The sequence below is a fragment of the Suricata suricatta genome, chromosome 5 (assembly GCF_006229205.1).
Source record: "Suricata suricatta isolate VVHF042 chromosome 5, meerkat_22Aug2017_6uvM2_HiC, whole genome shotgun sequence".
Taxonomy (NCBI): Eukaryota; Metazoa; Chordata; class Mammalia; order Carnivora; family Herpestidae; genus Suricata; species Suricata suricatta.
Window position 1 is genome coordinate 115,108,066 of NC_043704.1, and position 60,948 is coordinate 115,169,013.

Sequence of the window (60,948 nt, forward strand, 5' to 3'; positions counted from 1 at the left end):
GAGCCACCCAGGTGTTCCGCTTAATTCTTTTTAAATTCTTTTTCTACATTATTTCAGAGTACTAGAAAAGAAGAAAATTATAAATATATAATTACATGAATGATATCTATAAATAATAGACAACATGCTAGCTCTTCTGTTAGATTTTAATGTTGTTATTTCTGGAAAAATCCAAAATTCTAACAAATAAGTATATTATCAGTTTTCTTAACCTATAGAAAATTAGTTAGTTCTCGCTTTACCTACTATTAATAACCATTATGAATGAACTATGCAGTGATTATGTGAGTCAAATGTGTAAAAACATTATTATATTGCTTTATGATTAACATACATTTTTACAAAAATGAATACCAGGAATAAAGTACAATGGATAAAAATTGTGCATTGAATAATTATTGACTCTCAAATTCGATACTACAAATATTCTAATAAAATGGGTCCACTAGATGCATTTATGAATGCAGAAAGCATTTGTACACATGCATCACTCACTGGCCTGGGTGTAGCTTCTGAAAGATGTCAAAATGTAAAACCCTTCACAGAATGTAATATTGCAATTTCTCAAACAGCAAATGGGACAGGAGTGAGGGCAGGCAAGGCATCAAGAATAGTCACACTGGGGGTGCCTGGGTGGCTCAGTCGGTTAAGCCTCCAGCTTCGGCTCAGGTCAGATCTCAGGTTTGTGGGTTCGAGCCCCGCGTCGGGCTCTGTGCTGACAGCTAGCTCAGAGCCTGGAGCCTGCTTCCGATTCTGTATCTCCCTCTCTCTCTGACCCTCCCCCTTTCATGCTCTGTCTCTCTCTGTATTAAAAATAAATAAAAAACATTAAAAAGAAACTTTTAAAAAAAAAGAGTCTGTCTGGTGACAGACTTCGATTCCTGCACTTCATAAATTTGTAGATGATTACAAACAAAAACAAACCTACACATTTATTAGCTTCACAAGGGAGGAAGGCAGTGAAATCCTACTATTAAGAAATTAAAATATTATTATGAAAATTTTCAAATTTAATTTTAGAGCAAAAAGAATGAAAATATCTAGATTTTACATAATCTTAATCTCATGTCCTTTATTCAAGTTTAGCTATACTTGAGGCACTTCTATTGCCCTACATTTATTTACATGCTTCCCTCATCATGGCACATTTTTCTGTCTATTCAAACATTCTTCATTTTTTAATGCTAAAACTGCTTCTGCCTAAAAATACTTCTTTAATTTTTGTTCAGTTGGTATTACTTTCTCCATTCTCTTCATGTCAAGATAAGATGGTAATATTATGCAAATTAGCACATTCTACCGTACATATTAGGTATTTGTCTTCTGTTTATGATTCATATTATTTACTAGACTATAAGCCCCTTCATGGCGGGCTCTGCCTTTGAGTTATTTTTTGTATCTATCCTCATTGACACAAAGACTGTGTCATTGCATACAATTAATTTCAATTTATTTTCTTATTGTGTAATGCAGAAAAATTTTAAGCAGATACATGTAATGTGTCAGACTTAACTAAAAGTTATCTTCAAGAATTCAAAGTGGATTTTTAAGAATTCAAAATTCAACATTTCACAAAAAAGAAAAATAAGGATTTTATTTAAATACTGGCTTGAGGAACCACTAAGAAGCCAAAGTTTTATTAAGATGAATTGATAGGGATGCCTGAGTGGCTCAGTTGGTTAAGCATCTGACTTTGGCTCAAGTAATGATCTCATAGTTAGTCGGTTCAAGCCCCTGTCAGGCTCTGAGCTGGCATTGTGGAGCCTGTTTGGGATTCTCTCTCTCCTTTTCTCTCTGTCCCTCCCCCAGTTGTACTCTCTTTCAAAATAAATAAATAAACAAACAAAAAAAGATGAACTGATAGAAACATAATGTCCATAACAAAAGTGGTGGCTACGGCATCATGTGGGTCAACAATCCTCTATCCTGGGTGTGATAAGCACTACACTAATAGATTCCAAACCCTAAGAATACTGGCAAATTGGAAGACATCTGAAGAATGATTTAAAAGATGAAGATTGAGGGGTTATGGCTCAAGATGACCACATAGGAAGCTCCTAAACTCACATCTGCCCACGAACATGCTGCACCTACATGAAACCATTCCCTCTGAAATAAATCAGAAAGCTCACTGACTGACTCCTACACATGAGGTGAATGAGGAAAAAATAACACAATGAAATAGGTAAGAGAGGCTGAGACATAATCTTCCCATAAATCCCATTTCTAGTTCAGGGACAAAAAAACAAGAAGGAACTCCCAACTGCCAACTTCTCCCTGAGGAGTGAGGGTTTGGACCCCACATGTAGCAACAAAATATTTAAAACTTCCACCTTAGAGATGGGCCTCCAGAGCATCTAGCTGTAAAAGCCAGTAGGGCTTTCATCCAGGAGACCCACAAGGCTATTGTGAACTCAGAGATGGTTGTTAAAGGGCTCATGTGACTCATCATGGCTAACCCCCCAGGGTTCAGTGCAAAGAGAACAGACTGAAACTTGCCCAGTCTTTCCTTGAAAGAGGACTGTTAGCTTATCAGAATAGCTGGGCCTGCGGAGCAAGCTTCTATTTTGACACACATTAAGAGGCAAACTATAATACTCTTTAGAGACAGGGGGGCAGTAGGCACAATCTTCAGTATCTTCTTCTGCCTCCTTCCAAGTAAGCAGAATCCCAGAAAGGACCTTGTGCACATGTCTGGCACCCCAGTTTTTGCCTATGTCCACATCAGACAAAATAGACTTTATGACAAAGACTGCAATAAAAGACACAGAAAGTCATTACATAATAACAAAGGAGTCAATCCAACAAAAAAAGAGAACATTTATAAATATTTATGCATTCAACATAGAAGCAACTAAATATATAAAGCAAAAGGGAAAAATAGCAACACAATAATAGTAGAGGACTTCAATATTCCACCTTCATCAATGGATAGATCAAGACAGAAAATTGATAAGGAAATATTAGACTGAAATGTTACATTAAACAAGATGGAGTTAACAGACTTTTACAGAATATTCCATTCAAAAGGAGTAAAATAAACATTCTTCTCAAGTACAAATAGAATATTCTCCAGAATACAGCATATGTTAGACCATAAAACAACTATTAATGAATTTAAGAAGCTGAAATCATACCAAACATCTTTTCAGACCACAATCGTATGAAATAGAAATCAATTATAAGAAGAAAATTGGAAAATTTACAAGTATGTAAACATTAAACCATATGTTACTGAACAGATTGGATCAAAGAAGAAATCAAAAGAGAAATTTAGAAAAGTAACCTTGAGACAAATGAAAATAGATCTACAATATATATTATACATCCTGGGGGAAAAAAATAAATACAACATATGAAAACACTGGATGTAGCAAAAGTAGCTCAACGAGGGAATTTCATAGCAATAAATGTCTACATTGAAAAATAAGAGAGATCTCAAATAAATAACCTAACTTTACACCTCAAGGAACTAGAAAAAGAATAAACTCATTCCAATGTTAGTATAAGTAAAAAAATAACAAAAATCAGTGTGTAAATAAATAAAACAAACCACAAAAACAATAGAAAAGATCAATGAAACAATGTTTCTTTGAAAAGATAAATATAATTGACAAATCTTTAGCTTGACACACTAAGAAAAAAAGAGGGCTTAAAAATTAAATCACAAATGAAAGAAGAGACATTATAACTGACATTACAGAATACAAATGGTCATAAGAGATGACTATGAACAATTATTTGCCAACAAGTTAAACAACCTAGAAGAAATGGACAAATAGCTAAAACATACAACTTACCAAGATTGAATCATGATGAAATAGAGAATCTAAGCAGACTAATTACTATATATTGAATCAGTACTCAAAACCTTCCAAAAAACAAAAGTCCAGGATAAGATGGCCTCACTGATAAATTCCATAAATTGTCAAAGAATGAATATCAGTGTTCTCAACCTCTTCCAAAACATAAAAGAGGAGAAAACTCTTCTAAACTAATTTTAATTTTTTTTTTTTACCATTTATTTTTGAGAGACAGAGTGTGAGCAGCGGAGGGCAGAGAGAGAAGGAGACACAGAATCTGAAGCAGGCTCCAGGCTTCTAGCTGTCAGCCCAGAGCCTGATACAGGGCTCAAACTTACAAAACATGAGATCACAAACTGTGACATCATGACATGAGCCAAAGTTGGCTGCTTAACTAATTGAGCCACCCAGGCACCCCCTAAATTAATTTTATGAGCCAGCATTACCATATTACAAAAACCAAACACGGATGCCACAAAAAAATAAAATTACAGGCCAATATCCCTGATGAACATAGATAGAAACATCCCCCCCAAATATTAGCAAACCAAATTCAACAGTATATTTAAAGGATTATATACCATGATCAAATGGAATTTATTCCAAGGAAGCAAGGATGGTTGAACACACACAAAGCACTCAATGTGATACATCATATTAGCAAAATGAAGGATAAAAATTATGTCATGATCTAAATAGATGCACAAAAAGCTATTGACAAAATTCAATATTAATTTATAACAAAACTCACAACATAGGGGGTATGGCAGGGACATACATCCACATCCGGCATCTATGACAAACCTACAGCTAACATCATGCTTAATGGTGATAAACTCAAAGCTTTCCCTCTAAGGTCAAGAATAAGACAAGGATGCTCACTCTCTCACTCTCACAACTTTTATTTTACATAGTGTTAGAAGTCCTAGCCAGAGCAATCAGGCAAGAAAAAGAAATAAAAGATATTTAAACTGAAATAGAAGAAGAAAAACTGTCACTATTTATAAATGACATGATATTATATATGGACACCCTAAAGAATCCCATTAAGAAACTATTAGAAGTCATAAACAAATTCAGGAAAGTCATGGGATACAAAATCAATATTCAAAAATCTGTTGCATTTTTATATAGTAACAAGAAACCATCAGAAAAAAATCATCAGAAAAAAATTAAGAAAACAAGCCCATTTACATATGCATCAAAAAGAATAAAATACTTAGGAATAAATTCAACCATGTAGGTGAAAAACGCATATGTTGAAAACTACAAGACATAACAAAAGAAATTGAAGACACAAGTAAATAGAAAGATATTCCATGTTCATGGATAAAAAGAATTAATATTGTTAAAAAGTCCATATTACCCAAAGCAATCTACAAATGCAGTGCATTCCCTTTCAAAATTCCAATGACGATGTTCACCAAAAGATAGAAATAATCCCAAAATTTTATGGAATCAGAAAAGCCCTTGAATAACCAAGGCAATTTTGTGAAAACAACAAAACTGGAGGCATCACACTTCCTGCCTTTAAAGTATATTACAAAGCTATAGTTATTAAAACAGTATGGCATTGATTATAAAAATAAACACATAGATGAATAGAAAAGAAAGCCCAGAAATAAAGTCATGCATATAAAGTCAATTAATTTGCAACAAAAGAGTCAAGAATGTACAATAGGGAAAGAGCATTCTCTTCAATAAACGGTGTTGAGAAAACTGGACAGTCATATACACAAGAATAAAATTCAACCATTATCTTATACCATAAACAAAAATTAATTCAAATGGATTAATTAATTGAATATAAAACATAAAAATATAAAACTATTTAGGGGGTAAATTCCTTGGGCTAAGTCTCCAGAATGATTCTTGAATCTGACACCAAAAGCAAAAGCAACAATAGCAAAAATAAATAAGTGGGAGTGCACCAAATTAAAAAGCTCCTACACAAAAAGGAAACCATCAATAAAATGAAAGGCAGCTTACTTAATGGAAAATATTTGCATAGCATATATCTGCTACGGGGTTAGTATCCAAAAATATTAAAAACTCAAAGAACTCAATAACAAAAACTCAAATAATCTGATTAAAAAATAGGCAGAGGATCTGAATAGACATTTTCCCGAAGAAGTCATATAGATGGCCCACAGGTAGATGAAAAGTACTTTACATCACTTATCATTAAGGAAATGCAAATCAAAACCACAATGAAATATCACCTCACCTCTATAAGGTGGCTTTTATAAAAATGACAAGAAATAACAAGTGTTGACAAGGACAAAGAGAAAAGGAACCATCCATACACTATTAATAGGGATGTAAATTGGTGCAGCCATTATAGATAACAGTATGAAGTCTCCTTAAATCGTTCAAAAATTGAACTACCATATAATACAAAAATTCTACTTTGAGTATTTACCTGAAGGAAACCAAAACAGTAACTCAAAAAGATATACATACACCCACATTTCTTGCATCATTATTTGCAATAGCCAAGAAATGAAAACAACCTAGGTGTCTATTGATGAATGAATGGATAAAGAAATTGTGGTATATATATGCATAGCAGAATATCATTCACCCATGAAAAGCATGAAATCTTGTCACAGGGACAGACCTCAATGTAATTATGCTAAGGGAAATTAGTAAGACATAGGAAGACAAACACAATCTTACATGGAATATAAAACAAACAAAAAACCAAGCACAGAGATACAGAAAACAGATTGCTGGTTTCCAGAGGCAGGTGGTGGTGGTAGAGGGGAAAATAGGTGAAATGAGCAAGAAGAAAAAAAGAAAGAAACTCTTAAAGAGAAAAAATAACAGGGCTACTACTTGCTTGGTAAGTAAGGAACTTGACTGGAATGGAACTTCTTTGTTTATTGAATGAATGTGCTGACTCCTACGTAATGCAGGTAGAAAGTATTATATACACATGTAAGAGATGATTCTAAGAGTGATTCATGCTCAGCACTTGAGAACAGTGTTATATCAGTGAACAGACGTGCCTCCCATTGTATATATTTCTAAACGTGTTTCTTACTTGCCATACTTAGAAAAGTGATTTTTCAGTGAATGGATGCACTGATGACTCTGTAAAGCATATAGTCAAGTGTTTAAAGATATTTAATTAACATATTTCTAAGAACGTTACTAACTACACCAAGCTAAGAAGAATGTTATTGTAGTAAGTGGAATGACTTATTTTGTATTTTATGCAGAAAAGTGTTTAAACATGGTCAGAGGACCTGGATTCACATTTTCCAAAAGAAGATATGCAAATGGCCAACTGATACATTAAAAAGGTGCTCAATATCAATAATGACCAGGGAAATGCAAATCGAAGCCACCATGAGATACTACTTCACACTTGTTAGAATGGCTATTTAAAAAGAAAGAAAACTTAAAATGAGTGCTGGTGAGGATGGGAGGAAGAGGAACCCTAAGTTGGCAGAGCCACTAATGAAAGTAAAACAAAGGTTCCTCAAAATATTAAAAATATAACTACCATCTGATCCATCTTAGATCTTAGAAAATAAAGGGGGAAAAACGAAAAAGGAACAGAGAGGTTAAGTAACCTTGTTAATGCCACACTGCAGAGTCAGGCAGCCTGGCCCAAGAATGGGAGCTTTTTTTGTTTTGTTTTGTTTTGTTTTATTTATTTTTGATACAGAGAGAGACAGCATGAGAGGGGGAGGGGTAGAGAGAGAAGGAGACACAGAACCGGAAGCAGGCTCCAGGCTCTGCGCTGACAGCTAGCCTGATGCAGGGCTCGAACCCACGAACGTGAGATCTGACCTGAGCTGAAGCCGGAGGCTTAACCGATGGAGCCACCCACGCGCCAAGAATGGGAGCTTTTAAGTGTCCCAATATGTAGGTGTCAGATTATCCTCTGTACCTTTTCTCTGCTTGAAATAGTTTATAATTATTTCTTTAAAGGATCTGAAGTAAATATGGCAAAATGTTAAAAAAATTATCAACATATAACTGCTCACAAATGTCAAATACTCAATAACCTGTAACTAATTAATTCTGATTAAATATATTGTATGTTTCACAGTTCATAATGTTCATATATATAAGCATACATAATATGCAGTATAACATAAAAAGAATAGAATTCAAAAAAAGAGTCAAAGATTCCAGATCCAGGTAATATGGAGTAAGTATAATGCATCCTGCCTTTCCCATTTAATATCGCTATTAAAACCTGGACTGGACATAAAGCAGCTATTTAAGGCCTCTGAAAATGTAACAATAGAAGCCAGATTAAATGAAGACCCCAAATAGCTTTTGATTATGTGGGTTTTATCTAGTGACAGCTACCCGAATTAGAGATTAAAACAGAAACTGTTAAAAACAAACAGCACAAGTTCACATTCCATTAGCTCTCAGAGTGGTGTATTATCACCATTATCACAAACCTCTGGAAATTTCCACTGTACAGTCATATGAGAGAGAGTAGACAAATAACATCTAAATGATACAGGAAATAGTTTTGACTACATTTTTAGAACTGCTGCCCAGATGCAACAGATAAAAAATATTGTTTTGAAGTACACATGAAATATTTATCAAAATGCAACAAAAAGAATTTGGACAAATATTTAAAAAACTAATTTCAGGGGTCCCTGGGTGGCTCAATCGGCTAAGCTTCTGATTTCGGCTCAGGTCAAGATCTCATGCCAGGTGAGCTCAAGCCCTGCATCGGGCTCTGTGCTGACGCTGAGAGCCTGGAGCCTGCTTCAGATTCTGTCTCTGTCTCTGTCTCTGTCTCTGTCTCTGTCTCTCTCTGCCTCTCCCCCATTTATGCTCTCTCTGTCAAAAATAAATGAACGTTAAAAAAAAAAAAACTAGGGGGTACCAGGTTGGCTCAGTCAGTTGAGCATCCGGCTTCGGCTCAGGTCATGATCTCACGGTTCATGGGTTTGAGCCCCGCATCCGGCTCTGTGCTGACAGCTCAGAGCCTGGAGCCTGTCTTCAGATTCTGTGTCTCCCTCTCTCTGTGACTCTCCCCTGCTCACGCTGTCTCTCTCTCTCTCTCAAAAAGCAAATAAAACATTAAAAAAAACCCTAAAAATGAATTTCATACTGAATAAAAGGCAAAAAGAGGTAGGGCAACATTTTAACAAAAGTTAAAGAAAATGTTTAGAATTTAAAAAGACATTTCTAAGTAACACAGACACATGTTTTTTGATGTCTTTTTGCCAGCTCTGACTGCCAGCATTACTTGCTTAAGGCTCTCCATTTACATAGGATCTTGGCAGTTAAGAAGGATCCCAAATTCATGTTCTGCCACTACTTTTTACACATGGACTTACATTGCCATTGAGAAGGAATTCATTTTAATAAGTTAATTGTTTATATTTAGGGGACTGTCTACATCAAGCTCTCCAGATTTTTGCACCACATTTAGTCCTCCAGTACACTGCAGTAGTGTTGACCAATACCACTACTCAGATATCCTTGAACAGTCTCAGCTCCTCCAGTGTTCCAAAGAGAACGACTGTCATAAAACCTCTTGTTATTCAAGGAAGACTCTGAGTAAGGTAAATGGTTCTGCATTCACCAAGGAACATCTATGAGAAGTTATCACATATTATACATATTAGAAATTTTAGACTTATGATGACCTATGTATTTTTGAAATCTAAATTTTTGAATTTTTAAGAAAAAAATATTATGTAGATTACGTGTGATTTTACAAGGTTGCAATAATTTCTGACATTTAAAAGACTTCCAGTAAAAATAATTTTCCTTACTTGGCTTTAAGAATGTCAGGTTCCAGAGGGTGTCTGCGTGGTTCAGTCAGTTGAGCATTCAACTTTGGCACAGGTCCTACTCACTATTGGTGAGTTTGAGCTTTGCATTAGGCTCACTGCTGTCAGGGCAGAGCCTGCTTCTACCCCTTCCCCCACTCCTTTTCTTCCTCTCTCTCTCTCTCTCTCTCTCTCAAAAATAAATAAACATTAAAAAACAAATTGGGGCATTTAGGTGGCTCTGTTGGTTAAGCATCTGACTTGGGCTCAGTTCATGATCTCTACTAGCTCATGAGTTCAAGCCCCACATCAGGCTCTAGGCTGACAGCTCACAGCCTGGAGCCCTCTCTATCTGCCCCTCTACTGATCGTGCTCTATCTCTGTCTCTGTCTCTGTTTCTCTCTCTCTCTCTCTCTCTCTCTCTCTCAAAAATAAATAAACATTTAAAAAAATTTAAATAAATTAAAAAACAGAATGTCAGGGTCTAGAAATAATATTACTTTTTCAAAGAAATTTTTATTTTAATAGAAAAATATAAAACTGTGGTTTTAGAATTTTAGAACATATAAGCAAATGTAACACATGATTGACATAAAATGGGTTTGGACAATATTAAAAGACAAATTTTAAGTAGTGACTTAAAAATATCTTAAAATAGTTTAGGCCTGGCCATGGGCTCTGGAACCAAGGGGCAGGATGGTCTCTTTAATAAATGATGTTGGGAACATTGGACAACCATACGCAAAAGGCTGAATTTGGAATTTTACCTTATACCATACAAAAAATCAAGTCAAAATTGATTAAAGAGTTATACATAAGATCTAAAACCAAAACCTCTCGGAGGAAAATGAAGGGGAAAATCTTCTTGAGGTTAATGTCAGGAATGATATCTTAGATATGGCATCAAACTTACCGGAAATAAATGCAAAATGGGAATACATCAAACTACAATGCTTCTGCACAGCAAAGGAAACTATCCACACAATGAAAATGAAGCCTACAGAATGGGAGAAAATATTCAAAACATATAGCTGATAAAGGGTTAATATCCAAAATCTATAAAGAACACATACAACTCAGTAGAAAAAAATCCGATTTAAAAATGGGTAGAGAAACTAAGTAGACATTTCTCCAAAGAAGACATACAAATGGCCAACTGGTACATGAAAAGATGTTCAACATCACTAATCATCAGAGAAATGCAAATCAAAACAAGATATCACCTCATACCAGAGAAGGTGGCTACTATCAAAAAGAACAACAACAACAAAAAGCAAATGTTGTCAAGGATGTAGAGAAAAGAGAACCTTTGTACACTGTTGGTAAATTGGTGCAGCTACTATGAAAAACAGTATTGTAGATCCTCAGGGGGAAAAAAAAATCATGTGCTCTAACAATCCCATTTCTGAGACATACCCTAAGGAATTGAAATCAGGATCTCCAAATTATACCTGCACTTCCTTGTTCAATGCAGCATTAATTACAATAGACAAGACATGGAAGCAACGTAAATGTCCATTGATGGCTGAATTGATAAAGAAAATGCAGTGTATGCATGCAATGGAAAATTATTCAGCCTTAAAGAGAATGCTATTCTCTGCTATTAGGAACAATGTGAATGAGCCTGCAGGGTATTATGGTAAGCAAAATAAGCCGGACACAGATGGATCAATACTATCTGATACCACTTATAGGAGAAATCTAACGTAGTCCAACGCAGAGAAGCAGAAAGTAGAATGATGGTTGCCAGACACATTCCCCTATTTAAGGGGAAAATTGGGAGTTATTAGTCAATGGTTACAATGGGTGAATAAGTCCTCGAGATCTGCTGTACAGTATAGTGCCTACAGTTAATAATAGGGTACTATATATTTAAAAATTGCTAAGGGACTAGATCTGATAGTACGTGTTCTTATCTAAAAAATAATGATAAAAAAGAAGGCAGGGGAAACTTTTGGAGGTGATGGATTTTTTTTCATGGCATCGATTGTGGTAATGGTTTCACAGATGTACACTTATGCCCAAATTCAACCAGCTTAATACATTAAATATGTACAGCATTTTGTATTTCAATCATACTTCAGTAGATCAGGTTTTTAAAAAAATACATTTCATCTGCCCAGTTTTGTTTTTACTCCAGGAGATGATATGTTATTGGCACACTGTCATATGAGAGGACTAAATGATATATACTCACTAATTTGATGTTATTTCCAAAGGACAAAAAAGAAATCTGGTAACATGACTAGGGTCCTATTCTGACAGGTAAATAATAGAAGAAAAGAATTAAATCCCGCCTACATTTGTTATCTCTGTCATCTTCACTGTCCACAGTAAAGACAGCTACCTCACTTTTGGTATCTTTTCTCCAATTTGTTACTAACAATTCCCATAAAGCCAAATGCAGATAACCCTCCAAATAATCTACTTTGCTATAAACCATTTTAATTTGAGTAGGGACCGGGACTCTCATGAGAAAACTCTTTGGTCCATAATTTTTTATTCTCAGTAATGTGATAAAATGATGACATTTCTAATTTTGTTGTATGTAATTAAGATAAGACCTCCGGACTCCTATTAAAACCAGCTGTAGAGGAGGTCATAATAAAAAGAGCGGTAGCAGAAACAGGAGTCTTAATAGAAGTAGTAGTTTAACTGTTGCCCTTTCACAAATCTGCGAATTTGGTTCATGGTCTCTCTCACTCTCCAGTTGGCTGTGCCAGGCATTGGAGAGGCATATGCAGAGAGAAGCATATGTTTCCCTTATACTCAGAGCAAATATCTGTGGGAATATGCAGGACTGAGTGAAGGCATTTGTGGAGTGGCAGGTCTCTAAAAACCCTATTGTGACAGCCAGATGTTGGAGAGACAGTCTATGGCTGTTTCCATGTCTAATACGGCCAAACCTGGTAAATGGCTGATAAAGGCTCATACTATAGACACTTACTTGTCCTAGAAAATGGGAGAATTTCAATCAGTGGTGGCTGCTCAGGATGAAGCACTATGTGACTGAGGGTGTGTTCCTTGGTTGCTTTGTTAGGCTATGATTTCAATGATCAGAACCCACATAGAAGTTAGTTTTCTCCGCTTTAAACTGTTGCTCCCAGAAAGGTTAGTACCCTCTGGACTAGGTAGCCTAGTCTGTAGGTGATTCCAAACCTGGTTGCAAAGGTTACTTCTGTTCTTAATGAACAAGGCAAACCTGTGGGCCTCTCCTCGCAGAATATCCGAATTCACCTTTCTTTTTCATTTCCTTCCTTTCTTCCTTTCTCAGACTCTCTCTTATATTGTACATACATTGAGCTTGCTAATTATTCTTTTTCATTAGCAAGAAAGCTAGAAGAGTTTTGCAATACGCAGATGGTCACAAAATTAACAAAAGGTCAAAGAAACTGGAGGGTCTGAGAAAAAGAACCTAAATTGGGGGGGACACCTGAAAGGAATAAAAATTTGCAGCTTTCTACTCATTTAGCATCCAGTGAGGCAAAGCAATCAGCAAGGCGTGCTGCAGAAATCTGTTATACTTTCTCTGGCATCTGTGTAAGCAGTCTACCTAAAACTCACCAAATACCTGGAGAAGGCCTCAGGCAAGAGAGACAAAAATGAACAAAAGGAAAAGCAAAACTTGGAAAACAACATTACACTGCTGAAAAAAATAGCAAAACAATACAAAACAAAACCCAAACCCCATAAATAATATCCTCTCAGACATGAAAAAGCAATGCACTAAAGCAAGGATAAGAAATTATAAGAAAGGACATGCTTGGGGCAGAGGGCAAATGCGGGTGTTTCACAATAGGAAAAGTTTTCAATTAAGTTAGGGTATAAAAGATAAATTGAGAAAATCTCAGACATTTTTACAAACAAAAAAATCAGGAGAAAGACAACAGAGAAGAAGAGGTAGGAAAGGATGGAGAAAAAGGAAGAAGAATGCAAATGAGAGAAAGGTGAATTTGAACACCCTTTTAGGAGTGGAGCATGGGTTTATTGGGGTGCCTGGGTAGCTCAGTTGGTTAAGCCTCTGACTTTGGCTCAGGTCAGATCTCATGTTCGTGGGTTCGAGCCCCGCGTCAGGCTCTGTGCTGACAGCTAGCTCAGAGCCTGGAGCCTGCTTCTGGTTCTGTGTCTCCTTCTCTCTCTGCTCCTCCCGCTTTCATGCTCTGTCTCCCTCTGTATCAAAAATAAAGAAAACATTAAAAATAATAATAATAAAATAAATAATAATTTTAAAAAAGAGAAGTAACATATGCAACTGGTATTGGACCCTCAGAAAAGGCTGACTACTCTGGTCCCGAGGAAGCTAATCTGGGTGGTTGTTTTTTTCATTTTCCAGGAATGGAGGAAGGATAGAGGGCAGAGGATAATTGAAACCTGTTTCCTGAATTTATGTGTTCTATTTCACCTTTATTTCATGAGTACTCTTTTTAAAGTAAAATGGTCCAGCTCTTCTGTGAAGGAAAATTCCAGACATGGGTGAGAGAGTCTTTTAAGTACTACTTGCAAAGAATGGCTCAGCTCTAATTATAAATGGAAATAATGCTCTTATTTTCAGAGATCTCTCTGTAACCCAAATGCACTGAGCCAAATCTCTGGTTGTTGCAGCCTCACACTTCTCAGAAGAATGGATTCGGAATTTTCACTCCAATCAAAAATAGGTCTTTCCATAGCACATCATACTGAGACCTACTGCTGTCATTTGGAGCTAGCACAGCCCTGTCTTTCTTATTGTCTATGAGCCCAGGGATAAGTACCAAATAAACAAGCAGCTTTTCCCCCAAACCTCAAAGCTTATTTTTGTAGGCACAGCAGTTGGTAAAGTTTATGTTGATTTATCCCTGAGAGACTGTCCCCTTGGAAAGGACGTTAGCTTTGCACTTTACCCTGGGAGAGTGCCAGAGGCGAAATCAGGACTGGTCCACAAGCTAAAAACAGCTGGAACTGCAGATTTGGACCTCAATATCCAGTCATGCAGGGGAATGACTGGTGCTCCCTCAACCAGTAACTGTGAGTAAGGACGAGGGCTGACATCCAAAGTTCAGCCAGAGCTCACTGCTATCAGCATTAGGTTATATTCAGGAATTAAAATCAAAAGTATAACTGATCTGGCACGGGGCCTAACCAATGAAAATAGGTGACCTGCAGAACTGTGAGATGACAAAGTTAGGTGATCATCTGTTAACAGCAGCAATACAAATCCAATATAAACACGCCACCGATCAGCACAACTTGCAAGCACTCAGGCAACGGCTCACTACCAGCCGGACCACGCCAGGTAATGTTTTATCTGAACCGACTGCTGAAATACAGCAACGTGGGTGCTGCATATCTGGTCCTACATTACATCTAAAATTAAACAATGCAAAACTAAATGCCTGAATATTTTTTCTCTATGCAGACTAATCCCATTTTGTACAAGTATTTGTTACCAAGGAAAAATAGTGCTGATATCTATTACATGTAAAACTGTCACCCACTCAAAGCATTCTAGGGGCGCCTGGGTGGCTCAGTCAGTTAAGCATCTGATTCCCGCTTAGGATGTGATTTCACAGTTCTTGAATTTAACTCCACATTGGTCTTTGCAATGACAGTCTGCTTGGGATTCTCTCTCTTTCTCTCTCTCTGCCCCTCCCCAACTTGCATACTCTCTCTCTCTCTCTGTCTCTCAAAATAAATAAATAAACTTAAAAAATCGTAGAGGCTCACATGTTTGATGGAGGAGATTGTTCACAGCATTATATATAGTGACAAATAAATTATGGCAAAATTATTACATGAAATATTATGCAGTCTTTCCATAGCTTTTTGGAGGAAAGGATACTATATATTAAATGAGAGGAAAAAACTATATCATATCAACTGAGTCTCATTTTATTATAAGCACAAAATACTTGCACATACAAAGAAGACTGGGAATGAATACATTGTGTTATAGAGGTCATTAATAAGTGGTAGAGTTATTAGTCATTCTTACATATTTTAATTTATATATTTTATATAATGTCTATATGTTTTTTACAATTTGCTTTTTTACCAAATATTAATCTGTAGAATTGGTTTGCTATGTACACATATGCCATTAATTCTATATATTACTTTTCCAAAGTAACTTAAAAAAAATTTTTAATGTTTATTTTTGAGAGAGAGAGAGAGAGGGAGAGACACAGCACAAGTAGGGGAGGGCCAGAGAAAGAGGGAGACAGAATCTGAAGCAGGCTCCAGGCTCTGAGTTGTCAGCCCCGCTGAAATGGGGCTCCAACTCACAAACCACGAGATCATGACCTGAGCTGAAGTCAGAAGCTTGACTGACTGAGCAACTCAGGCATCCCTTGCCAAATTAACTTTTTAACATTTTGGTTTCCTCATCGCCCAAAATAAAATTACCCAAAGGGACTAACATCTCTTTGAATACAATAATTCTATGAATATCTAAATATAGAAGTGTCAAGAAAACCCTAGGTTTATAATATATCTCTGTAGAGTCATCATTTAGATTTGGTATGTTACTAGTTTTCTTTTTTCTAAGTTTATTTATTTATTTTGAGAGAGAGAGAGAGCACGGGAAGGAAAATGAGAGAGGGAATGAGTGAGTCCCAAGCAGGCTGTGGGCTACTGTCAGTGCAGAGTCCTATGTGAGGCTTACATTATTTTAAGTAATATTCTTATGTAAATGACAACCATATAGATTGTTCTGTGACTTTCTTTTTCAAAACATTTATGCTTTTATCATTGCTTTATAGTAACATTTGACATAATAAAATAAGGTTTGTATATATGTTTTTCAGAAAGAATTTTTAACTGAATTCATGATTTTAATGATTATACAGAGAGAGGGTACATTTATCAAAACAATTTTATATCATTAAAGTTAGATATTAGCATCTAACTCAAAGCTTAATAAATATTCTGCATGTCAGTTTTAATTTAGAAAAGCTATCCTTTTTAAAAAATATTTCATTCTATAAGTATAAATATAAATAAATGTTTAGGTGGAAACAAATTTGGCATAAGCCTTTTGAAAAGTATTTTAGCAAGATATATAAAAAGAATTAATATGATCAAGTACTTTGACCCTGAAATTTACTTGGAAATTTAGCTTCACAAAATAATTCAAAAGTAAAAGAGATAAATGAATATTTAACTTCATTAAAATTTTTTTCTTCCAATACAAGCTTTAAAAAAATCTAGCATCTATCCTCAATGTCAGCACAGAGTCCGACACAGGGCTTGAACCGCGGGGCTTGAACCCACGAACTGTGAGATCATGACCTGAGTTGAAGGCGGACGCTTAACCGACTGAGCCACCCAGGGGCCCCTCTTCTTTTTTAAATGTAGTTAAAGTGCTCGCTTAGGCAGCACATATACGAAAATGTAGTTAAAATGTTGAATTACAATACTACTGAACTGGTGTAGGTAGAACTAATCTCTAACCAAACCATGATACACGGTTGCCATGTTACTATTTGTTGTCAGTGTTGATTCTGCTGGCAACCTGATTGTAGGTGGTACAAATAAGTAGTAAAGTGAGAGAAGGGAAAGCAAACAGAACATAATCATGATACAACGTAATCAATAATTGAGGTTTTATCCATTGACCTTTTTAAATATATAATCTACATGGTGAACTCAGGTTGACATATGACATCCTTATAATGACTTATTGAAGAGCTGAAGGCATTGTTGATCCTCTATGGGTTTCTGTTTGGAATGTTTTACTTTGTTTACATTGGGACTCATTAAAAAAAAAGTATGACAGACAAGCTCAGCTTCTGACTCAATACCAATATAATAACTCCGATTATAAGCATGAACCTTATACTCTGAATGTTAAATTCTCCAGTTAGCAAGGTTTCAAATTGTTCTTAGAGTTTTGTTAGCGTATCTCTTCTCTTAGTTTTGCTTGTGATATAACCAAAAAAGTTTGTTTTCAACTAACAAAAGTTTAGTCCAATGAACTTGATTCTCCTTTGGGTCTTTCATTATATCCTGGTGTTAGTAATCTTGATATTTGCTCATAATTACTCTTAAGCAAACATGGTTTGAAGTAATTATAGTTTGTTTTTCTTTTAATCTTAAACCTATTGTTTATATTTCATTGTCTTCCCTTTTATTCTGCAAACCACTGAAATAAGGTTTCCACTGTTACTATTCCAATAAGGTTGCCCTTGCTAAGGTTGGCAATGGCCTTTTAATTGTTAGATTTTATGAAAACTATTAAATCTTTAACTGAAAGCCAAAACAAATGCATATTTATTTATTTATTTATTTCCATTCAAGAGAATATTAAATCGTTTATTGATTACACACGATAATGTACAATACACAAGCTTTAATGCCATCTATAATTTTACCTGATACCATAATTCAATTTAGATATATTGCATAGGATGTGCCAACAATCATATCAATAACCAAATAACTCCAGGACTTTGCTTGGGTGACCCTTTTAATGGTGAACTCCAAGTCACAACACATTAACTGTCAGTTCAACCACACCAATGTTTGTTGAAACAATGGATTCTGTGCCCAAGCAGGATGCAAATAATTTTCACATGGAACCTGGCATCACCCTGAAGGAATTCTAACTTCACACTGTTGGGGTAGTTTACCAAGATGGCTTCAGAGTAGACTAACTTTACACAGCACACTTTAAAAAAGACATATTTATTCAGCGTCATGATCAGACTATTACATTTAGCAATCAACAGCATGGGTGCAAAAAAAAAAATCTACATTAAAACCCTTTGTTGGAATGCTTTACACTTTCCACAGGACAGAAACTAAAATAACCTGTTATACAATTAGTCACAAATACAGTCCTCGAGTTTTTTGTCCATACACATGAGTATTGTCTAAAACATGTCTTCTTTGTAGCAGCTAGGCCCTGCCACCACTGTGCTTGGCTGAGTTCACAAATCTGTTGTAACCTGTAGCTTCCCTGTCACTTCTCTAGCTCTCCTCTCCTGCTAAGCTTTGTTTCCTGGCAGTAATTAAAACCTTCTGCCACTGCCATAGCTACTGCTGCTGCTGGAACCGCCATAGCCACCTTGGTTTCGTGGTTTGGCAAAGTATTGGCCTCCACCGCCAGAGAGGCCAGAGCGTCTGCCTCCAAAATTTCCTCCTTTCATGGGTCCAAAATTTGCAGGTTGATTATTGTAATTGCCAAAATCATAGCTTCCACCACCTCCAAAATCGCTTCCATGTTACAAAATCCGTTATTGTCATTCCCACTGCTGTCATATCCACCTCAATGGCCACTGAAGCTGCCTCGCCCACTGAAGTTTCCTCTATGACCAAAGTTGTTATTCCCATCAACACCACCTCCATGACCACGAGTGAAGTTTCCAGAACCACTTCGACCTCTTTGGCTGGAAGAAGCACTAGCCATCTCTTGTTTAGATAGAGCCTTCCTTACTTCACAGTTGTGGCCGTTCACAGTATGGTATTTTTGAATGACAAATCTTGTCAACAGAGTCATGGTCGTCAAATGTGACAAAAGCAAAGCCTCTCTTTTTGCCACTGTCTCGGTCATGATTTCAATCACTTCAATTTTCCCATACTGTTGAAAATAATCTCTTAGATGATGTTCTTCAGTGTCTTCTTTAGTGCCACCGACAAAAATCTTTTTCACAGTAAGTGGGCACCAGGTCTTTGAGAATCTTCTCTCAAGACAGCCCTCTTTGGTTCTACAACCCTTCCATCCACCTTGTGTGGCCTTGCATTAATGGCTGCATCCACCTCCTCCACAGTTGCATAGGTGACAAACCCAAAGCCTCTGGAGCGCTTGGTGTGTGGATCTCTAATTACCACACAGTCCATAAACATTCTCCATTGCTCAAAATGGCTCCTCAGACTCATCGGTTGTTTCAAAGCTCAAATCTCCAACGAAAAGGTTCTGCAGATGTTCAGGCTCTTTGGGAGACTCTGACTTAGACATGACAGCGGTGGGAGAGGAGACTTTAACGAAGCTTACTCGGTGGTGTCCACAGGTAGAAAGCAAAACAAATGTTTTAAAATTCCTTTTGTGCTTAGATTTTCTGGCCTTTTCTCCTAAACCTAATAATTCTCCCTTTGTTTATCTTTTTTTTAATGTTTTTTATTTATTTTTGATAAAGAAGAGACAGGGCACGAGAAGGGGAGGGGCAGAGAGAGAAGGAGACATAGAACCGGAAGCAGGCTCCAGGCTCTGAGCTAGCTGTCAGCACAGAGCCTGACACGGGGCTTGAACCCACGAACGCGAGATCTGACCTGAGTCGAAGTCGGAGGCTTAACCGACTGAGCCACCCAGGCGCCCCCCCCTTTGTTTATCTTTTAAAATTTATTTATTTATTTATTTATTTATTTTTTGATCTATATCCAAGTTAGTTAGCATATAGTGCAACAATGATTTTAGGAGTAGATTCCTTAATGGCTTTTACCCATTTAGCTGACTACCCCTCCCACAAACCCTCCAGCAACCCTCTCTTTGTTCTCTATATTTAAGAGTCTCTTTGTCCCCCTCCCTGTTTTTATGTTATTTTTGCTTCCCTTCCCTTATGTTCATCTGTTTTACATCTTAAAGTCCTCAGTTGAGTGAAGTCATATGATATTTGTCTTTCTCTAATTTCACTTAGCATACTACTTTCCAGTTCCATCTATGTAGTTGCATACACAAGATTTCATTCTTTTTGATTGCCGAGTAATACTCTAGTGTGTGTGTGTGTGTGTGTGTGTGTGTGTGTGTGTGTGTGTGTGTTTGTGTGTACATCTTTTATATCTATTCATCAATTGATGAACTTGGGCTCTTTCTATACTTTGGCTATTGTCAATAGCACTGCTATAAACATTGGGGTGCGATGTTCCTTTGAAACAGCACACCTGTATCTCTTGGATAAATATCTAGTAGGGCAATTGCTGTGTCATAGGGTAGTTCTATATTTAATGTTTGAGGAGCCTCCATACTGTTTTCCAGAGTGGTTTCACCAGTTTGCATTCCCACCAGCAGTGCAAAAGAGATCGTCTTTCTCTGCATCCTCACTAACATCTGTTGTTTTCTGAGTTGTTAATGTTAGACATTCTGACAGGTGTGAGGTGGTATCTCAATGTGATTTTGATTTGTATTTCCCTGATGATGAGTGACGTTGAGCATTTTTTCATGTGTCTTGTTGGCCTTCTGGATGTCTTCTTTGGAGAAGTGTCTATTCCTTTCTTTTGCCCATTTCTTCACTGGATTATTTGTTTTTTTGGGTGTTGATTTTGATAAATTCTTTATAGAGTTTGTATAATTCTCTTTATTTTTTAATTTTTTTAAATGTTTTATTTATTTTTGATACAGAGAGAGACAGAGCATGAGAGGGGGAAGGGCAGAGAGAAGGAGACACAGAACTGAAGCAGGCTCCAGGCTCTGAACTAGCTTTCAGCACAGAGCCTGACGCGGGGCTCGAACCCACGGACGTGAGATCTGACCTGAGCTGAAGCCGGAGACTTAACCGACTGAGCCACCCAGGCGCCCCTGTATAATTCTCTTTAGATAGTCATTCGATATTGGCTAAATAAGTGGAAACTTTTAGGACCTAAATTCAACTATTTTGTTCTGTTTTGTTGGTTTGGATTTTGAGCAAGTGAAAATCGACATTCGCAAAGTGAAGAACTAATACAGATAAAGTTACCAGATGGTGACTGATAGACCACAGCTACAACTGGTATACCTTGTGGAAAGATTTAGCCCTATATGACCCTCCCAGAACAACCTGATAAAGCAGCATTGGTTAACCTCACTCTGCCCACTGAAACACAGGATCCCTACCCCCAAGCCACTCTGTCTCCTGCCTGAAAAGGAATGAGGACTGTACATTAGAGGGGCCTGAAATTAGAGTGAGATCCTACTTTTTTTCCACTCTGCTTACATCCACCTACTAGGCTTCAGACTGGGGCATCAGATTATGGAATATGTTTTCTGGTCAGTGACCACCCTTTCCTTCTAGAACTGGGTAAGTGGGAGGCATAATAAATTAGGCATTATGTTTAACCAGAAGTATGTGTGAGCAATTCTTCCGGTCATTGGGTCTAAGCAAAAGGATATGACCTTTTTCCTACATACAGCACTTGGCACCACAGCTGCAACTCCTTTTCTTCCTTCCTGCCCCTTTGAAACCAGGGATTACTTCCTCATTAGGTCTCTCCTACCTCAGTTTTAGAAATACCACACTTCTTTTTTTTTTTTTTTTTTTTAGTTTATTGATTTATTTTGAGAGAGACAGAGACAGGGTGAGTAGAGGAGGAGCAGAGAAAGAGGGAGAGAGAGAAAATCCCAAATAGGCTCTGCACTGTCAGCATAGAGTCTGACCTGGGACTCCAACCCACCAAACCAGGAGACGGTGACCTGAGCCGAAAAGGAGAGTTTGACACTTAACGGACCGAGCCACCCCAGTGCCCCAGAAATATCACACTTTTGTTTTTACACATCCTTCTTTGCCCTTTCTTTCTTTCTTTCTTTCTTTCTTTCTTTCTTTCTTTCTTCCTTTCCTTTCCTTTTTTCTTTTTTTCTTTTTATTTTTTGGCAACAGATACAAAAACCAAGGGTCGTGAAATACTGGTATCTCTTATCTCCATACCTGACCCATTCCTCACGCTGAAAAGTTTCAATGGTGGGAGTTTACCTGTTTTGATAATTTGATTACTGTGCATATTTCTGTTTCTCTTAACAGGTAAGTAGGAATATTTTAATAATCTACCAATTGTCTGTCTTTTGTCCCACAGGCATCTTAAACCTGCCTAATTTAAGTGGACTCTATCCTAATCTCATTCTGTGATCCCTATTTATATGTGTCTACTACCATTGATTCAATTGTTCAAGATGAAAGCATTTTTAAAATAATTCTGTGCCCTTTCCCTACCCAAAATCAGTCACCAAGCAAAACCTATTTTATTTTTCTTCCTTCCTTCCTTCCTTTTCTTTCTTTCTTTCTTTCTTTCCTTTTCTCTTTCTTTCTTTCTTTCTTTCTTTCTCTCTTTCTCTGGAGTCATCCCCTTCTTTCCAATTCACTGAACACTACTTCACTATATTTCTCAGTATTGTATTACTTTTTGTCTGGAATTGTCTCTAAAATGCTCTCCTTTGTATTTCCTATTCTACAAATCATTCTTCACACTAATTTAGTTTTTCTAAAGCAAGAACCTATTAGTGTCCTTTTCATACTTAAAATTACGTCATCAACCCATCCTCCAACATCAAACACCATCTCTTTAGCACAGTGTATGAGTTTTTGCCCATGGCCCCTGCTTACTTACTCCAGAACTGATTGGTTTAGATCATCATAACAGCTGTAACAAATTTCAACGGCTTTTTCTCAATTTAAGGCTATTTCTCACTTACTTATCAAGGTCGGAGTTTCTCGTCTGTGGGCAGCTTTTATTCACGCGGTGTTTCAGGGCCACAAGATCCTTCTGTTTTGTAGCTCCACCATTTTCATCATCTTCTGCAACAAGTCAATGGGAGGGAAACAGCACGGTGAAGGTGCATCTACTTCCCAGGAACCTTGGCTTGGAAGTAACACATTTGTTCCTTTTCACATTCTATTGGCTGAAATTCTGCCATATCGCCACATGTTAGCTGACTGCTTCTCAGGAGCAATTCTACACCAAGAAAAAGAAAACACAAATTTTGCTGTACCCGTCATTGTCTTTGCCTCAACATCAAAAGTTCAAGTCCCTATCTTGCCCTCTCTGTTACACTGCAGTATACTTACCCACTTGTATTCCTGAAAGATACCATGGCCTCACTTTGCATATGTTAGCTGCCTTTTGCTCATGGCTATCTTCTACTTTTCTTTCAAAATTTAGTTGAAAAATCTTTTTATACAGAAAGCCATCACATGACTCTTATTTCTGGGTAAATATCCTCTCCATGCGTTCAAAATTTTCCTTTTGTAAGAGGTGCTTGGAAAATCTTTATAGATTCAGTTATATACATTTTTACTTTAAAAATGCCCATTTCTCCTCTCAGTGGGACTGGAAAAATATGAGTATCAAAAATGAAACTTGACTCATTTGGAGTGATTCTTAGTACAGGTTCCTTTTTTTTTTTTTGTATTTATTTATTTGAGAGAAAGAGAAAGAATGAGGAGGGGAGGGTCAGAGAGAGAGAGGTAGAAAGAATCGTAAACAGGCTCTGAGCTGTCAGCATAGAGCCCAACACAGGGCTTGAACTCACAAACCATGAGACCATGACCTGAGCCAAAACCAAGAGTCAGACACTTAACCAACCGAGCCACCCAGGCACCCCAACAAATTTCTGAAAATGGCATTGGTAAGGTAATAGAATTTAAGATTTTATAACCAGTTGTGATCATACATTTGGTGACAGTTTGTTAAAGAGTTTTTGGGTTGTTTTTAATCTTCAGAAAAACGTGTAGAAGATGCTATAAAAATCTAAAAACTTCTTGCTTAATAACAAATTCATTTCTTTTTATTTCTGAGAAGACACCAGATAGCATCTCCCAGCTTGCATTGCAGTTCAGTGTGGCCACACAACTAAGCTCAGTCAAGGAAATGTTACCAGAAATCAGCTGTGTCAATTCCGGGCCTGGCCCATGAAAACCTCCCGTATGCAACCAACTTCTCCTTTCTCCTTCTGCAGACTCAATATCAAAGCCCAGAAAAATCGTGTAAGCTATATACTAAAGATGCCAGTCCTTCCATTAGCCTGCATCCTTGAGTCATGCTGTAAAGCAGAGCTCCTACTCCACCAAAGGAGAACACTTCCTTTTGGTTGTTACATCTTGTAAAAAGAAAAAAAAAAGCTGTCTGTTATGTCACTGTAGTTTGGAGATGGAGTTTGATGATAATGCCATCAGCAGTATCGCCAAATAATATGGCCCAATGTTGATGACTAATGCATTTGCGTTTGGTAATCTAATTGGAGAGTTAAAAATCTTTGCTAAGGTTAATATTTCAACATAGAAAATGTTGTCCTAACAAAAATAAACTTGAGGCACCCAGATGTCAAAAACTTCTCCTACTATTTCCATGAAGCCTTACTAGATCAATTCTACCTTGCGGCTATGGGACTCTTAGAGTCTACAGCAGTTAGCCTAGACAAGAAAACAGAGATTAAGAGCCATAAAGAAATTTTTGGAAAGAATACTTTTAAGATTCTCAAGGTACAATGCTTTTGATAAAAACTACCTTAAATAGCTTACATAAAAAGCCTGAAACACTAAGAGTTACAACCGAGGTATAAAATTTAAAAATCCTACACACATACCACCATGCAAAAGAGAACAACAATAAAGAAGCTTGTTTATTTTGAGTGTGAAATTGAATAGAAAACAAAAATAAATGTTCTTGGAGAGTCCATAACCATAAGCAGCCTTCACAGAATAAGTCATCTGAAACTATGTAAGTTCATGATCAGTGCTGCAATTCATCAGTGCCGTCAAGTTCTTTAGCTCTTTATACAATTTGATGCCATCATCATCAAGATTTGTCCTCACAAAGTCTCAAGACAATTCAACATATCATCCATATACAGAGGAGAAGGAGGCATATTCATACCTATATGTATAACGTGTGTGCATGCGTCGGATTGCATATATGTATGTGCATATGTGTATACATTCATATATACACATGCATATAGACACATATATATAAAATTAAGCAGAAAGCAGAAATCTTCCTCTAGAAGATGTTTCCTTAGCCAAATCTGTGTTATATGCCCACATGTAAACCAATCATAAGGAAAGAAGCTCATTTTCTAGTAATGAGAAATCATCCTTTGGTTTAGGACCCTCCTTCCATAAACACATTGTTCCCCAAGAACTCATAAAAATAGGGTTCCCTCCAGGTCCATTATTGACCTACTGATTCAGAAAAATTGAGGGTAGAGCTTCACAAATTGAGTTTTAAGGAGAATTTCAGGTAGTTTGGTTGCACACTAAAATTTGAGAACCACTATTTTACCATGTAAAGGAAAATACTAAGTTTTGGGTAGGCAGCTAATATTTTATGCCCTACCTAAATATTTTCTAATTAAAGATGGACTCTTTTTCAGAGATCATAATAAAACTAAATAGAAAACAGTCAAAAAACCAAAAAACAAAAAACAATAAAACCCCACAAAAGCTGTAAAAACCAAAACGGTTACAAAAAGATAATAAGGTAAAGACAGAATAAGATTTCAACAAATTTGAGAAAATAGATGAGTCAGATGTGGTAACTATTTTGTAAGACATAGGAAGTTATAAAATTTGTAAGAATAATTGAGATTCAGTTTACCTCCACAGACTCCCAGAGAGACTGAGCCCTTAGTGATGCCAAATAAAGGGAGGATAAAGTTGAAAATTAGAAATTAAAGGGAGGAATGCTTGAAAGCCTGTATTCAGAAGCCTATTCGCCTACCCATGGATTGAATGTGGAAATGGTACGTACCACCCAAAGCAAGGTACAGGAGACTTCTGTTTAAAACAGAATGGAAATATCTAGGGATTCAAAAATAATATTCATCAAGGTGGAAAGGTTGAAAAATACCATTGAACAGGGAATCTACTGGATCTCTACAGTTTTCCCACCCCACCTACAGCAGAAGTTCAGTAATCAGGAAGCAAAACTTAAGCAGAAGCTTCTGCAAGCATTGGAGACTTGGGGCATCTAATTTGACTCCCATGCAGTGTTAAAACCAAAAATAAATTTTGGCCCATCAAAAAGGAAAAGCTAAGAGAAGACCCTCACTAAAATCTCAGCTCATCAAATTACCACCTTGTAACATGAAAGAGAAGTAAACCCCATCATGTAGGAGGGAGGGGCACAGAGAAAACTTACCTTCTTGGACTTGGTGCCAGTTGTGGTAAAGATGGATCTATCTATCTATCTACCATTGTAAAATTCTTAACTTATAATAAGAGCATGAATTTCAGACAAAATGGACTTTGAAGGAAAAGCATCACTAGAAATAAGAGAAACATTTCATTATTGATAAAGGTTCAATTCACCAGGATAATATAACTCCTTTTAATTTTTACTTAATCACGTAACCACAAAATATAAGGGAAAAGTCACAACAAAAATAGACAAATCTATCATTCTAATGAGAAATTTTAATATTCCTATGAATGATTAGTAGAATAAACAAAGTATCAGCTAAAATAACAGCATAATTAAGAAACTGACCTCACACAAAAAAATACAATACCATATTCAACTGAAGAATACACCTATTTTTCAAGTATTTATAAAGTGTGTACAAAAATTGGCTATGTACGGAAGGGCCATAATGCAAGTCTCAAAAAAATTCAAATGATTAAAACTATTCATAGTATATTTATGGACCACAAGACAGTTATAAATAATAAGATAACTAGAAAATTCTAACTTCTTGGCAATTAGAACTAACAGGTGTCAAGAAGAAATCATATTGGCTGCCCTAATGTACAGTAGGCTTTTTAAAATATGAGATACACCCCAGAGGTCAAAAATGAAAAACACAGTAAAAGATGATAAAAATGAAAGAGTTGTGAAGGCAACTTGAAATAAGATTACAATCCAGAGACTGAGTAGGCAGCTATTAAATGAGGAATTCAGTCCATAAAATGTAAAGAGCACAACAAATCAGCAAGTGGAAAAAATATCCCAACCCACACACACAACCCTGTATTAAATATCAGACATAACCCAGAATAAAATGGTAAAATGTTCAGTAATCCTATGAATGATTACTGAATGTCACAGTCAGAATTTAACAAAAATAATAACAATGTCATACTTGCCAATTAGAATAGCAAACATTTAGAATTGATATTCGGGCCGTGGAGAGATGTGGCAAAACTTTATTGGCAGAAGAACAGTGATAGGTTAATGATATTTATTGAGTGTTTACTGTGTGGTAGGCATCACTTAAACTTTTTGCATATTTTAACTTCCTTAATCCTCATAAAAATCTTATGAGATAGATACTATTAATACCTTCATTTTATAGATTAAAAAAGAGGCACAGGGATTGTAATGTGCACACAGAGGGAAGGGATTCAAACCGAAGTGGCTGGTTTCCTCCCTCCTTTTTACTTTTTTTCTCAGTTTCGCTTTCTAATCTCCTCCCTTCCTCCCAAGTAGGGCTCTTGGTAATTCTTCAACTATCATTCAACAGAGTCAGGGGAAGAAAAGGGGAGGGGAGGTGGAGAAAGCATGTTTCACCTTTCTCCTTATTCATCTTTATTGTTTGGAAGGTCATATGCTCCTTTAGTAAATAAAATATTTTAATTAAAAAAAATCAGTGAATCCTTTAGTTCAGTTTAACAAATTTTTGTTTACGGAATCTGTCTGCCAGTGGGGAGGGGGTGATGCAGAAAAATTAAACATTCTAAACACGTCTTGTCGGTGTGATTGTTAAAAGTTGTTAACGGCGTTTGGTGGCGAGAGAGAGGAGGGGGAGGGGAGAGGGAAGACGAGAGGGGGAGAGAATGAGAGACGGGGAGATTGGGGGAGAGACAAAGAGAGCTACAGAGAAAAGGCACCGTGAAGACAAACAGCTTGACCCGTCCTCATTTGTCCTCTGAACCACCACCGCTCACAAGCTTTTAAAGTAACAGAAATCTAAGGGATGGAAGTTAAGGGCAGAGAAACGGAAGTCCCTGCAGTTTGGCGCCCACGACACCACCCCGACGGCAGCCACGCCCCTGTTCTGGACTTTCCGAGTCCGGCAGGCGTCAACCTTCCAGTTAGTTCGTCGTTGCCAGAGCTACGGAACCGACTTTGGAGTCTCTCCCCGGAGCAAGGAAGGGGGCGGGGGTCAGCAACTCGCACGCCCTCCAGCAGCTACGCGGGCGCACGGGCCGGGGAGGAGCCCTTTTGTGTACCCAGCATCCGGAAACGAAACCGAGAAGGATTCCGGACCTCGGAGGTGCCAGGCAGCTCTGGAGCCCCCGCGGCCACAGGTGGGCGGGCGACTTTCTCGTCCCCCCGCCCCGCGCGCGCACCTGGCGCGGGACTTGCGCGGGGTCTCCGGGCCAGTCGGCTGTTTGTGCTGGGTGAGTGAGTGCGGTCTGGGGGGTAGGGTCCCGGAGGCCCCGGGGAAGCGACCCCCGAAAGCGGAGCGGCGACCCGCGAGGGGCCTCAATTGGCCCAGCGATACCCCAGGCCCGACCCGGCACCAATGGTAAGGTGTTTCTTGCCTGAAACCGCCTTGCAGGCTCAGCTCCCCTTCATCTCTTGGCCGCGCCGAAGAACCCAGCAAGAAACAGGACTGTGGGTATCCACTAGCATACTGGACGGGTTAGAAGAGATGATGAGTAGGGCCTCTTAGCCGTCATATAACAAGACTTATTAATTAGGGGTATGGCTGCACCCCAAACTGTGCTAGCCACTCTGGAACACCAGACGAATTGGAAAGATCGAGGTGGTTTATAGCATAGAGGTGAAGGCCATTAGCTCCGAGGTCCACCTGCCTTATTTGAATCCTATCTCTACTACTTAATTGCTGTGGACTCCGAACCAGTTTCTTCATCCTTTACCTTCCTTGCCTCATGTCTGAAATTGTGCAATTATCAAAAAAAAGTTACAAAAGTTACAGTATGCCATGTATTCGTGTAAAGCTGTGGAAGCTGTATCTAACTGCAGAAAGTACTCGGTAAGGTTAGCTTTTATTATTTTTGATATTTGACAAAATCCTCGCTTCTCTAAACTCATTAATCTGGTTCTCACATGGTTTTATGTGTAGGGTTATGCCTGTAAATCCTGGAATAGACCCCTCCCAGTTCTGGAAACAGGCGGATATTGTTTCTCCTAGTTGAGCAATTTGGGAAATATGGTTTGTTCATCTTTCCCTTTTTTATCTTTGAACTTTCTTAATAGCAGAACTGGCTGCTGAACAGCAGAACATGCTGGCAGGTAGGACAACTGCGGGGCTTTGAACACTGAACAAACCAAGGAATGAAAACTAAATGAAGAGGGAAATGAGTGGATTTCTGCAGTGGATAGAAAAGTTGCATTAAAATAAGTGGTTGGGTCAGAGATTCAGCAGCCTTCACATTAGTAAGGGGTTCTTTACCACCAAAAGGAGTGAAATAATACTGTACATATATTGTTAAGTCAACAAGCACTAGGTAAGTGCCTTGTCCTGGACGGGCCAGGCCATACTCTGGTCTTTGAGAGCACAGAATGCAGGTGGAGAGATGTTAAATGGGTACGAACTGTCCCCCATATATCTTTCTCTTCCCATGTCTGATGATCTTTTTTTTTTTTCTATAATCATTTCCTTGAATGAGTCAGGCTCCCTCTAGCCACAGGACTTGTACAGTTCCCTCTGCCTATAATGCCTAACTTCCCCCTCCCAAGCCTCACCCCATGGCCTGATTGATTTTAGACTTCCTTTGGCTCTCAGATTCAAAGGAAGTTCGGGATACAGATTTCTGCAATTGTCTTTAGAACATTAACTTATTCCTAAAATAATTCAGAACCTATGTCCACCTCTTGGGACTCAGAAAAATGTTAAGTGGCTAGTTCTTAATTAAGAAGTAAGTGTAGATAAATAATCCAAATCTAGTTTTATGCTTAGTTTATAGGCATAGTGGTTTTAGGATTTTCCTGAATTAGGGATGCTTCCCTTGGGTTCCAGATTTTACATTAATTATTTTTCTGAAAGCAATAAGATAGAAGTTTCAGGACCCCAAGAGGGGTCCAGAATGTCACCATTATGTGAATTGTGGAACCATGACTAATATCATGAGCATCGTTTCTCCTTTTGCCTGATGGAAGAGGTTTATAATTTTCAAATAGCCCAGACAGCAGTGGGTGTTGATGCAGGAACGAAAGGCAAGAAAAATGGTAGTTAAATTAAATCCCCTTCCAGCGTGCAGCCCTGTGCTCAAGGAGTTTATGGCTGCCTTAAGGCCTTACTGTTTACATTCCATTAAAAACTAGACGCAACCTTATCTTTACAATAGCTAAGTTCTTCAAGTTCCGGTTAAGACCCTGCTTTCAGCATACAGAAATTTCTTAGAAACTAACTTTATCTCTATGTCCCCTCCTCCACAAACATTCAAGAATATCATCAGTCACTCCTCACAATCCCATGCAGCTCTTTCTGCGCACAGGTCCTGGCCCTGTGCTTTAGTAAAATCACATTTTCACACCAAAAATGTCTCAGGAATTCTTCCTTAGCCATATCTTACAAACCCCACTTCAAATTTCATCAGGTCTTATGGTGGCTAATAGAATAGTTTTACCAGAAATATACTTACATGTATATAGTATATGATGTGCTAATCTCAGAAACTCAAATTTAACAGAGTTAGGGAGAAGTGTATAGTAATCAGATTATGATTTGAAGTTAATATATTTGTCTTGAAGTAATTAAGATTCCAGTGGTACAGTATATGACTTTTTTAGAGACTTTTATCTTTTTTTTAATTTTTTCAATGTTTTATTTATTTTTGAGAGACAGAGAGACAGTGTGAGCAGGGGAGGGTCAGAGAGAGGGAGACAGAATCTGAAGCAGGCTCCAGGCTCTGAGCTGTCAGCACAGAGCCTGACGTGGGGCTTGAACCCACGAACCGTGAAATCATGACCTGAGCAGAAGCCAGACGCTTAACCGACTGAGCCACCCAGACGCCTCAAGACTTTTTTTAATAACAGGATGAGTATGATTTTTTTTTCTTGGAAGTTTTTCTAGGATTTGTTTATTACTAAGAGTAGGGGTATCTGGCTAGCTCAGTTTGTAGAGCCTGTGAATCTTTTTTTTTTAACTTTTTTTTTAATGTTTTATTTATTTTGATACAAAGAGAGACAGAGCATGAGAGGGGGAGGGGCAGAGAGAGAGAAGGAAACACAGAACCGGAAGCAGGCTCCAGGCTCTGAGCTAGCTGTCAGCACAGAGCCTTTTGCTGGGCTCAAACCCACAAACATGAGATCTGACCTGAGCCGAAGTCAGAGGCTTAACCGACTGAGCCACCCAGGCACCCCGAGCCTGTGAATCTTGATCTCAAGGTTGTGGGTTAAGCCCCACCTTGAATGTGGAGCCTACTTAAATAAATTTAAAAGAGTGGTGGAAGGCATTATTGAAAAGTTACCTTAAATCACCTAGTCCTCAGTTTAGTCATTTTCAAAACTGAGTGACACAGTACCTCTTGTTAATAGACCCTTAAGTTTAAGAAAACCAAAAGATCTTTAAAACCGCAAACAAGAGTGGACAGGATGACGTGGTATCATCTTATTCCACAGGTGTTTTATTCTGCCTGGCACACATATAGGTACAACTGCCATTTAACATTTTGTACCAGAAGTTATGACATGCCATTTTTCATGCTTGATACATTATGTATTTGCAAAAATTCTAAATCCTACAGCAAACTGAGGACCCAGAGTATGTTCTGCAGTAGTTTTGCCATTAGGGACTTATTCTCACACATGTGCCATTTAAGACTCAAAATAATGTAATCAAATAGGAAAGAAAAGAGCAATAGGGACAAATAATCGCTACTTTAGAGGCTGTTTAGTTTCCCTTCCTTGGATCTCTGGGCAAGACATTTTGCCTTATGGGTTAATTGTAATTAGCAGACATTAAGGGGGTTGGGATTTAAAGTGGGGAGATTAGGGGAAAAGGGATGGAGGAACTGGAATACCAAAGTGATGAGGAGGGAGCCTAAGGCATGCCGACAGGGTGCAGCCCCTCCCCCACTCCCCCACCATGGGATACGTGGGATATTGTCTTTAGAATATTAACTTATTCCTAAAATAATTCAGAACCTATGTCCTCCTGGCTGCCCAAGAACAAAGGAAAGGGGAAAGAAAGGGTTAGCTGATTGAGATCACAGTCCCACAGGACCTGAGTCTCCATCTATTTAATATCAATAGTCTGATCTCCAGACCTAATGGACCATTTCCTGGAGCCTCAACCTCACCCGTCCTTAGTGTGGGAAACAAAGGCAGAAGGAAATGGCAGATAGAACTAAATTTCCTTATAATCTGCAGCCCATTGACAAATACTTGAGGCTGGCCAAGTAAAAAGTTTCTCCAGGAACTCCCTACTGTCTTAATGCTAATGCTTTGCTAAAGGGCAAACAACCTTAGCTTGACCACAGCTAGGCCTGCAGTACCCTTGGAGTGTTCTTTAGCATATGAAAATCTCACTGGAAACTTCCCCTGGACTTGACCCTCTCCACCTCCCTAGTATATAACCAGTTTCTCCTCTGGGTCTCTGGGACCTCTCTTCCTGCCCACAGGTCCTGTTCCCCGGGCTTCAATACAATCGCCTTTGTGCACCAAAGATATCTCCAAGAATTCTTTCTTGGCCATCAGCTCTGGACCTTTACGAACCCCAGTGTCACCCCAAAACTCTCGTAAGTACTGAGTACAATGGTTTTTGGGGTTTTTATTCTTCTCTATAGAAATAACCTAACAATGTTTTGGTTGGATTTTCCTGGAGCTACAACTATGACAACCCCTGAGAGTGGCCAGAAGTATATCTTGTAACATAATAAACAGTCCATTTCAAATCTGCTGTTCTAGGAGTGCAGAACTTACCCATAGAATCTGGAATACAGAGATGATTACAGTAGTGTGATCTGTTAGCTAACCCACCTGTCTGTCCAGGTGAACCATGCCTAGAGCCCAGCCTTCTTTGTGTAGGCAGGGAGGCTCCAGTTTTTGACTTGGTTACTATGTGGGGTCTTAGGCTCACAACATTTTACTCTCAGCTTTCTACCTTATAGGACCTTCTCCCCCAGAGGTTTGTGGGAAATGTGCACCATCTTGGGGTGACCCACAGCTTAAGTCATACTCAGAACCACATCAAGAGGGGGTGGGATCAAGACCAAAGGGCTTAAATAGCCAGATTCTGGTAGACTAGATGAGTGGAGTGCTTATGGTTTCATAATGTCTTGTTACAACAGTACTGTTTAACCTATAAATTTGTAGACAGTGTAGTAATATCATGTCTTCCTTTTCAGGACTCTTTAAGTCATGGAAAAACAACGTAAGTAATTTAAGTGTTGACTTATGCTTATGATGTTAAATCTGTTGTTAATGTGTTCTTTGTCTTATATAATGTTTTATTCAGTTTCTGAAGGGATATAATTTACTTTGTTTATGCTACAGAACTCAAAGTCTAGGTCTTTTTTTTTTTTTTTTTTTACTGTAGAGACAATGTACACATATATCCACTCCTGTTAATTTTTCCTGTAAAAATAAAATCTTAGATAAGCCGAAGGAATTTTAGTCTTACTGGGAAATATATAATTTATAGTATATTCTATTTAGGTCAATTGTTCCCTTATTGTGTGAATTTTATATACATAAACATTTAACTCCTATTAAATTAGCAGATAATAATATGTCAGCCCACTGTAATAAAATCTTTGGATATATCCCTGCTACATATTTCATAACATACACACATGAACAGGTTTAAATAAATACCGATGATTATGTTCTGGCTTTTTTCCTAGCAAGAAAATTCTAAATAAGATGGATTTCGACCAAGCATATAATAAAAGACTTTTTTAAATCTAACGTTCTGAAGAGAAGCAATGCTTATGGGGGAAATCTGAAAAAAAAACCCTTTTATGAGAAGATTCATAGTATCTTATTTTTATTAGATACTGAAGAGCTGTTTATCTCTTACCACAATGTCAGCCTTTCCTTCATGAAGCCTCAAGGTGTCTTTTTTTTTTTAATTGAAGCTTCATGATCTCTTAATATTTGCTATGTGAATTTAATTTTACTTACAAAACTCAAGGCTTTTTAAATGGAAATTGATAACAGTATTACACTGTTTATATTTGCTACAACCATTAGGATGCTTCGGATCACCATAGAAAGATTCTTTCAGCCACAATCATAATCATCTTTTAATTCTTCATCTTCATATACATAATTGTGTGTATATGCATAAAAAGAAATAAAATGTATACATGTATATAAATACATATAGAAGTAAAAATAAAATATCTTTTTGTTAATGTGATAGTCTAATGTTATCCATAAATTATTTTAAGTTTCATTTCACAAATGCAGAAATCCATTCTTTTTTAAAAAAATTTTTTAATGTTTGTTTATTTTTTAGCAAGAAAGAGACAGAGCATGAGCAGGGGAGGGGCAGAGAGAGAGGGAGACACAGAATCCTAAGCAGGCTCCAGGCTCTGATCTGTCAGCACAGAGCTCGACGGGGGGCTCAAAACTACAAACCATGAAATCTTGACCTGAGCTGAAGTTGGAAGTCTAACCGACTGATCCACCCAGGCACCCCTGCAGAAATCCATTCATAATTCAAATGATCTTTGGCCTATTTGACCACTTGCCTATTTGTTTATTTTCCCCTTGTATGAATTCCTGGCTGAAAATTTTAAAACCAGGATTAGCACTCTGGAACCGAAATCCCAGAGATTATGAGCTTCTAATTTCTTGAATATGTCAGCTCCTAGATACGTATATGTATTTACTGTTGTTTAAACAACGGTACTTAGAGGTGCCAAAATGTGACCAGTCATTTAAGAGTAGGTTATGTTAGTCAGACTTACAGTTTTTTTCTTGAGATCTGTTAAGTGTGATCTGGTTGTTTCTAGCTCAGGTTGGGAGTGGTGGCTATTGGCAAAGCCTTGAGAGCTAGAGAACTAGGAGCTAGGCCACTCCCATGAAGCCAGCAAACAAGGGATTGGTTGGGATGGAATGACTTGTATATCAGAGATCTGTGATCAATCAGGGTATGTTGCAGTAGCATGGAAAATCCCTTAGGAAAGTAGAAAATTCTCTGTTACCAGAATATGGACCTTTTCCATAGACTCCATTCTGCTAAAGTTATCATGAAGTCAATTGGATGAAGAAGGGTGGCTCACAATCCAGTTTTTCCACTGAAACCACATGAGTTGAGTCGTCTTTGAAGGCCTCCGATACAGAAGTATGTAGAAAATGTATTAGACTGAAAGTTTGACTAACATTTTCTTCTGTGTTGATGCCATGCCCTAATCATTTAATAAGAAACTATTTTGAATTTATAGTTAGCAAGCCATAATGAAACAGAGAAATACATGATACAAATGTATTGTCCACTAGACCTTAAGTTCTATGAAGACAGAGCCAGGATAGCCTCAGAGCTAAACTCAGAGGCAATACAGGAGATGGTCAACAAATATTTATTGTCTGGCTAGGATGGTTGCTAAATGAGAGACTAGAAAACACAAATATGAAAAACTAGGAGGTTCAACCATGTGTACATATATTAAGAATATTCAACAAAGTTTAATGTGTTTATTGTAATTCAATCAGTTATGATTTTATTGGTCAAAATCAGTCACATATTAGGAATTTCCTATGGTTCAGCCTTACTGGGTAATTGCAGAGTAAGCATCAAAAGGATATTCGATACTAGAATATATGCACTATTTTAGATATTTAAAAAAATAATTCTTTGGGACCCCTGGATGGCTCAGATAGGTAAGCGCCAAGCTCTCGATTCAACTCAGGTGATGAACTCAGTTGTGAGATGGAGCCCCCCTCGTTGGATTCTGGGCAAGGAGTCATGCCTGCTTAATATTCTTGGTCTCCCTCTCCTGCCCCTGGCTTGTTCACACACATGCACATGCCCGCACCCTCTTTCTGTCTCAAAGATAAAAGGAAAAAGATAATTCTTACAGCAATAACTATAGATATCTTTTAAATCATAATAATCTTTCCATCCCCATCCCTCCATCCAAGTAGTTTCATTTCTCTCTTTCTTCACAGTCTATATGTGGTTTTAAAAGACTTTCCCCTCCCCAATATCAACATGGAATTAGATATTAACACTTGGAACACTTCCAAATATGGAACACTCATCAGGCATATTTGAAAGCTAGAAACTCAGCCACAGTAACTCAGCTATGTCATTTTATCCAAAAAGGAATTTGTTTAAAACTGATTCTGCTGCAAATTAAGTCTGATAACAAGCAACTTTTAAGTGAAGAATTTTTATTTTATATAGATAAATATAAATGAAATCATATAATATATAAATTAAAATTATCTAAGGACAATGTATTTTCTTTCTAATATATGTATATTTTTTACTAATATATATTTTATTAAAGCAAATATGTTTACTTCTCCCTGAATTGCAGATGGTCAAATGAATGCTCCTTACCCAGGAACAAATTTACCGCCTGAATATCCCCCTCAGTATCCTCCAGCAGCACTCCAAGGTAAAATATTTGTCTAAGAATAAAAATCCAAAATTATTCAATTACTGATACTCCCCAAAGAGTAAACGTATGGGTGTATGTATGTGTCTGCCTCTGTTTATATGTTTTAGTAGTTTCTTTTATTAAAAGTGCAATAATGAAATTGTAGCCTGGTTCTTGTTTCTTTGTTTGACTATGTATTATCATAAATAATGTCATTATAATGATATTATACTGTAATTTTTATGTACAGAATAGTAATGTTGTCGAGTTAATAGAAACAGTAGTCGTTTACATTTAGCAAATAAGGTTTGCACCAAAATACACATTTGAAGTCAAAAAGATTTACTTGATTCTTCATCTGTTCTGAAAATTCTCATCACATAATCACATTTAGATTTATCCCTGGGCATTTTTGAGTCCTATATTAGCTGAGGGTAATCATGTACAGTGAGAGACACCGAAAAGAGATGACCACTTAAAACTGGAAGCTGTAAGTAGTAAAAGTGTAGCTCCCTGGGGATAATTCTCATTTTCACTTTGTAACATATATGAAAGCTTTGCTTTTGTACACATGCTAAATCCTGCCTTGCATCTAAGGAAAGTAATCGAATTGGATCACTACGTTCTAGGGAGTACATTTTTCCCTTTGAACCAATGAATGAAAAATTTTAGAGATGTTCATTTAGACAAATGCAGTTATCAAAATTACTAGAACTTTACAACATGGCAACATTTCTGGTGCATCCAGATTTGCAAGTAGTCAGACTACCCCATCTTTTGAGAGACCACCCTGGAGAGTTAGGATCAAATGGAATCAGGTTTGGGCAGAAGGGTGTATCCGTTTTGTATTCTACTCTGAGTGAATAAAAATCTGCTTGGGAACGGAATGGCCTGTCTAATTGGCTAGCCAAGAAACTTCCCAGCGGGGCTTGGATCTCATCCAAGTGTTTGCAGTTAGAAGAATCTGAGCTCGAAGACCTCTAAGGTGATATTTCTCAAGAGTGCCTGCCCTTAAGTATTATGTGGAAGATCTAAAAAATACTGCGCCAGGGCACTGTCCCAGGAAAATGAAAGCGGAAGCTCAGGAAGAGGGACCCAGGGATTGGTAAGAACCGCTGCCCTAAATTCTTACATGGTAGTTGTTTGATGAATTACTAGCACACTGGAATATTCATCCAAGACCCTTGCACAGTGATTTAATCCACCCCACAGGTGGTTAAAAACTAGGTGATCGATAATTCAGTAATAATCAGACTTGAGAGTTTGTGAGGAAAATAGTTTAATTCTATTTCTCAAGCCCAGGGCCATCTATAGTGCAGATCTTGATATGACAATGAATTTAACAATAGTGATTGGTTTGTTTTTTTTTTTAAATGTTTATTTATTTTTGAGAGAGAGACAGAATGTGAGTGTGGTAGGAGCAGAGAGAGAGGGAGACCCAGAAAGAAGCCAAAGCAGTCTCCAGGCTCCGCCAGCACAGAGCCCCAGGTGGGGCTCGAACCCACAAGCCGCGAGATCATGACCTGAGCCGAAGTCAGATGCTCAACCCACTGAGCCACCCAGGCGCCCCGAACAACAGTGACAGTTTAAAATTGACAGCATACTGTGCATAATGTGAATTAACTCATTTAATTCTCAATCTTCTGAGGTAAATAGTATTATATACCCAGTACACCAGTGGGAAAAAGGCACAGAGAGGCTGTATCAGGCTTCAAGTTCTGGCTTCTTCACTGAATGGTTGTGTGGTGGTTCATACAACTCACTGTACCTCCCAGCCTCAGTTCTTAGTTGTAAAATAGGGGCAATATTTTCTCATTCAGGTTTGCCTGGAGATTAAATGAGAGTATATGTAAAGCACCTAGTACAATGACTTACAAATACTGAGGGATAAATATTTGTGATTATATTAATAATCTGTTAAGTTAGTTAGACTTTATACAAATGAAAATACCAAATTTCAGGTAATTCCATATGTTTAATCCACTGATTTGGGAAATAATCAACTATCCTCTTTTTGCAAGAGTCTTGAGAAGATTCAAATAATGCGAATAGTAACCTGTGAACTCACATGTCATCCTCATTGGCTTGCCTGTGATCTGATCTTTGCACTGTAGCCAGTGGTCTTTAAAAATGCCTATCTGTTCATATTACAGACAGTATTCAACGTGTACATCATTGGCTTTTCATTGCTTTTAGGATTAAGGCCAAAAGACTTAATTTGGTTCACCAGACCTGAGAGCCTCCCCCTGCCTTCTCTAACTGTCTCTTAAGCCTGGCTCTCTGCTATTCAAGTCGACTTGCCTTTTTACAGACTATTAGGAACGCTGTGTTACCTCCCCGGGCTTGTCTGTGAAACATTTTTCTCTGTGCCCCTGGTCTCAACTCCTTTGTATCCTTTAGATCTCGGCTCAAAGGCAGACCTGAAGGAAGCTGTCCCAACTCCTCCCTTTTCTCTCTCCCCATCCCGTCACTTCCCTTTGGCATACAGGCATAAAAATCTGGTCCTATCTTTCAAAGAGCTTGTCTTCGATTCTAGTTAATCACTTGATCCCTAGAGTAAAGGATAAAATATAAAGTTACCTTCCCCATTAGGCAATGAGGGCATCTGCATTTCTCATTTTAAGTCCCAGTGCTTAGCACTCCTATAAACTTTGTAAGATATAAATCAGATTATGGAACTCACTTGTCTGCTTAAAATCCTCAAAGGCCTGTCCATCACACCTGGAATAAAATCTAAACTCCTTATTAATGGGCTCCCTAGAGGAACTGTTCCTAGTTTTTCACTGACAACAGTTTCCATTCTTCCTCTGATGATGTTTCTCTCTACCCCAAACATGCCAAATTCATTCCTGAAATCAGGGAGTTTTGTATTTGATTTTCTTTCCTTCTGCAACATTTCTCACTGACTCTTTACACAAAGCTTTTCCTTGCTCATATTTTAGATCTCAACAGAATTTCCTCTCTTCCAAAAGTTGCCTGTAAACATCCTGAGGGCAGATTGCCTTGTTGAGAATGAGTTCTCTGATTCTAGAACAGAGCTACCCACATTATAGAACATCTGTAAATATTTATTTGTTGTGAGAAAGAATGAATTACAAAAACCATATTTAAAAGATACTAGTAGGAGTTTTAGTCTCCTAAGAAATCTTTTTAATAGTGGATGTTTTTTGCCATCAATGTTCTTTTAAAAGTATTTATAAGTTGTATAATCTAAGTATTAAATTTTACATAATCTTTCTTGTTGAAATATTATGGAATACATTTCTTTTAAATTGTGTTCCATTGCTATGGGATTACTACTTTGTAGACTATTCATATAAACTTATGAAGCTTCATTGTAATCACAAATTCACATAAAATACAGAGTGTACACTTAGTAAATTTTTTCTTATCCTGTGCTTATTAAATACTCAAGGCAAGTTTGCCTGTTGTAACATTTTACTTTCCTCCTTTGCTCTCCAGCTGTATTTTCCAGAGTGCTGAGGGTGGTAAATTATGAAATTTAAATTTGTAACCTAACTACCAATAATGAATTTTTTGTTTTTTACACATAGAAGATCTTAGAATAGGAATCCACCATGGGGTAAAAGTTCAAGCAGATTGGTAACCCAGATAAGCATCTGGACAGTTCTGGAAATAGGGACATGTCTTTACCTCTACACCAGGGTTTCTCATTAGCAGCACTTTAATATTTTCTGGTGGATAATTTTTTTTAAAGGATACTGTTTTGGCATTTTAGGAAATATTTAGCAGCTTCCCTGGCCTCTGTCTACCAGATGCCAGTATCACCCTTCACTCCAGCTATGACAGCCAAAAAAGTCTCCAGACCCTGCCAAAAATTCCTTGAGGGGGGCAAAACCACGCCCAGTTCTGTATGTAAAGGAGGTGCCATTTCTAACAATTCCAGAATTAATCATTTTTTAAGAGAGTGCCTTAGGGGCACCTGGGTGGCTCAGTCGGTTGAGCATCTGACTTTAGCTCAGGTCATAATCTCATAGTTTGTGGGTTTGAGCCCCACGGTTTGCGGTTGGAGCCCCATGTCGGGCTCTGGGCTGACAGCTAGCCCAGAGCCTGGAGCCTGCTTCAGATTCTGTACCTCCCTCTCTCTGACCCTCCCCTGCTCACACTGTCTCTCTGTCTCTCAAAAATAAGTAAAAAACATAAAAAAAAATTAAATAGAAGAGTGCCTTAGTTTTAGAAATGCTGATTCAAAGCCTTTATTTTGGGCCTTCTGCTCTCTCTTGCCATCTCTCCTTTAGAAAGGCGTTCCATAATCTTTAAGTAGCTGACTCTAGATCCTTGCTGATTTTCTGTCACTTTCTTAGGCTTCAAGTTTATTTGAAGCTGAGTTTTGAACGATGGGTAAGGCTTCGGTCACCTCTGTTCACAGCCCCAAACCCTGGAAGAGTGGGTATGAAACCATGGATATTTTATTGAAAAATTACAAAAAATAAAAACCGAGTTTAAGCTTCATAAAAACAAAATTTCTGAGCTGAAATTTCAGTTTGTAGAGGTTTAGGAATAATCACAAAAGCATTCATATTTCCAGTTTTCTGTGCAGTGACACATTACTTCACTTGTTATATTTTAGGACCTCCAGGATATCCTGGCTACCCTGGCCCCCAGGTTGGCTACCCTGGCCCCCAAGCTGGCTACCCGGGGCCCCACGCTGGCTACTCAATTCCACCAGCTGGTTATTCAGGTGCTGGCCCAGTGCACTTTCCTGTCCAACACCAGCCAGTGTATAATCAGCCAGGCGGACCTGCAGGGGTACCATGGATGCCAGCACCACCACCTCCATCAGGCTGTCCACCCGGATTGGAATATTTAAGTCAGGTAATTTCAAATCAATGAAACATTCTATTTTTTTTAATAAAACTGTGCTCATAGTTTATTTAATGAAATTAACAAATGACTAATTCACAAAAGAAACAGTAAAAAATATTTTTTGCTAACAAATCACTGTGATTCTTCTAGGTCAGGTTTACTTTTAAAGCAAAGTACAAATGTCTTAAGAAATTGTGTTTTCTATTATCTTGAATATCATCCATGACCAATAGCAAACCTTTACTAAGCACTGTTTTCCAGATTGTCCCTAAGTGTAACATATGTATTAACTTATTTAATCCTTTTATAAACCTATAATATAGGTACCATTAATTGCCATCATTTTACAGAAGATGAAACTGAGGTCGAGATAAATTATATAATTTGCTCAGGGTCAAAACACTAAGGAAGTGGGAATGAATTTCTACTACTAAAACTTTGGTTCTGGATTTCACTCTCTTTAATCCCAACACCAAATAACTTCCTAGGAGGTGGAAAGAAACATTAAACTAAATTTAGGGTTGAGTGTCAATAGTGGTACCCAAAACATTCATATTTTGTGTATAAATGATTAACTTTATTATAATTAATGAAACTTTTATGATGCTTTGTCCTTTAGAAGAACCAATTTTATTAATGTCATCAGTAAGGGAAAAAAATCCTAGATTATAATGTACTGCATGATACCATCCCAGCAATGTGAGGGCGAATATTTGTTTAGTGTCAGAAATCTGGTCAGTAGAATAGGAATTTGGAATTCTGTGTGTCTAATCTATAATCAGATATCCCTGTGGTAATCATCCAGCTTTCAGTAAATGAATCATCTTTCTTATACTCTACTAATTTATTTATTTATGTATTTTTATGTTTTTTATTTATTTTTGAGAGACCGAGAGAGACAGCACAAGCAAGGGAGGGGCAGAGAGAGAGGGAGACACAGAATCTGAAGCAGGCTTCAGATTCTGAGCTGTCAGCACAGAGCCCAATGCAGGGCTCAAACCCACAAACCATGAGATCATGACCTGAGCCAAAGTCGGATGCTCAACAAACTGAGCCACCCAGGCGCCCCACTCTGTACTAATTTAATTTCCCACAGTGCACCCGGGCAGCAAGTATTTGTAAGAACCCTTAGTAGTTCATACATTTTCTAAGAAATACATTAAGCAGATTTTTTTTTAATTTTTTTTAAAATGTTTTATTTATTTTTGACACAGAGACAGAGCATGCATGGGGGAGGGGCAGAGAGAGAGGGAGACACAGAATCAGAAGCAGGCTCCAGGCTCTGAGCTAGCTGTCAGCACAGAGCCCGATGTGGGGCTCGAACCCATGAACGTGAGATCATGACCTGAGCCGAAGTCGGAGGCTTAACCAACTGAGCCACCCAGGCGCCCCCAAGCAATTTTTTTAAATCAAGGCCTTACAGAATATGTAGAGAGGAAGTTACTACTTGCTCTAAAGGATATCAAGCACACTTAAACTTTTTTTTAGATTTGGAAAGCTTTTTAAATGAATAATCTTAATATTTCTTAAGCCTTTTCAAGAAGGAACTTTTTTTTAATTTTTAGAGGGATTCCAGTGTAAGTCAATTTTATTTGACCTGAATTTACCCACATTGATAGTGAACACATTCAATAGGTTTTCCAGCAGAATACACATTTGTTTCAAATGTACATATAATATTTGCCAAGACCATCATATTTGGAGCAAAAAAGTAATTCTCATTAAATTTACAGATTTAAATCAGATAAATAAAGTATGTATATTGTCTGACTATAATGGAATGAAATAAAAATCAAAAATAGAAAGGTCAAAAAAATAGGTTTTCCGTTAAAGATATATTAACTTTAATTTTATACTTTTTTAGGTATAAAAGTTATATTATGAAATATTGATAAGTATTGATAAATGATTATTTCTTAAAATAGGATTTCTTAAAGAAATAAAAATGCTATTGTTAATTTAGTTGGCATAAAAAACATGGAAATATACTTACAGCTTTTTTTTTTCTTTTTTAACTATAATAGATAGATCAGATACTGGTTCATCAGCAAATTGAGCTCCTGGAAGGTATGTATTCATTGTTTTGATCATATTTCTAGAAAGAGAAGATGTTTATACAGACAAAGGCATATCAACAACCATAAATGTAATGCTTTCACTGATGTAGAACAGCTAAATCTGGTTATTTACAAATGTCTCTCTTTGTGGTAACAAAATGATGATGATTATCAGTAGCTCATTTCTGGAAATTAGAAGTCAACTAGTAAAATACTATTACTCTGACAATCTGTCCTCATGATATAGATCCTAATTTAGAAGAAACCAATCAAAACTTACTTTTGCTCCTCTTCTTCTTTAGAAATCACTCTAGTGATTTTACATCACTTTTATCACTTCAGCTGTTTTTTCCCCTATCTCTGATGTTCTTGATATTTGACACAGCCACATGCAGTAGTTCAATTATCTTAGTACATTTCTAAAGCAAGTAAACTTCTTCAGTTTGGATGGATATATTTTGGAAAATGGTATTCCTGCCCATAACTTCTATTAGGAGTTCATCCGAACCCCATAAGACCCTTGTTCTTTGGGCTGTGGATTATTACCTTGGGTGCAAGGCTTCTGTTGGAGTGTTACAGGATGCTGATCACAGGCCTTAGAGGTGTGGCTTCTTAGGACAGCACTCCTGCTCCTGTGAATGGGGGCCTAACCTCTATAAATATCTCCTTGGGTACAGCACTCCTGACATGCAAGATAAACTTAAGCTAACAGATGTTTCAGGACTGTTGCCAGGGGAAAGAGAACTGGATGGATTCATGAACCATAGCGTCTTCTAAATATAAAGAGTCTAATGAACACTTGGCTAGTTTTTAGAATGTATCTGTTAAGTCCTTCTTCACCTCTCTGCAAAGTTCTTTTCCGGTGGTAGAAATATAACATGAATTGTAAGAGCAGAGTAATAGATTTGGTTAGAATATACAGTTGTTGCCTATTTTATTTAATTTCCTTATAGTGTACATTGTTAGGGGTGCCTGGGTGGCTCAGTCGCTTGAGCTTCTGACTTCAACTCGGGTCTTGATCTCATGGTTCGTGAGTTCGAGCATCGGGCTCTGTGCTGACAACTCAGCCTGGAGCCTGCTTCAGATTCTGTGTCTCCCTCTCTCTGAATCCCTCCCCCACTCATGCTCTGCTTCTCTCTGTCTCAATAATAAATAAAACATTTTAAAAAAATAGTGTACATTGTTAGACATTTATCATGTTCTTGTTTGTCTATACTAAGTTTTCTCTGGAAAGGAGTTCTTTGTTGTTGATAATTTGTACCCTGAATTTTTTAATGTTTTGTTTTATTTTATTTTTTATTTTTTTAATGTTTATTTATTTTTGAAAGAAAGAGAAAGCACATGAGCAGAGGAAGGACAGAGAAAGGAAATCACAGAATTCAAAGCAGGCTTCAGGCTCTGAGCTTTCAGCACAGTGCCTGATGTGGAGCTCGAACTCACAAACCATGCATGAGATCATGACCTGAGCTGACTTCAGATGCTTAACTACTGGGCCACCCAGGTGGTCCAATTTAATGTTTTATTTTAGGAAATTTATTTATGAGGTTATAGCATCAAACCAAAACAAAACAGACATATGTATATATTAATCATGCAAAGTAAATAAAGCCCTAAATTTAGTAGTTATTCTTTAGTTTTTAAAATGAGATGTATTTAATTATCTTGTTTTCTTCTTGTCTCAATGAAAGTGCATATTATAACATTATGAAAGTATAAAAAGATAAAAATTAGGAACCTCTCGGTGGTTCAGTCCATTAAGCATCACACTCTTAATCTCTGCTCACGTCATGATCTCACAGTTCGTGAATTCAAACCCCACATTGGGCTTTGCACTGACAGTACAGAACCTGCTTGGAATTCTCTCTCCTCCTCTTTCTGCCCCTCTCCCCCTCTTGTATGCACATGCCCTCTGTCTCTCTCAAAAATAAATAAATATTTGAGAGAGAGAGAGATGAAGATTATTCAGTTTATTTTTAGCATCTGAGACTATGACAAGCACTTAAATAGTTCCCAGTTCAGAACTTTTTATAGAATAATGATAGCCATAGAATTCATTTGTTTCATTCTCTTTTGAGTAACTTAGAGATTGTATAAACCTCAGTGATACCATTTTGTAGATAAACAAGCTGAAGAATTTTAAGATTAAGCTACTTAATAAAACACTTAGCTAATAGAATTCCATGTTATGAATCAGTTTAATTTTTTTCTCATAAAACATTTGACTGGCAGGTCAAGGGTGATTCTTAACAAAGGAAGAGTCCAGAGCCTGTCGGAGCCAGAGAAAAGGCACTTAAGGAAGGTCATGATAGAATTTATGACATATCGGACTAAAAGTCTGTTCACTCAGATACTAGACAGTGGTTTGTGTCTCTCTCTAGATCTTTAATCATTACTTTGGTGGCTTCTCACATCTTATGACCCATGTTAACAAGAACTATAGACAAACAAGACCATTAATTGCTTCTTCCTGGCAAGGAGAGGCTTGTAATTCTGATTCAGTATGGGAAGCCTATTGATAAGAAACCACTTGAGCATCAGCATCTAACATACCTGTGTTTCCCTGTGAAGAGATCAGCCCCCTCTGAAGTACCGAGCCCACGTAGGCTGTCCGTGGTCTAGATACCCTGTGAGTTGCAGCCGTGGTTGCCAAGCACCCCTTCCCCTTGTCTAATACTCATCTCCTGCTTGCAAACAACTACTGCTGAGCTAAACAAGGGTGCTCTAGGCCCAATGTGATATTCTAATTCACCTTCCATTTTCCCCTCTCCTTTCCCACATGTGTGCATTAAGAGTAAGCCCTCTCATTACCTCCCCTCATACAGTGCAAAAAGATACACCATGAATACGGTGTGTGTGTATATATATAATCTCAAACCAATTAATTTGATAAAATACTTCATAGACTATATACATAGCAACCATCCTACATTCCCCTACCTAACTGAATATATGAAAACTATAGCGAATAGATGATATTTCTGCATACATCTAGCACAACTATAATCATCTACACCATTATACCATCCCTCAGCAGTGATCTATCTTTCAGGCAGAAGTCTGCAATTAGGAAGGAGTTGTTTTCTTTTCCATGTCTCACATAGGGATGCTTAATTTCTATACCTTAATGCACTCTCCTTCTTTCCTTTTCCCTTTCTTCCTATCTAGATCATCTCTAAACACCTTTCTTTTCCTTGTTCTCTGTGACTAGAACTATCATCAAAAAGTGGTGTAACCAGTTATTATAGAATCATAGGCTAGATCCAACATTCTTTTAATTTAATGGTCATAATGATTACCTCTTTTATGTTTTTAGTCTTAACAGGTTTTGAAACTAATAACAAATATGAAATTAAGAACAGCTTTGGACAAAGGATTTACTTTGCAGCAGAGGACACAGATTGCTGTACCCGGAACTGCTGTGGGGCTTCTAGGCCTTTTACCATGAGGATTATTGACAATATGGGCCGAGAGGTTATCACTCTGGAGAGACCACTAAGGTGTGACAGCTGTTGTTGCCCTTGCTGCCTTCAAGAGGTCCGTGAGCAGTTACCAGTGTGACTTCTAAAGTAGTTCAACAAGAATTCTTACCCTTTCATTGAACTTATGTAATCAAGAGAGATTTAAAGTACAATTGGGCCATAAGCTCTTGGTTTATACTTGAAAGTGAATTGTTCAAGAAGAAAAGCAAGTGAAAAACAATTGAACAGTTAGTCCCGTGTGCATGAGTAGTGTGTCTCCTATGGTTAAGGTCAGAGATCTCAGAGACCAGTCTTGTTGGTATTCATAGCTGAGAAGATAGGGCACCTTGGACACGTCCCTTACCTAAAATGAACATGAACGGCCCAGCCAAAGCCAGAGCAAGGACACCATAGAAATTACCCCACAATACCCTAGGTGTCTTCATCTCACACATTTGGTCAACCTACTAAGAAATGAACCTAGGAGAAGCCCTCCTTGAAAAATATGAATGCCAGTGTTTTATTAATCCACAAAGAAAGTAATATATCTGAGCCTCCTAGAAGGGGAGTACACCAGATGTGAGTACCTTTAGCTCCAGAAAGACCAGGTGTCTACTTCATATTAGTTGGCAGTCCACTGATGGAGAATGTGGATCTCTTGGGAGATGACAGCGCACAGAAACTTTATAGGGATTTTGAGTTTTGCCTGTATCCCCACTTGGACTGAGACCAGCTCTGCTGGCGTCTCCCAGTCCTTCCATTCAGGTAGCTGTGCCGGCATGAAAGACATAGGTACAGGCAGATGAATATTTAAAGTCTAATGCTGTACCTATTTTTAAAAGATACCTGAATTTGTTCATACTGAATTATTTTCCATGTCATTTAGGTTAGACAGTAATATTTGTCCACTGGAATCTCTGAGGAAATACTGAGAAATTGATGGAATATGCACTACAATATAAATAGTACATTAACATGTCTTGTATTATTTGTTGGTTAAAAAAAAAAAGGACCTAGGAAGTCATTTACTGCTGAGCACACTGAGGCACTTTGCAAGGGCACCTCGCTAAGTAGAGCCAAGACTGCAGCCTTCATTTTCTTTCCATTTGGGCACCATTGCTGTTCATATTTGAAAACTGCACCACTGATGAGAGCTATGTTCCTACATATAAACCACTATTTTTTAGAAAGTTTAAGAAAAGAGTTCCTTAACAATTTATACATTTTTAATAAATATGGAGAGTAAAAATGTAGGAGACCATTAAAGCAAAGCCTAGGAGTGGAGAGCATATCTGTGGCCTCCTCGGGTTTTTATCTCATCTTTTCCACTTTGTAGTTGGGAATCTGATGCAAGTTCATTAACTTCTGTGCTCCTCCGTTGCCTCCTCTATACACAGGGATAACAGTACCAGTGTTGCAAGCATGCGTTGAATTAAGTGGTGCTTGGAACAGTGTCTGACACTTAGAAAGCATTTAGTGAATGAGTTATTACTAGACATTATAGTTATTAATGATTTATGTGTACTTTTGCCTTTGTAGATAGAAATCCATGCTCCTCCTGGTGTACCTGTAGGTTATGTTATTCAGACCTGGCACCCATGCCTTCCAAAGTTTACAATTCAGAATGAGAGGAGAGAAGATGTACTAAAAATTACTGGTCCATGTGTGGTGTGCAGCTGTTGTGCAGATGTTGATTTTGAGGTAAGAGATGTGATAACATTTATAGGTCTTGCTTTCCTCATATACAGATAATATAATTTGGGAGGATGTTATAAATACATTAAATAAATTTGTGTATCCTGATATTTCAAGAGAAAGAAAGTGTACTTAGATATTTAACTTTGGTCAAAGAGGTGGTTCTTGCTGTGACTAAGCATCAGGTATTGATTATGCTAAATGGAAAAAAGAGAAGCAGAGCCTCGTAGTCAAATAAATATAAGCAAAACATCCAGCATTTGACGATGGTAACTTCTATATGCAAGCTCCACATGTTATGCATTTAAGATAACATGTTAATCTTGTCATCTAAGTCTTAGCACCAAGGCATATGCATCCCTCCCTGGTCTGAAATACAGTTTCCAGTGTTCTAGACCCTCTTCAGAAGTTCTGACATCTTTGAGTTCCTAAAAAGCTCACTTATGCAGAGAGGTTTAAGAAAGATAGTGAAAGACAACTTCCCCATTATGCCTTTCCTTGTATTGAATTTGATCTCTATAAACCACATGATATCTGTGATTCTGTTACAAGGGAGAATTTCAGTACAGCATTTGTCCAATAGATGGCCTAGCCTTGTAGCCCAAAATATGTAGTGGCAAATATTTAAAAATAGGGAGATTTTTGTAATTTAATCTTGCTCTAATGATTCTCATGGAAAGTCAAAATATGTTAAGCGGCACCAACATTTCCACAAGAGGGGCCAAAATCTAAACCTGAGCAGGGCTGCCCTTTTGTGATAAGATACATGAAATCTGCTGCTGTCCTCTGGCTTCCTAAAGTTTGCTACTGTCCAGCTTCATTCTTTTATATTATCCACCTGGCTTCTCTAGTCATATGATTTTCAATTCCTTTGTTAGACCCTGTTGTATAAAAGGGAATCCTTCCCCTTACTGACTTCAGAGTAGGAGAGAGCGGCAGTTCTCAGAAAACACATGTGATATAATAAAGACTTTATGAAGACTCTTACAAAGCCATATACATAGCGTAGAGGGGATGTATACAATGCATGTGTAAAGACGTTACAGGGTTTTGTATAACAATAGTTCTCTAGGGGTTATCATTCCTATGAATGAGCCAGAATACTGAGAGATAATTGTTCTTTTAAGGAATATTATAGAATTTTTGCTGACATATTCTGTATTTGTAGAAAATAAGTGAAAATACTGGTGCAACAAGTCAAGCTGGATTATGACATGTTTATATTTAATGCTAAGGAATTTAGGAACTAACCAGCAGCCCTTTTCAGTGGATGCCTTCAACCATCATTACACATAAGAAACTAACTACTCTCCTGTGCATCTAGGATGGCACTAACTATGTAACATCTTTGAGGGAATTGAGAAGATAGTCCCTTGAATCATTTTCTGTAAGCTAAATAATGGAAAGTTTGAAAGCAGGAATTATCAGTATGAGGAGCCACTGTGGAACATGGACTCCATCGTAGTATTAATGGCATGGAAACTTGCAGTAGAAAAGAGAAATGGCCTGAACACAGCAGGAGCAGGAGCCATCCTAAAGGAAGAAATCAGACATTTCACAAGTGTACCAAGTGTAACTGATTCATGGATTTGATGTCAGTTGAGCATCAAAGAAAATTTGGAGATGACTCTATTGTCATATTATTCCAATATCTGATGTTTAAAAAGCTGAATGAATAATGATGCGATTAGCCAAGTTAACAATCTTGGAGAAAAAACAATTTATTTGTGAGAAACTCATGACATATTTGAGTTATGTTGGATTTTTGTAATGTAGAGGAAATGTTTAGAAGTGTTTTCAGCAGATATATGGTAGTTGAAGCCATTAGATTATCCAAGGGTGAACAGAAGAAAGACACGTATACTTTCTATCCCATGGAGACAATAAAGGAATCTGTCTCCTTCCAGGACTTGGTAGGGGGAAATATGTTCACATAAAACTGCTAACCCATTACAGTCTCCTCATGAGTTTGAAGTCTGAGGTCATACCATTATTATGATTCAGGAACCTCAAGGGGCACCTTGGTGGCTCAGTCGGTTAAGCCTTCGGCTTCAGCTCAGGTCATGATCCAACCGTTCGTGGGTTTTAGCCCCGCATCGGGCTCTGTTGTAATAGCTAGCTCAGAGCCTGGAACCTGCTTCAGATCAGTATCTCCTCTCTCTGACCCCCCGCTGCTCGCACTGTCTCTGTCTGTCAAAAAAAAAAATGGACATTAAAAAAAAAAAACCTCAAAACATAGAAATTGGTCCTGAGTGGTGATAGAGATTGCAGAATTGAATGCAAAAGTACACTAGAAAGAGATCACAGTAGATCAGTTAAAAAAGACACACCCTGTTCCTTAGAAAAAGCTGATCTTCACATGAACAAATCAAAAATTACATAATATTCCAGGAATTAATCCACCAGCAATAAGCTAGATAGAATAGTCTACAATCATAAGAAATACCTAAATAAACATGAGAGAGGCTAAAGAATAAAGAAGGTCATAACGGAAGAAGATTATTTTTAAAAAGGACAGGAGGATTTGAAAACAAACCAAATAGGAATTCTAGAAATAAGGAACACTTACTGATGAAACCTCATTGGAAAGGTGGAGCTGAAAATTAGATACAGGTGAAGAAGGAATTTATGAACCGGATGATCTATAGGAGGAAAATAAATAGGAGAGGTGAAACGATAAAAATTTGAAGGGACAGGGGCAGCTCGGTGGCTCAGTTGGTTAAGTGTTCCACTTTGGCTCAGGTCAATCTCATGGTTAGTGAGTTCGAGACTTGGATCAGTCAGGCTCTTTCCCTTTCTCCTGTCAGCTCATTTTCTGCTTCCTCCCTCTCTCTGTCCCTTCCTACCAACTCTCTCCCAAAAATAATTAAAAACATTAAGAAAGTTTTTGAAGGGACCAAAAAAAAAATTGAATGTATATGAAAGCTAGAATAAATACTCTTGCATATGCCAAAGAGGAGTCACAGAAAAACAGAATACAGAAACTACGGAGATACTATTCAAGAAGATATATGGATAATAGTCATGTAGACTAGCTTTCATGGATTTTCAGAATCAGGAAGTGCAAGGAGTCCTGGTAAAAAAGGAAATGACACCCAGATACAACTTAGATAAAATATAAACTTCAAACTAAAAAGGAAATCTGAAATCAGCAAGTGGGAGTGGGGAAGGTTATCTCAAATATGTAATTCCATGACCATTAGGGATTATGAACATTTTACTGACTCTTTGTTCTCTTTGATTGTCTATTCATATCCATCCTTGTGTTTTTACTGAGGTGTTTACTTTTTTCTTATTAATTTATAAATGTACCTTGTGTGTTGAAGACACTGATTCTGCATCTGTCCTCTGATCAGAAATAGTTTCCACAAATAGACTCTTTCTTTGTGGAACTTAAGATATACATTTATTTATTTTGTGTCATATATAATCACATATATCTCTTCTAATATCTTCTGATTTTTCTGTCTTGATTAGGAAGTATCCCCAAGTTTCTACTTTATTAACTGCCTTTTAAATGTTTTATATTTAAATCTTTAACTCACTTGGAATTTGATTTATACAGGATTGAACATTTTGTCTTTCAGATGACTAGACAGCTGTGTCATCACAATTTATTTCATAAAGCATTCATTCTTTTCTGAATTGAAATACATTACATTAAATTCCCACAAATAATGGGATTTTTTTTAGATTTTCCTGTTTCATTGACCTAATTATCTGTTCCTTCAAGTGCTTTCTGATTCGATTTTGGTAACTTAATGGTGCATTGTATATCTAGTCATAGCCAAGCAGTCACTTGTTACTCTTCTTTATCATAGTTTTTTGCTATTGTCAGATTTTTCCTTTCCTGTGAATATTAAGGCAATTTTTCAGAAGGTAGAATCCTATTATTATATTAAATCTGTATTCCATTTTTTAAATTAGCACATCTATGATGCTAAGCCTGTGTTCTATCTTTTTATTTATTCATATCAAATTTTATATTCTTCATAAGGTCATATGGGTTTCTTTATATAGAACTTCCCAGGGCGCCTGGGTGGCTCAGTTGGTTGAGTGTCCGACTTCGGCTCAGGTCATGATCTCATGTTTGTGGGTTCAAGCCCCGTGTTGTGCTCTATGCTGACAGCTCAGAGCCTAGAGCCTGCTTCTGATTCTGTGTGTCCCCCTCTCTGCCCCTCCGTGCTCCTAATCTGTCTCTCTCTGTCTCTCAACAATAAATAAATGCTAAAAAAAATTTTTTTTTAAACTTCCCACTTTTTTTAATTAAATTTTTCCTAAGTAATTGATAGGCATTAGGACTTCTAAGCAGGAATGCATGTATTAGGTTCTTGTTAATATTAAAAAAGACTACTTTTTTTGTTTGCCTTTTATTCAGTCTTCTAACTAGATTCTCTTATTTAACTTTAGAAAAATTTTTGCTGAGGTGCCTAGGTGGCTCAGTCAGTTAAGTGTCCGACTTCAGCTTAGGTCATGATCTCGTGGTTAATGAGTTCAAGTCCCACATCAGGTTCTGTGTCAACAGCTCAGAGCCTGGAACCTGCTTCGGATTCTGTGTCCCACTCCCTCTATCTGCCACTATCCTGCTCATACTCTGTCTCTTTCTCAATAATAAATAAAACATTAAAAAAAATTTTTTAATAAAAAATTTTTTGCTTATTTACACTTGATTTTTCTAGCTATAAAATCACAAAGCAAATGAAATCATTTTTGCTCTTCTCATGTTTATTTACCAATTAGCTCATTTCTTTTCCAATTTACTTCAGCAGCAAAACTGAATAATTATGCCAATTGTGTGAATACCTATCAAGTTGACGACTTAAATTGAAATAGGAGCAAATGTTTCACAATTTAGAAAGACATTGCCTACTGGTTTTCATAGTGTTTTCCTATTACTTTTTACCTAGATAGGAATCAACAAACGTACTTTTTTAAGTAAAAGAACATTTAGAAAACATTTGAGACTTCATGGGCCATATGGTTATTGTGTGCAACTATTCAAATCTGCCATTGTAGCATGAAGGTAGTCACAGACGATACATAAATACTGTGTATAATAACTGTGTCCTTATACAACTTTTTACAAAAGCAGTGGGCAGGCTAGATTTGTCCCACTGACCATTGTTTGCTGTTTGATAGTTAACTTTGTAAAAGAAGGGTATCACAATGGTCATGACTACAGACTCTAAAACAGAGTACATGGGTTTGAAATCCTCCCCGTGACTTACCAGTGTACTTTTGACAAATTACTTAATGTCTGTTTGCCTCAGTGTTTCATATGAAAATTGTATTTAATAATCCTATATATCTTTAAAAGATATTATGAAGAAAAAAATTACCTAACACTTATAATACATTTGTTATCCATATACTAAATGTTATATAAATGCTTAATTAGCAAATAAATAAAGTACTTTTTCAGTATCTGATACTGATATATTTTGAAATCTATGATTTTCTAGTATTCTACAATTTATTTTAGTATATTCTTTTGATAATTACCTGAGGTCTATGTGCTACTATTCTATTTGGATTTTTTATATTTATATTATAAGATGAACCTATAGATCTATTTTTAGAATACCTCTATCTATTTTCAGTATTGCATTTATATGCATATAATACTAGTTTATTATTTGTAGAACTTGCCATCATTTCATTATATAGATTTTCCATTTTTAAACACCTAAATTTAGCTAAAATTAATCCTATTGACTTTTCAATTGTAAATCATTATTCACATTTCTGAGCCTTTTCATAAAAAATTACATGTTCTGCTTTTTTAGGTAAACTTAAATTTCTTGCTATAGGAATATAAAGGAGAAGTGTCAGTATTGGTTAAGTCTAGTGGTAGGCTTTGCTTATGATGGCTGGTACATTAACTTTTGTATATTTCACTTAAAAAACACTTGAGAAATTAAAAATGACTAAATTTAACAATAAATGTAAGGTTTTATTACTAGCTTCAAATGATGATGACAGTTAGTAGCATATGCAAGAGGGATTTCTATTAGTCTGTTTAGCCACAATAGTGTTGCATGACAAATAACCCCTAAAGCTCTGTGGCTTAAAACCATTGGTATTTATTTCCATCCTAATGGATCTGCAGGTCAGCTTTGTCTCAGGGAAACTATCCAGCTCAACTAGTTGGCACTGATTTGGGCTGTAAATTGGCCTCAGGTCTATACCAGGTATGTTTATTCTGGAACTGTAGCAAACACAGCTACCTAGATCATGCATTTCCAGTGGCTGATCGTTGGGAAGCAAAAGGCAGGCCAAACCAATTATCCATGTTGAAGTCCTCTTCTCTTGTCACATGTACTAACATTCCATTGGTTAATCAAGTCACATGACCAAGCCTAACTATCAGTGTGCAGGGACATATACTGGTCCTCCAACTGGGTGGAGGGAGGGTAATTCATGAATTTTTGCTAAGCAGTAATCTATACTATCACAGTTATCATATTAGAAGTTTATTTCAAATTGTCAAAGAACCCATCAACACACATCAAAATAAAATGAATCAACTTTTTTAGTTTCCTCACATTTATTTTCCTATTCTCAACCTGAACTAGAGCTTCAGTGGGTGTTGCTAGCACTTGTGGTACCTTGTGCATATTTGAAAAGGCCATTTCTCTTCCTGGTTTGACAGAACTCTGTCGTGTACATGCCACGGTAAGTTTGGCTACGTGCATCCAGCCACAATCTGTTCAACTTTGTATGATGACTCTGGGCTTTCCTCAGGCAGAATTGTAAAATTAGAAAAACTTGACTTCAGAGTTCTTTTTATCCTATATCCTTCTTATTCACTGTCCATTCACCCCACTGTCCCCTTGACCTGGGGCATCCCATCTAGTTAAGTATTGGTTACTTACTTTTCCACTATTCAAAACTTTCAGTTGTCTTTCCCAGGATCTTTGCATTTCACATTTTCCTGCTAATGGTGGTAATGATCCCTCCCCTCACATTTAAACATTCAGCCTACGTAAACTCTATGCTTCTCTTACGTCAAAAGTAACATGGAGGATTAGTTTAGTACCTTCCTGATGGCTTCTAGAAATCTCATCTATGAAACATTTTATATTTGTACCTTTTCCTGCTTAAATTTTGTTTTAGATCATTTATTGCTGTCTATCTTAATGTAGAATAGAAAATGTTAAATACTTAAACAGAACTACTTTCATGTAAGTTCTCTACAGCAAAGAAACAGGTCTTTTTTCATGCATCTAAAAGTAGATACAAGAATTGATATAATGAGTTGATATAATGTTCATACTTAAGTATGGTACATAACTTTAGTAGACTAATTTTATTTCAACTTTTAAAGTCGTTCATTTTCAGATTTCTAGAATTCTTTAAGAATGTTTTTTTTTTCATTTTAGATTAAATCTCTTGATGAAGAAACTATAGTTGGCAAGATTTCCAAACAGTGGACTGGTTTTGTTAGAGAGGCGTTTACAGATGCTGATAACTTTGGTATCCAGTTCCCTTTGGACCTTGATGTGAAAATGAAAGCAGTAATGCTTGGTGCATGTTTCCTCATTGTGAGTCTATTCTTACTAATTTTGGGTTTAGTTGGTTTCTCTAGTATCATTCTGAAATAATTTAGTGAACTGTACATTTTTAGATGACCTTAAATTTATAGGCTTTATTCAAAGAGGCCCCATTTAATTCTAGCCCTTAAATTTCATTTTTTCCTGGTACTCTGGGTTCACAGGTGACTAGTTTCTCTAGAGAGTCTATGCAGTTTCATATGATAACAAAAGGATCTCCTGTGCTAAGGAAGGGAGAGTTTTTATTTAAAAATTAAAATCAGTGCTTTGGAAAAGAAACTGGGCTTGAATCTGGGCTTACATGGAATAGACTCAGGGAAACAAGATTTCCTCCTGATTCATTAAATCATCTACTACAGGAGCATAAACCTCAATAAAAGTAAACATCTAATCAAGCCATTAGATGGAACTGCCATTTGAGAGGAATTACATGGGATAGAGCAGTGATTCTAAACTTACCTTCACGTTCAATTATCTAGGAAAGTTAAAAAAAATAGATCAGGACATACCCCAATTTAACTAAATGAGAAGCTCAGAATTAGAAGTTTGTATAGCTCCCCAGTGACTCCATATGCAGCCAAATTCAAGGACTCAATAGTTTCCAACCCTCGCTACACAATAGAAACCTATTGGAGCTTCCAAACTCCCTTTGTCAAAACTGCATCCAGGTAGCCAATCAAAATCTCTGGAAGTGGGACCAAGCCTGCAGGCTGTTTAGAACTGCCAGCTGATACTGCATTCCAGTATGCAGGCAGGATTGAGAGCCACTACATGAATATCTTAAACACTGACATGGAGATCCAATCCCCAAAGAACTAAAAAGTGAGAGAATATACAGAAAATGGATCCAGTTATTTCAACAAATAAATGTTGGGAAAATAAAAAGGTAAAAATAACATAGTAAGAGAGAGACTTAAGAGACGTCAACTCAATGTAATTTATACATCATATTTAGATACCGATTTGAACAAACCAGTATAAAGACTTTTATTAGGACTTCAGAGAAATTTGAATATTGGCTATTTAATGATATTTTTATAGATTATTGTTTTTTTTTAAAGATATGCTGCTAAGGGCACCTGGGTGGCTCAGTCGGTTAAGCCTCCGACTTCGGCTCAGGTCAGATCTCACAGCTAGCTCAGAGCCTGGAGCCTGTTTCCGGTTCTGTCTCCTTGTCTCTCTGCCCCTCCCCCTCTCATGCTCTGTCTATCTCTGTATCAAAAATAAATAAAACATTTAAAAAATTTTAAAAAACATAAATAAAGATATGCTGCTAATATTGGGCTTATGCAAAAATAAGAGTCCCAATTTTTAGGGGCACACACTGCAGTGTTTCAGTGTAAAATAGTATATCTCAGATTTGCTTTTAAATAAAGAATGAGGGCAGGCAGATCACTTGCAGTTGCAAGTGAGTGATGATAAGGATTCAAGTTTTTCTTTGTGAACAGATAAGGGGAAATGGTAGATGTGAGAGAATCTGTAGGATTTGATGAGTCCTACGGAAGTGGTTCTGGTTAGACACTGATGCAGTGATGTAGTTTGGGAGAAATTGTGGTGGACAAGTTTGCAAGAGAAATCATTAAACTAGGCAAAAAAAAAAAAATCTAAGATGCATGCTACCTCTAAGGTGGCTGCCATTCTCCTAAAACAAAAAATCTGAAATTTCTACACTGTATTCCAGTCTCAAGAAAAGTTGTATTACTAGAGAAAGGAGTATAAAAAATTAAGAAGGATTGAAAGGGGAGTATTCTAAGTGGCATGTGAAAAAGTGAAATTTAGAGAAATTACCAGAAGATTAATTTGATGCATGCAGGTAATCATTAAGTGAACAGAATTATAGGATTTAATTGCTATTTAGATGGAAGCGTGAAGCTATCAACTTTTCCCATATCTACTTATTTGGGCAATACTCTAGCAGATAAATTACTATTATTCATTAAGCCCCTTAGCATTTATGATCTCTGCTTAGTTGCTAAAAACTCATTTCTTTGTTTTTGTTTTTATCTAGGATTTCATGTTTTTTGAAAGGAGTGGAAACTCAGAATAAAAAGAAGGAGTATAACAGGGGATTAATGAAAGCCTCCCCAGAAAGTGTGAAGTCTGTGTACTTCCTGGGACTATGTCCAGGAAAAACTTTTTCTTCTTAACTGAAATGACTTAATAGTTACTGTGATACCTGAAGCTCCTGGTATATGTGATGACTTTTCAAATTATAGAGTTTGTTTTCTATATCACTTACCTATAAATGTTTTTATGCATTTTGTTTTATACGTTTTTGAGAAGAAGGACATGGGAATTTTTACATTTAATCGTGAAGCTTCTGTGCTAAATTGTTCTGAACTATAATCTGTTCTTTTTTCAACTTTTACACCAAATTAATTAAATCATTATTAGTATAATTTTAAAATATAAATGTGCATTTTATTAAATATAGTTCCAATTTGTTTCACATGTAACAATTAATGTTATTTTGCAAATAGTGTATAATCATAAGTTGAAAATATAATTGATTTTCTTTACAATTATTTTAAAGTAATGCTTAATATTCATATTACCAAAGAAAAACAAAATGTGTATTTGTTTTTTGTTCAGCAAATCACAGCATATTTAGCTTCTTTTGTAAGCTAATCTGCTACCATAAAAAGATTTTCATTATTGACAAGAAAATAAATTTAAGATTCTCAATGAAGAAAACTGTCCTAAAGATGACACATTAAAAATTTCACTCTAGAAGTGGAGCATTGTTATAGTTTTTGAAGTAATTATTTCACATGGAATGTTTAACTCCTATATTCATTCTGTCGATTCACAGAAGCATGATAGTTATGAGATCACTCGGGTGTTACATAGAATGTATATATTCCATCTGAGTAAACACTTTAGTAATGGTCTGTTATTTACATGAACAATCAAACAATTAAGAATCATTGATATATTTCTTTGCATATTTGAATTTTGATTTTAAACAAACTGAACAACCAATTTAGATGGTATTCTGAACCTTACACATTTACCACCTTTTCCCTTAAAATCTCCTTTAAAAGGAGCAAAAGTATAAATTCATACCAGGGCTATAAACTAAGATTTCTACTTGTCAGAAACAGAGGAATGTTTATACTGTGTTTTGTAAGAAAGATTGGATCGAGTCAGAGGAGATGTCCAACCCACAATTTAGCTCCTGCAAAGGAAAAGTGTGTTGAGGAAAATGAGGACTTAGGGAAGAGACTCCCATTCATCTTCCACAGAACCCCAACACCACCACTAGCCCCTAGTGTTGAGAACATGGGGATGACAGTGGTGCTACAGGAAAACGATGGTTAGACCACCTTTCATTAGTCCAAATAATTCCCCCATGTCAGATTCCAACAGTGAGAGGTAACTGAAATGCTCACATTCAGTTTACAGTTGCTACGGACCGCATACCAGGTTAAGAGAGGGTATTTGCCTGGCTGTTTCCTACTGGCATTACTTGTGCCAAGTCCAGAAGGGTAGGGCTTTCCAAGCTAGCTCTCAGGCACCATGGGCATTCACAGAGAGCTCAGCACTGACTAGAAATCCCAGAGCTGTTGTGTCTCGGTGTATATATGGGAGGGGAGTTGGTGGGTGATGGGATGTAGGGGAGGAGGGCTGATCGCATCTTTTGGTCGTAAGATAACAGAAGTAGAAAAACCTAGTGCTTTCAGTTAGAAACCATAGGAATGTCGTCTTTGTAAGTTCATTAGTGTGTTTATCTTGACTCTTTAATAGTTAAATTATTCTAAGACAGTAATCACATTTAGTCCAGTAGCTAGAGTAATAAGGCACTTTTTAAATACAATTCAAGCTCCCAAGAACTTTTCTGCTCAAAAGTAAATAAATAAAGGAAGGGCAGAGAGAAAGGAAGGAAAGTTTTTTTTTTTGCAGAAGTCAACTAAAAATATGAGATGGAATTAGAAAATCACCATTTGTCAATTATAATTAGATTCAGTGAGAAATCATGATGGGGTGCCTGGGTGGCTCTATGGCGCAGGTCATGAACTCAACAGCTCTGGAGGGCAAGGCCTGCGTCCAGCTCTGTGCCAACAGCTCTGCCTCTGCCTCTCTCTCCCTCACCCTCTGTCACTCTCAAAAAGGAACATTTTTTTTTTTAATTTTAAAAAAGGAAACCTGAATGACTGCTAAAATCAGTGGTAAAAGCTTGAGGTATTACTGTATTACACTGTCTCCAAGTAGATCCTGTAAGATACCTACTAACTTTAAAAAAGTAAGATAGTAACTATACTGGGGTACCCGGGAGGCTGGCTGTTGAGGGTCTGACTCAATTTTGTCCCAGGATCATAGGATAAAGCCCCACCTTAGGCTCCACTCATTGTGTGGAGCCTGCTTGAGATTCTCTTGTTCTCACTCTTTCTTCCTCTGCCCCTCTCTTCTGCTCATGCTCTCTGTCTCACTTTCTTTCTTAAACAAAAATTAAAAAAAAAGTAAACAATTACTGCAGGATATAGTTCATATAAGCTTTCTGACATAACAACAAATACTCCCTTTCCTCCAGTTTCCATTGTTTGTCATTTTCATTTGAGCCCTCCTCTCTGCTGCCTTTAAATCCATATTTCTACCATCAGTCTGTCCATGACGAATTAGATGTTTGCTAAAATAGTGCATACTTTCTCCACCATGTTCTTCACTCCCTTC

The 60,948-nt window shown here is 37.2% G+C and overlaps 1 protein-coding gene and 1 pseudogene across 1 annotated transcript; one reads left to right on the plus strand and one right to left on the minus strand.

Annotated features, from left to right (window-relative positions):
* Positions 1–18,516: 18,516 nt before the first annotated feature.
* On the minus strand, positions 18,517–19,499 carry LOC115292163 (annotated as a pseudogene).
* An 8,883-nt stretch (positions 19,500–28,382) lies between these two features.
* Positions 28,383–59,029, plus strand: LOC115292162 (phospholipid scramblase 1-like). The gene is made up of 10 exons (XM_029940094.1): positions 28,383–28,470; positions 32,755–32,871; positions 33,481–33,506; positions 36,625–36,705; positions 41,279–41,523; positions 43,539–43,581; positions 46,885–47,105; positions 48,569–48,730; positions 56,107–56,268; positions 58,286–59,029. Exons 3-10 carry the CDS (start codon positions 33,494–33,496, stop codon positions 58,322–58,324), a joined length of 966 nt encoding a protein of 321 aa, XP_029795954.1. The 5' UTR covers positions 28,383–28,470; positions 32,755–32,871; positions 33,481–33,493; the 3' UTR covers positions 58,325–59,029.
* The last annotated feature ends 1,919 nt before the right edge of the window (positions 59,030–60,948 follow it).

Coding starts and splice junctions, on each gene's coding strand:
- LOC115292162 (XM_029940094.1), top strand. Junction 41,524..43,538: donor GATTGGAATATTTAAGTCAG/GTAATTTCAAAT, acceptor TAACTATAATAG/ATAGATCAGATACTGGTTCA. Junction 47,106..48,568: donor GCCCTTGCTGCCTTCAAGAG/GTCCGTGAGCAG, acceptor TTGCCTTTGTAG/ATAGAAATCCATGCTCCTCC.